This window comes from Homalodisca vitripennis, chromosome 3 (genome assembly GCF_021130785.1).
Source record: "Homalodisca vitripennis isolate AUS2020 chromosome 3, UT_GWSS_2.1, whole genome shotgun sequence".
Lineage (NCBI taxonomy): Eukaryota > Metazoa > Arthropoda > Insecta > Hemiptera > Cicadellidae > Homalodisca > Homalodisca vitripennis.
The window spans coordinates 144688155-144754353 of record NC_060209.1 but is presented as its reverse complement, the minus strand read 5'-3'; the positions used below and the strand labels follow the sequence as shown (position 1 = coordinate 144754353).

The 66199-nt window shown below is 35.4% G+C and overlaps 1 protein-coding gene across 3 annotated transcripts; it reads left to right on the top strand.

Moving 5' to 3' along the window:
* The first annotated feature begins 26352 nt into the window (after nt 1-26352).
* Nucleotides 26353-61712, top strand: LOC124357632 (protein transport protein Sec24A-like). 3 transcript variants are annotated; one of them, XM_046809598.1, is made up of 12 exons: nt 26353-26481; nt 37879-37952; nt 39412-39653; nt 43637-44533; nt 47986-48087; nt 51235-51350; nt 51917-52019; nt 53091-53156; nt 58438-58564; nt 58742-58851; nt 59227-59458; nt 61519-61712. In XM_046809598.1, the coding sequence occupies exons 2-12, from the start codon at nt 37886-37888 to the stop codon at nt 61695-61697; spliced, it is 2241 nt and encodes a 746-aa protein (XP_046665554.1). In that variant the 5' UTR covers nt 26353-26481; nt 37879-37885; the 3' UTR covers nt 61698-61712. The 3 variants fall into 3 exon arrangements, with proteins under 3 accessions (XP_046665554.1, XP_046665553.1, XP_046665555.1); XM_046809597.1 differs by having other exon boundaries at nt 43631-44533; XM_046809599.1 differs by lacking the exon at nt 53091-53156 and having other exon boundaries at nt 43631-44533.
* Nucleotides 61713-66199: the final 4487 nt, after the last annotated feature.

Genomic DNA, 66199 nt, shown 5'->3' with positions numbered 1-66199 from the left:
ATTTAAGTTTTTTTACTTTTGTCTTTCTGTTATATGTTAGTATAGTAGCTATCAGCGAGTAGGGTTTTTTTTACTTAAGAGCCCTAGAACACATTTTAGAATAAGAATAGTTTTAATTGTAATGTTACCTCAAAGTGTTTGATTTAGGATATAGTGGTCTCAGCAAAGTTTTTGATTGCATTCAGTCAAACATATTTATAAAAACGCTGTCAGCACTTGGAGTTGATGATGTTGCTATGGAGCGAAATAAGATGAGGATGATATAACAGTGGTCACCAAGCACAAAAAATTGATGAAACAATTAAAATAAACCTAACAGCCCAGTTCTTCTCCAAAAATATATTAGAACTAATTCCTGAAAAAATTAATGCTATATGTATTCAGACCTACCCGACTAAATTCAAAGTTATCAAAAACTCCAATTTTGCAAGAGGTATTATATTATTAAATCTATTAAGAGTGTGGATTTCCCGGGAGTGAGAATTGGACAATGAGTTGGACTAGAATGAGCAGTTGGAAAAGATTTAGGAAAAATTAGCAAAGGGAATATTCATTTTATGGAACTGTAGTAAACTTAGAAACCAATACCTTCTCTGAACTGTCTACCGCCGCTTGTTTCTGTCACACATCTCCTACTTAATGGTATTGTGGAAAGCAATTGCATCAAATCTACAGTAAATATTTACCTGGCAAAAAAGTGCTACAAGTAATTTTAAGCATATCTGGAAGAATTCACACTAAGGGGTTCTTCACCAGGCTGGTACTGTCAATAGTTCTAGTTCTTTGTATTTATAAAGTTTCAATGCGCATTAAATTTAACTTCCTGGAAATAAATAATGCAAAACACAAGTGCAACACCAAAAATAGGAACATTTAAAGCGTACAACACAATCTTTACCATTAAAAAAGCCCAAGTACTCAGGAATGGAAATTTTCCAACTTTTCCCCCTCAATATGAAATTACTGAAAAAGTCTCAAAAATCCAAATATGAATTAAAGAAATTTTTCCTCCTTATATTCATAGTCTTTATAGTTTAACACAATCAATAATAGAGGTTAAAGTAATAGTGATTGATAAAATTCCCATGACTTTGCCCGCTTGTTTGCCAAAGTGTTAAACAAATTTGTTGTATACAGCACACAATCTACCTAATGCTTCCTTCCTCCCAGTCAATCAATTTTCCAAAATGTTATGTCTTGAAATTTATAGTAAAAGTTAAATATGGTAGTAACTTTGTCTTTTAAATATGCACTACAGTACTGAACAAATATTGCATACTTAATATTTACTAAAATTTACAGTTAAAAGTGCATTTTTACTGAAACATAATTTTCTTTCTGGATATTTTCTTAATATGTGTTCAGCATCGGTTGCAGAAAAAGTTGAAATAGGAAGTGACGTTACTACCAAGCTTACTCTATGCTTTCAGTACTATAAATGTAATCAATTTGAAAATAGTTCTTAAATAAATTAAACATATGGTTGTGCTTATAATGTTTAGACCGAACATTTGATTCCATTTAACAGGCTCTCTTAATGTAATAATGTTTATTTGCTATAATGCAACTTGAGACCAGTGGGGCATAGACATATAATTTCTGACAACTGAATTTTATACTCACATTCAATCTTATCTACGGTATATGTTGAAACTGGAGATTGTATTGGCTACTATTAACTTAATCACTATGTTTAGAACACATTAACCAATACTTTATTTTTTGAGGCCTTTTGATAATGTTAAAAACAAATTTACTGTTTGTATTTACTTTTGTGATGAATCTGATGAAGATAGGCTTGCTATCGAAAGGTCTCACAAAAATAAATAGTTTTAAGTACGGTACTGGATGATGTGTTCTAAATGTAGTGATTAAGTATGGTATATGTGTGTCTTTGCCTTTTGCTACTTCTCAAAGTCTGTATTGATTTCTCATCTTACAAAAAGCAATATAGGCTACCAAACTGTTGAAAATATGACTGTGTATAACAGTATTTTTCAAACTAACTTCAGCAATTTATGTTCTGCTTATATGTTCAAAAATGTATTATGTATAACAAATCAGAAATCAGAATCAGAAATCAGAAATTCTTTATTGTCAGACAGTAGAACACTGCAAAATAGCGTCAACAATATTATGTAATAGTTAATTACATTAAGTTATTTTCAGAATAGCCCAATAAAATTAAATATAAAAACGTCAGATTAATTTAAACAGCACTAAAGTTTTTGTCAATGCTAAAATAAATCAAACTAAAGCTTACATAGGTGGCTGGTCTTAACATAAAGCTTAACATAAGCTAGTCTGACCAGAGCACTCGACAAAGTCCCTGACACTGTAGTAAGCCCGCTGTACCAAATGCCGCTTGACCTCCCTCTCAAAAGAAGGACTTGTTTTTGTTTTCATAGAGTCTGTGAGTGCATTATATAGTTTAATGCCGCTGGTTAATAAATGTCTTTCAAAAAAACTTGTTCTATGGGCAGGAATGGTAATCATATTGGAGTGACGTAGATTGTGACGATGTAGGGGATTTTGAGATTTGAAAAGGTGGAGGTTTTTGTGAACAAATGTCACGCAGTACAAGATATAAATCGATGGGAATGTTAGAACCTTTGCCTCCCTAAAAAGCGACCTACAAGAAGCTCTACACGGTTTCCCAAAAACCGCTCTCAACGCCCTTTTCTGGAGTTTAAAAACGAATTTTGTACGTACACTTTCACATCCCCAAATGACTACAGCATATGTGAGAAAGGGGTAGATAAGCCCATAGTAAGCAGCCAAGGTCACTCTGGTATCAGCAAACTTTGACAGGTTTCTAATAACAAAAATCCCCGAGCTTAGTTTCCTACAAACGAGCTCAATATGATCGTGGAAGCTTAATTTATTGTCAATCTGAACGCCTAGAAACTTTAGCGACTTACCAGATGAAATCTCTTCATCCCCCAAGTGGAATGGAATTTGCTCCAAATCCGGAGAACTTCTGATAGAAAAATGGATCATTTGAGTTTTCTCGTTATTTACTACGAGCTGGTTATGCTGAAACCACTGGGATATTTTTTTGTGCTTCTTCAGAAGCCAGAGTCATGAGGTCCAAGTGGTTTGGGGCTTTCACTGTGAGGGATGTATCGTCTGCAAAAAGACAAATTTTGGCATTGGGACCAGAAATGCAATTTGGGAGGTCATTCACAAACAAGAGGAACAAGATTGGTCCCAGTACTGAACCCTGCGGGACTCCTCTTATTACCTCACATGGTTTTGACGAGGCTGTTCTTTGACAGCCATAGCTGTCCAAAAAAGGAAGCTGAACTGATTGCGTCCTCCCACGCAGGTAAGATGAAATCCAACAGTACGATACACCTCTAATGCCAAGTAAGTGAAGTTTTTTTAGCAAAATTTTATGATTAACCATATCAAAGACAAAATAAACCCAGATATGGGTTTTTGAAACAATAACCCATACGTTTCAAATTTGTATAAGCACATCCATACTACACAAAGAATGAAAAGTGTACAGCAATGTCTCAACATAAATTGTATTTTTTAAATAATACACTCTATAACCAATAGTACAGTTTAAAACACATTTTTATCAACACTCCAGGCAAATAAAATAAAAATGGTTTAGAAAAGATTTTAAAGTATATTGTTAGTAATGTAAAGGAACTTTGCTGTAAGTACCGTATTTTAATATGTTGTCTTTATTTTAATACTCTGAACTATGTGCAAAAGTGAATTAAATTGATGTCTAATATAAAAGATGTAAAAATTGGAGAAAGTAATGAATTTTACACAACTCTTCATCTCCATTTTACTGTAGCCTACAATTTTGAGTTTTCTCTGAAAAGACTATGCCTGCATATGAATCAGTATGAAGCTGTTTTTGTCCATTTGCAGTAAGGTTGTCATAAATCTATTAATTGTATAACACCATAAATCTCTTACATGGATTTTAGTACTCTTCTGCCTTTTAAAATTCAGAGGACAATGTTTTTGTGGGTTACCATGGTGGCAACAAGAAATCACAGTTTAAACAAATTTGTCCTGAAAAAACTGAGTACAATCATAGGCGTATCCAGGAGGGTTTGGGAGGTTGTAACTCCCCCTCGTTGATATAAATATTCTAGGTATATTTTAACCTGTTTTAAACTAAAATTATACTCATAATCATAGTTCAGTTTCGTTTTTAATTTTTGTTTTGACATTTTATCTATAACAGCTGACAGACAGTACAACACAAAACTTGTGCTTAGTATTTTTTTCGGAATGAAGAATCCATGTGTGGCCCTTAGGACTTGAGAAAGACAATAACGCCAGCCTCTGTTGCACACTTCCCATGCTTCGAGTGAGAATCCCCGGGAGGCAAAATGATAAAAGGTTGAGTCGTTGTGCTACAACTAGTGTTTAAGCAAAGTTTAGTGTACTCAAAGTTTAGTCTCCACGCGAATCGCTTTACTACCGGATCAAAATGTACAGATACCCGTGTTTGAACTCATTGCAATTAATAAGTCCTAAAAGGATCTTTGCGCTTGTTTCTGTAGTGACAGGATATTTGGGATGGGTAAGATGAGGTCAACTCTGTACCAGCCTTTTTACAGTTAAAGTGGACAGAAGTAGCACACCCTTATGTCCAGGCTGGGAGGCTGGTAAACTGCCTTTAACACTCAGGGAACCCCTACAGTCATCCTCAGCAGTAGACTAGATCTGTCGATCTTCTCTTGCTCCACAATATGTTGACATTTACGGTAAATGATGAGCCGCTCCTGGACATCCAGTTGTCCTTATTTAAGTGACACAAATTTTGTTGCACCCAGTGGGGGTTACATTACAAAGTATAAGCCAACCATAAGTGAACCCTTCTGGAGACATGTACATTGATATATATTGTATATTTCTTATTGCAGCAAAACTATTTGTTGGCTGGCCCTAACACTCTGGGGCTGGAAAATTTGTATTTATTTTTATCTGTCTGTCTATCTGTCCACACAATGCTTTGAAAACGAACTTACCTATACACTTGAAATATTACATTAAGTATCATTTTAATCTTAGCAACATGGGCAACCATTATGGCAACAAGAAAATAGAAGAACAAATAAATTTGTAAACAAAACTGTGTACAATGATATGTTGAAAAGAAAAGAAAATAGACTGGGGTCAATATAAAAAATAAGTGACAATATTCAATGCACAAAGTTATGATCTAATTTTTACTAGTAATATCTCCCCAGTGACCAAATTAAACTATCTAGAGTATACAAAATACTATTTAAACACTATTATAAAACTTACGTAAATGAACAAGGCTACGAATGTTTGCATGTTAGGTACTCAAAACTGGTTGTTCCCTTTGACAGTGTATGACATTTTTACTGTGGCATCAGGAAAAATAGGGGAATGGACAAAATATAGCCTACATCAACGACCCATTCTTTTCTAGAGTATAGTCAGAAAAACAAGAAGAATCACGCAAAATGTACTTTAAATGATTATTTAGAAATTTGGAATGGACATAATTACAATAATTTTGAACTCTAATCCTTATACTGGAAGAAGAACACAAATGACCAAAGTAGTCTTTTTAAGCTTTGGTATGCAACTATTTTCTTGATTGGGGTAAAAATCAAAATCAAGTACTCATATATCATCAAAAATATCGTAGATCAAAAATATACGCGTTTCATATAAGTTAGATTCCGAAACCTTCATATTTATATATTTTCTTGATCGGTGCAGCAAATAAACTCTACTGTGGAACCATAAATAAACTAGACAAGAAGTGAAAAAAAAACAGTTTGAATAGACTTATCAGACCACAGTAACTTTTCATCCTTACGAAGTATATATATTTTCTTCATTGTAATAAAAAGGCAAACCCAACTATGGCAGTTGAAGTTTTTTAGACCGAAGTACAATGGTCTGGTCGGTAGTAGACATTTTGTGACAGAAGTAGGGCTTGAAAACCCCCACCAACTCCTATAGTCAGATCTCGCAGAAGACTAGATTATCGATCTACACTTGCATCTCAATTTATCAACAGTTGCTGTTAGTAATGTACTGCTCCTGGATATCTATTTGGTTGCAAGTGACACATCGTTTTTGCTGTACCCAGTGTAGATTAAATTGGATTGTATAAACCAGACCGAAGTGTACCTTACTAGGGTTTTGTTAGATAGCAGTAATCACCTATTACACAAAAGGGTAAAATTATTAATATACTACTATACTTTTTGTGTATTAAACATTATGTTTAATTATTATTATTGATTATGTTTAAATTAACCTTCAATATATATATATATATATATATATATATATATATATATATATATATATATGCCTACTTTTGATTTAAAAATGTAATAAGATTCTATCATATTACATCATAAATGCTTTCACTAAGAAGGACTCTCTTAGATCTGGAAAATTGTGTGTGAAGATGTAGATGCTAGTAAGAAATATAATAATAATTAATTAAATCAGAATTATTTACATGCTGATTTAGAAGCAGCATATAAGGAAATTTGCTACAGATGAGTAATGAAAAAAGGTGGCAAATTTAGGACTGGAAAACTAAGTAGTTGCGGCTCTGGTAATGAATGTCTACTGATCATCACTGAAAGGCTAGTTTGTAATAGTTTTAACACCATTCTTATCTCAATTGTTGTTGAAAGTAGTTGTATATTAGTGACTTTTGTTATTAATAAGTGCTAACAGTGTTATTAGTAGCAAATAAATAAAAGTACTCGTACAAGATTTTTAATTTGCTGGTTGTACTATTTTAAAATCTTTTATTTTATTCACTGTTTTTGTTATACTTCTCGATAAGCTTGTACTAAATTTTCTAATTCTGGCAAAAATCTAAGAGTAAGACATAAAAAATTATCAAAACGTATTTTTGTAATTGACCTCCCTATGAAATAAATTGAATGCTGATATGTCGGAAGTTATGCAAAGTTACTTTGAATTAATCATATAGCATGATAATCAAACGTTCACAAAAACTTTATGGTACCCAACCAAAGTAAAGAAATATCGTGGTCTCTTAAATAACATATGACTTGAGGTTCGTACTCTTAAAACTTTTTTATTTTACACAAGAGAATATTAAGTTTTTATGTATATCAATTACACAAATAATAATGTTATTATTATTAAGATTATTAATACAAATAAATATTAATTAACAAAAACCTTCTATTAGCAAGTAAATGTCAAGCTCATATTCAAATAATCTCAAGAATATCATGCAAATTGTAAATACCTGTACTACCTACAGATAACGTTCAAATGATGTGATGATAAATAATATTAAACTTGAAGCTGTTTTTATTTTGAGGCAGAGTTGAAAATTATTTAGGACCAAAGTAGAGAGATAGGAGTGGCCACACTGTGTTTAGCGTAACAGACTTTGCTAAGGGCCAATGCAAGATTTCAAGTCTTTAGCTCATTTCGTTATTGACAAATTAATAGAACGACAGTCAATCATACGGAGAATAAATTTTAATATCCCCCGGCACACAAAGAGAAATTGAGTGGTACAATGCTCAGCAAAATTTCATGATTGGACATGCACCATCATCAAACTCATTCTTGTCTTTATAGAAATAAAGTTTATACAAAATTTAAGGTCTATAGTACAGATTAAATCTTTCTCAAGATATCGTGCCACATGATATATTCACATTTTTGTTCATTCAATTGAATTTATATCAGTGTATAAATAATAAAAGTCTACATACCAAAGCCACCATAAAAAGATATGTGTTGGGATGCTACATGTAATAATATGTCACTTGTTAAAAACTCAATTGATTTGTCAAATTCAAATGAGTGTATTGAATTTGTTTATAAATTTATTCTGCAATTTTCTCGGTGAGATTGTAGTTACCCAAAAGGCAAATGTAAATAGACTCGCTAATGCTCAACCAAACCCAATGAAATGACCATTATATAACTCAGTGTTCATCAAATAGAAATAAAGAATCATGCACATTTGCAAGTCTATAGGTCGGTTCCTTTAAGAGATATCGTGCAGACAGACAGACAGACAGAAATTAAATTTGTCCAGCCCCTCGAGTGATAGGCTTTGCTAATGCTCAGCAACTAGAGAGTTGCATTGTGCAGTGAGTTAAGTTGGAAAGAAAAGTTTAAGCTTACCACTGATTGTGTCTCAAAACTCATAGCACATTGACAATTATGTTTATTGACAAGGGTGTTAATGTGACGAGGTGGTTCAAGTGAAATATAGATAACTAACTTAGGGAAACAAGGTGAGCATTGAAATAGACTCACTTTTATTTAAGAAAAGTTAACATATATTTCCAAAATTAAAATTGTTATTTTAAATGGTTTACATTTATTCCTCTTTTAATTTGTTTTATATTGTATGGCAAATTCACTTCAAAGACAGTATTTTATCTCATTATAAAAGTCCCCACTGAGATAACTCTATAACAAAGACATTTTCTTGAGATTTTCCTAAATGAACATAAAAATGTATCACACTGGTTTTCTCAAAAATCATAAAAGTTAAAATTCTAAGACCTATTTAGTTTGATTTGCACGTCAATATCTTAAGAAACCACCTCCCCTATTAATATGCTACAAAGATTTTAGTGCTAACATATTGCATGAGAAGAGGTGAAATAGGATGACATGAGTGAATATTCTTGAAGTATTTTCCCCCTAGCATGTTTACATGACCTTTCTTTATTTTTACATGAAAAATGAGCTCATACATATATTGATTGCATAGTCTTTCTAAATAACACTGTATATGTAAATACTACAATTTGTTATATTTTCACTTTGTTTTTATACAAATTTGAATAAAATAATAGAGTGCCTCTTAAGAAATTTCAGTTGGTTACCATACTGGAAAATGGCGGCAAAAGTTTGAAATTTTAGAATCATGTGTTTAATTATTACTAAAGTAGGTATGTCACCCATTTAAAAATTCCTGTAAATTTAGGTGTTTATGAGATTCCAATGGTTTGTAAAGATAATTTGGACACATTTATGCAACAAGAAATTGAATGCAATTAATTAAATTTCTCTTTTATACTAAATGAATTGTTATATATACGTCTTTACAAAACGGCAGGCACGGGAGCTGAGGCTAGCAAGAACCTCTGATACTTAGGAAACGAACCCTGCCAACTCTAACAGTCATCTCCCGCAGTAGGCTAGACCAGTGCTTAATTTCTAAAATTTTAGGTGTGGGAACTCTTAAAGCGGGAAGCTCAGACCGGTGGGTATGGAATACACCCCAGGAAGGAGGGGGGCCCTCACCCAGGAAAACTTTTGAAAATTATAACTGTAAACCTTTGTTTTTAGGCCACCCAGACATAATAATACATTCATTTTTATAAAATACCAAGTGATATTTTAATGCTGTTTATTTTCTTTAAGGTGCTTGATTAGGATGTAAGAAAATAAAAACATGAATTTAAATTATTGAGTTTACTCTCTACTCTACTCTACTCCATTAACACCTTGTTGCCTACTTTAAATTTCCCAGAAATATTTGGTTTGATTTCATTGACCATTTTGTTTGAAATCAATGAAGCTCGCCAATATTAATTTTTTAATGAATGGTAAAATAAAAAACAAATTGAGCCTTATTCACAGTTTTATTTATACACATTTCAGTAGTAATAATAATACATATTAATATGTAAAATGGATGTTTGTTAATATAACAGCTTTTTTATAAGTTTGCTTATTTTACAAAACAGTTGCATACCTTATGGGTACAAAAACAATATTAATACATTCAAAATAAACCAACTTCTTGGAAAGGAAAAAGGAAGCGTTTAATTACACACAAAATAAATGACACACAGAGTGGAGTAACACGGTTTCATTTTTTTAAATTTAGTGTAGTTTTAAAAAGTTAAGGTTGATTATTTTATTTGCTTATTAGTTATTATAACAAATATGTACGGATTTGTAGTATAATATTGTAAGGCAATGCCAAGACTGTTGGTAAACTTAGTTTTTAGTTGTTTGTTAATATTTTAAAGTGAAAACTACAAAAGAAACAAAACAACAATACACAAAACTAACTGTAAGTACAAAAAAGAACTCAGAAACTTGAGTTCAGAACACAACTATAAGTTAGGCATAGGCTAGTTATTTTAATGAAAACTTAATGTTCTGAAATTCTAAAAGATATTTAAAAAACAGATTTAGGAAAAAAGTTCCCACAATGCAATGCTGTCTTCATGGTAAGTTTTCTGCCCTCGTTGTTTTTGACTTGGTGTCAAGTGCAGAATGGTGTCCTTCGCCAGCCAGGTTTTGAACGTGTCGCTCGGGATTGTATCTAGCCACAGGAGGTCCTAGGAGCCTGATCCGCAATAAATCGCAAACAGTGCTAATGTAGAGTGAAGATCTAAGAGGAGACATAATTAGATTCATTGCAGAAAACCCACGTTCACATTCAGCACTAGACACTGCAATACTATTTATGATGGAAATCAGTTTCTTAAACGACGGCGGTTGCTCTAGAATAGTAGGTTTCTCTCCACTTAACATAGGCTTCAGTCCCTGCTTGAAGTTGTCTGAAGTCTCTAATTTATATCCTGAGAGCTGCTAATCTTAAATCTATCGCAGATTCGCTGGATCTCACATTCTCCGTAGGTGATGGATAAGTCTTTGGCCAATACATGGGGTGGATCACTTTGGATGTCATTCATGATTTTGGTGTAGTGGTTCAGCCGCATTTGAAGATGATGATAGCAACCTTGAAGTCAAGTTGTTAGCGAGGCTCCGATAGAACTGTTTTTTCTGGAATACTGGGTATCTTGGATCTTACACAAAGTTTAACATCTTGAAACATCAAATCGTCAATAGCAATTTTAGCTTCCACTGAACGTCTACCCATGTTTTCAACTCGGTTTTCAAACACTTTGATTAACAGTGTTACAATCACTGTGGGCTTGGATAAGGTTGAGGCTTGATTTTTGAAGCTGTAAGGACAAAATCCGATAACTCTTCTAGAGCATCGAACATCACTGCCAGGTTGTGTACAAAAGTTGTAGAAGATAATGTACTACAAAGCCCTTTGTAAGTTGAACGTTGCTTCGAGTCCCTTTGTTTGTCTTCAGATGCTTCAATGAAATGATTGTACAAAGCCTTAAAATCTGTCCAAACTGCTTTCACATTCACCCGCCATTAAGCTGGAGGGCTACCCAACGAGTATCTAAAAACACGGCCGATTTTCAACATTTGCTCCTCTAGTCCTTTAGCAACTTCTGCCAACTCCCTTGCTGTTTTTCGGTGAACAACTAAACATGTTTCTAATTTTATCCATGAATATCTTAAAAATGATTGATTCGAGCTACTTCTTCTATGGAATCGTGCACGGCAAGCTCTAAAACGATGGTTCAAACAATGCCAAATGAACAAGTTGGGGAACGTTTCAGTAAGCTGTATAGCAAGGTCAGATTTCTTGCCTAGTAGCACTGAAGCACCATCACAAGTTAGAGCAATCATATGGTCTTTCATGAATTCAAAGCTTAGACCTAATGCTTGTAACTGATTTAAAAAGTTCTTGTAATATACCAGCTGATGTTGTGCTATTTAGCTCAAAAAGTGTTAAGAACACTGTCATAGGGTTTTGCATTCCCTTTAGAAAACAGTTCTGATATAAACCACCAAAGCATTTTTGTTTGAAACTGAAGTGGCTTCATCCAAAAGCAGGGAAAATTTAGAGTCTGACTTGATTAGGCCATTTATCAAGTCTGATTTCATTTCATCAGAAATATGATGAATTATATTGGAGCAAGCAACATTTGAATGTAGGATTCGCCCCATATCTAAGCCATTCATTTATTTGAAGATCAATTTCAGTTTCAAACTCAAAAATGGCCTATTTAGTTTAGCTTGCTTATAAGCCGTGCGAAAATGCGCTCAGTTACAATCTGCTGCTCTTTATGCATAGAAGCAACAGATTTTTTCATTGTATCTTTCTTAGCTTCAATGAGTATTTTTTTCAGCTAAAGAATGAGCTCGAGACCCACGGTGTAAAAATATCTTTTTCCTAAGAGAGGATTGCTGGTCTTTTTTTATTGTTTCCATAAGCGGTAACAGTTCCTAAAACCCACTCTTCGCTAATCTTTAGGCCCTGAAATTCGTTTTCTCTGCACCTAGAGTACTCACACTACGTGCAAACGTTGCAACCTAGTTCTCTGTTCACAATTAACCATGGATTTTTAGCTTTAAATTCAACAATTTGTTCTTCAGGACCAACAACTGGCTGTTCACCCCTATTAACAAAATCATTATTTTCATTACTAACCTTAGCTTCGTCTGCCATCAGATCCCAAACCCACCAACCTGGATACTATTTTGACCGACGAGGAAGTCGAAGGGGAATGGTAATCGCAATTATCCTCATTGATCCCGATTGCGTCTTCTTTTTTATCTTGATCAAACAATTGAAGTTGTAGTCAAATGCTTTCCGAACTGCAGTTCTCATTATTCGGCATAACCTTTTTGTTTCTTAGGGTTAGGTTTAAAGAAATCAACAATTTTTCTGGTAGTCATAGTCAATTAGGAAACTATTTAGCTGCACCAGCACTAATAAGCATAAAAACACGAACACAATCAACGACCTGCACCTCAAAAACGAACTTAAGCGTGATGGGATGCGATGCAACTTGTAACTTAAACGCGAAACACACCAAGGTCAAGTCAACTAGTCAACACACTTGTGATCACTGGGGTGGTGGCGCGGTGAAGGAATGGAGGGGGAAAGGAAGGGGGTGGGGTGGGTATTGCTTTGTTATTGAGAGGCGCAGCCGCGCATGCGCGAACTAGGATGACTCGCCCGTCACCTTCCTCCTGCCTGATTCCGTGCAAGACTCATCACAGCACAGCTCACAACTGCTTGTACGGGCGCTTACTATCTGCTTACGAGTCACTCGCAAACAAAGCATAGCATAATATTGATCCTACCTACAATTTTTTTTTAACTAAAACTTGTACTCGTAGTGTTAAAAGCGTTCCCTTGCGTTCCGGCACTCTTGGGAGGTTAGGGAACGCCGTTCCCTTGCGTTCCCACTGAAATTAACCACTGGGCTAGACCTATCAAATTACCCTTGCACCCCATAATTTCGACATTTGCGTTTAGTGATGTACCGTTCCTGAACATCCATAAGGTTGCCCAGATTTAAGTGAGACATCGGTTATTGCTGTACCCAGTGGTAGGTTCAACTGGAAGGTATAAGCCATAAGTGATCCCTGCTGGGTGTGCCATAATGCTTTGGTATAAGGCTGCGCTAGGCGTGTTCTAACCGGAATATGAAAGATAATCAATCGGATCAGTTCAGACAGTGACATATAATTGTGGCGTGACGACCACACGTAATTTAATTTTAAAAGTTCTCGGGTTCTAATGCGGACACGGTGATGGAATCTAGCCCAGGTTGCTGTAATAAAAATTCTCTCCTCGGTTGGCCAAATAAAACAATTTAGTTTATTGCGAAAACAATTTGAATTTTATTGCATAATTTAGAATCAGTTGAACAATTACAAATTTAGAACGGGAGAGAGAGCGAGAGAGAGCGATTTCACGCGAGCTTGACGCGTTCAAAACCCTGGCACGACTGCGACTCAGAACAACGAACTCCAGGGAGCAGCGTTGTTCCAGACGCTACCTCAGCAAATTCCTGCCTGTTTACCACCCAGTAACTGCGCAGCTGCTCTGGGTATGGAAAATTACCAGGCTTACTGCTGACAGACTTGGACTTACAATTCATGTGCTGAATTAAAATATATATCTTCTCCACCTGCACTGCTTAACCTAATAAGTCTGGCTGCATATATTCATTACTCGTTACTACAATTAAATGTTATGCTGAATAAAAATAAAATATATTACTGATGATTTAATATTTTAAATTGGCTGATTAAGACCGCATACGATGTTACCGGTCTGGTCTTAGAACTATATGCTGGGGTCGTCACACTCCCCCCACCTTAAAACCATACTTGTCCCCAAGTATGAGGAACCATCAGCCAGCAGCCAGAAGAAAAGTCTCTAATCTGCAGGGGAGGATCTCTGTCCTATCCTTTAGCAAGAAAATCTTAGTATATGTTCATTGATTACCATGCCAGCTGTCACTCAGTAGCCTCAACTAAATGAAATTTAAATAAACAATTGAGTTCCCTAAAAAGGCAGAAATTTCTTTTAATAAAAAAAAGTATGCAAACGCGATACGTAATTCTTTAATTCGATCCGATCGCTCGCTCTCTTCTCAATGATTGAACACAAAAGATTTCAGGCTTACAACACATATATCATGGTATACTACGATACTAATTCAAGACCAGTCATTAACATCAGATAACCATTATCTCTAATGACCCAAATACGACTACCTAACCAGTAACACATTTAAAGCAATACGTAGTACAAGGGAACTAACCAGTGCTTCTAACTTAATCTAAAATACTTAAACATTTCAAGTTGAACTACAACACAACTACATTCTATTAATCTGGTTGAGCACTACAGGATAACTATGGTTTGATGGGTTTAATTTTAATGATTAAAAATATTAGTTGATAACATACCACATTTTGTAGAGCCTAATTAAATTTAAAATAATTATAAAGTGGTAGTCTTCTTTGTGAATTTTGAACGCTACTCCCCCATTCCTGGTTAGGCCTCGTGGGTTTTCACTCGGGGCCGGTTTCCTCAGTCACCCCTACTATGGATTATAATGGAGTTATCCTGAGTTAGTTCACTTGTACATCGACTATAACACAAAACCATTATAATATATACAGCCAACAAGTAGCATGTCATGAATGACATCAAACTTAACTAACAAAATAAATCGTTAAGAAACATCCTCAAGAACAGTACAAAAATTGTTAACATCTTAATTGTTCTTATTAAGCTACTAAGGCATCGACCAAACCATTACAGTACTACATTCCATAAGGGCCCTGACAAAAAGACTTAAAACTAGTGGCTCGACCCAGTTTAGTGGGTGGCCGTTACACTGTAAATGCGAGGGGGGTCTCTGGAAAAGCGGTTCAAAAACCTTTCATCTTTTAAAAAGTTTGCGTTGACGTTCTTCTGAACATCCAACAACTGGAGGGCACATTCCTCACACTTCTCGACCTTCTTCAGGTTCATGGCAGAAACAACAACAAAAAAAAAAACTAAAACTAAAGGTTCCACCCCCCACGCTTGGTTTTTAAGGGCATTGTGGACCTGGGGGCTCCCCAAGGTTTTCACCTCGCTTACCCCTGGAAACAGGGTAGCTCACCGAGACCTTCCTCCTACATTTCATTACATTCTACTGATGCCTTAGAGCTTAAAATTAACATAAGCCAAAAATGTTCATATAAAACTCACAATTCACTTAAAAGAAAACTAACAAACGAATTACAACTTTACTACTTTGGCCAGACTGGAGACGTTACACCGCTTAGTTGGTTGCGCAAGCCAACTAGGCAGTTGCGACAAGTTAGTCTAACAATTAATTATTGTTGAACGCATGGGTATCAAGCCAACAATGGGTTACACAGTCCAGAACTTTGGGGTAAAGGTAGGATCAGGGTTAAGGGTATGTTTGGATGGCCGGCAGGTCCTTCCTGTGCCCCATGTGGTTGTCTCACGTGTTTATTTTACTTACGTTTTGTCAATCGCTTAAAATATTAGCCAATTATCGAATAATTTGGAAAATTATATCTCCAAGTCTGCCTGATCAAAACATAAGATCAGTTACACATTCCACAACACTACAATTTAACAAATTAAAATGTTACATCTAAAAACATGGTTACATCAACAATCACCAATCTAACATAACTACGAGTATATTCCTTAATACATCTTCCAGTGTCTCCTTTAACAACTGTCCCGTGTGCACACATCTCTCAACACAACTTGACTAGTCAACCACAATTAACACAAATCGATCATTCCTTACTCAAGTTCTTTGAAAGATTATTCTGTCACAGCATTAACACGAATGTCTGGAGCAAATCGGTATGGAGTTTGCCAAGCAAAACTTCCTCACCATACCACAGTGAGTTGAGGGACTCACACTTATTCAGAGTGTCATTACTCACAGTTACAAAGCTTGTATCACGTCCCGCAGTCGCTCGAGATTAACAACTTCGACTGCCTCCACGTTCTGTTCAACATCGTTTATCTCTCCAGGGTTCACACCCTCTTGGTCTCCTTCAGGACTGTCTAGTGACGTCAGGCCTCTCACTTTTGCGAAGACCTCGGTCAGAGTGGCGGAGCGACGCTGTCGGCGACGGTTCCGGCGACTCGACCACCATGCCATCACAGGCATAACAAATCTGTAACACATGTACACAAGCATCAGGATTGACACTAACCCAAAACTACCAGCAGCTGCCACTTTTGCAGCATAAAACCTTCGACCAAACAGAATGTGGGACTTCAGATGGCGGACTACGTCCTCCGGACGGTACTCCTTAACACCTAATGTGCCCAGCCGTTCGTTCAGTCCCTGCAGGACTTTCACAGCCGTCTCCTGCTCAGAGCTAAACAGCTCCTTCTCCTCGCTTGTGTAAATTTCTTCCACATTTGGAAACACAATTTCACTTATCTGTTCTGAGAACACAGAGCTGCCGTGAATACGGGCAGGCACCTTGAATTCTTCAGAGACAACATCACACATATCAATTCCTCTAAATTCACCGACCCCCTTCACTACCGCGGAAGTTATATTCAGGGTCCCGTCACTAGTTAGACAGTTCAAAGTCAATCTGTGCTCCTCTGAGGCACTGTATATCCATCGGCTTGGAGTTTTGACAAGTACCGGGGACCTTAATCCCGATATTAATTTTCTACCACAGAGCCTCACTTGCTCGTAATGAAACATCTCAACCGCACAATTTGGTCTCTTGCTTACGCTTAACAGGACATTCGATAACGGGCAAACAATCAGTTGTTCCCCTCGACACTCTCGGTCGAATTCCAATTGATTGTACATCGAGTACATCAACCGATCCTTACTGATCAATAATTTTTGGGTACCAACTTCCCACTGGGTCCATACTTTGAGAGAGGCATCATACACCGGATAGATAATAATATCATATAATTGGAACATCTTATTATCGTTTGAAAGAGGCAACCTCATCACTACCCTTAAGGTGTGAATCGTTGTATAACTATGAACAACTACAGCAGAATAAAATTGATGAATATTTTCTAATTTAACAGGTGAATACAATTTAGTCGTTGGAGGTATAACCTTTTCAATTTCCTTCAAAATTCTTAGATACTCATGAGGTGTTAGCAAGTTACTGTCAACCTTCCCAGCTGCTAAGCTCTCAATTGCTTGATGGAATTTAGTTATCTTTTGTCTTGCACTACTTACTGTTTCTTTAGTATCCGAAAGCGCAGAACTTAACTTCAAATATTCAAAAAGAGTTTTTAACTGATAATGAGCAGCATTTGCTTGTGTGAAAATTTTAACCATTTGTTCATGCATATTAGAATGATATTCTTTCAATATAGAAATTACGTTATTTATTGTTTTTGCATGTGATACTATTTCCGCCTGCATATTTGCTAGAACAGTCACCTGCTCCTTAGCTTGATGCACTATTTTCTCGTTGGTGTTGTACAAATAATCCATTTTTCCATCAATAATTTCTAAATCGCTATTTTCAAGTGTACCAAACAGAAACTTTAACACATGACCTCCTGCATCTACTAAACCTCGTTTTCCACGTCTTTGTGGTAACAGTTTTATTAGATCATCAATTTCATTTAGGTATTCACTAACTGACTGCTGTAATAGCACAAATTCGTAACGAAATCCGGCTTCCAATTGAATTAATGGAGAGTGTGAACTCATATTTTCATTAAGTAGATCTTCGAAAAATGTATTAAAATGATTCTTTACCTCAGTTACCAAGATACTTAGATTTCGGGATTCCTCTTCAATCTGCGTCAAGTTGTACTGCAACGTGACTCTCCAATGGCTGTCCGTCAGCAGCACATCTCTGCCTCCTTCAAATATGACCCCTTGCTGGAAGCAGCTTACTACTCCCAGGATTAGAAAAATCAATCCTAAAACAGAACTTCAAATTTATATCGAGTTTTACCTTTACAACACGAAATACCAGTCCCATAAGCATGTCAAGCACTTCCCACTTGTCAAAGCACCACCGATATAATTCCCAACTATGGCACATAGTCTTCGAGGCGTGCTGGCCTCCTTTTTACACGTGGCAACCTATTTCCCGTACGAGGTGTGCCAACACTTGGTACAGGGATACCATCATCTGCTGATGGTGTTCCCTCACCAATACAGATATTCGAGTCTGGAATCTCGATATCGCCAACATCGTCGTCAACGTGCACTTCCGGCACCTGGTTCACCTTGGTTCTACTCACGTACGGTTTTACTCGATTTACGTGAACCACGATTTCTCTATTTCTCACTTTCAAAACTAAATTCAACGACGATAACACCTTGACTATCCTGTAGGGACCCTTCCATAGTTTTGACAGTTTCTTCACTCTGTGACGTCCGATACTCGGCACGTGCAGCAGAACGTACTGGCCTTCCTCGTACAACGAATCCTTCACTTTCATGTTGTACTGCCTTTCATACTTGGCCCTGGCCAATGCCTTACGTCGCGCAGCAACTTCATGGGTTTCCTTTAACTTCGCGCGCAGAGTCTCTACATGATCACCAAATACCTCGTTATCTTCCGTGATAGTCAAGTCACCCTCCATAGGAGCTTCCATTTTTCGCCCAAACAACATTTCGTACGGCGAAAATCCCGTAGCCTCATGGCTTTGACTGTTATAAGCCATAGTTATATATGGGAGATATTCATCCCAATCAGTCTGATGACGGTTCACAAAGTGACTAAGCATTTTGGCAATAGTCGCGTGTACTCTCTCTAGCCGACCATTACTCTGTGGGTGAAACCCTGTAGTCTGGATTTTCCTGATGTGCAAGAATTTGCACAACTGTTTGATCAGGTCAGAGGTAAAGTTTGCCCCTTGATCTGTAATCAAAGCCTTGGGAACACCAAACTTAGTAATCACTCTCTGCACTAGAGCTCGAGCCACCTGGTCTGCTGTTTGGTCAGGCAATGGTATAAATTCACAATACCGTGTGAAATGATCCATCACACTCAAGATGTACACGTTTCTCGACTCACTGATGGGCAAGGGCCCTACTATGTCGGCTGCCACTACTTCGAAAGGAACCTTGGGCTCGTTAAACAACGTTCCAAGGGGGGCCTTTGCCTTTCCATAGTTGGTTCGTTGACTACAACTGTGGCACGAACGCACATAGTCTAATACGTCCTTATCCATGCCCTTCCACCAGAATTTTGCCTTAATACGGTCTAACGTCTTAGCCACCGCTGCATGTCCCGTCGTTGGCAGGTCATGGTTCAACCTGATTACCTCACGAGTAAGAGATGAGGGGACCACAATCTTCTTGTCACCTCCGCTCACTCTGTACAGGATCTTTTCTGGGCTCAACTTAAAACACTTGGCCTTCCTTAACTCTTGACAATGAGGATCATTCTTTTGATGCTCACGCAGTGTGGCAAGGTCAACCACAGGGAGCTCGTCCCTGCGAGTAGCTGCGCACATAGCTCTACTGAGAGCATCAGCGTTGGTATGTCTCTTTCCCGGCTTGTGTTCCACGGTGTAAGTGAACTCAGCAAGCCTCAGCGCCCACCTCATTAGTCTACTACTTGGATCTTTCAAAGATAACATCCACTTTAGTGCTGCGTGATCTGTCACAGCCTTAAATTCACGGCCTAACAAATAACATCTAAAATACTTTGTAGCCCATACTAAACCTAGCAGTTCTCTTTCGGTCGTAGAATAATTCCTTTCAGCAGGAAAAAGAGTGCGAGAAGCGTACGCGACTGGATGTTCTTCTCCATCTACTTCTTGGGACAATACAGCCCCTAGAGCGTCAATACTGGCATCAGTAGCCAAGGTGAACGGCTTACTGAAATCGGGGAAGACCAACACTGGTGATGAGACTAGCTTCTGCTTAAGTGTCTCAAACGCAGTTTGGCACGCTTGATCCCAATCGAACTCCTTCCCTTGCTTGGTCAAGTCAAAAAGAGGTTTCCCAATGGCAGCAAAGCCTTCTATGAACCGGCGGTAATATCCGGCCAAACCTAAAAAGGACCGTACATCTTTTACAGTCTTAGGTACAGGGAATCCCTCTACAGCCTTAACCTTTCCTGGGTCGGGTTCTACACCATGGCCAGTTATTACATGACCCAGGTAGTTAACCTCGCCTACTGCAAATTTACATTTACTGAGTTGCACGCTCAAATTCACATCACGTAGCTTACTCAACACTTCACTCAAATGCGACAAATGCGAAGCCAAATCTTTCGAGAACAAGATAATATCGTCCAGATACACTAAACACTTTTCCCCTTTTAATCCCATAAGAACTGAATCCATCAGGCGCTGAAATGTTGCAGGCGCCGTAGACAGTCCAAAGGGCATACGTAGATACTCATAGTGACCTCCTGGCACATTAAAGGCAGTTTTCGGTCGACTTTCCTCATCTACCATAATCTGATGATAACCACTTCTCAAGTCAAGTGTAGTATACATGGTACAACCTCCCAGCGAGTCAAGTGTCTCAGCGATGTTGGGTAGAGGATATACATCAGGTACAGTCACAGCGTTGACTGCTCTAAAGTCTACGCAGAAACGATATTTCTTACTGCCATCCACAGATTTCTTCGGGACGATGACTACAGGCGACGCCCACGGGCTATGACTAGGAGTTATTATTCCCTTGTCCAGTTGGTCTTTAATCAACTCATCCACTATGGGTTTCTGATGAAATGGAACCCGATAAGCTTTCTTATAAATCGGCGCAGCATTTCCCGTATGGATAACGTGTTTTACGGCCGATGTGCATTGCAGAGGCTGGGCCTCACTATGCGCAAACACGTCCCTGTATTCCTCTAGTACTCTTTTAACCTCTTGTCGCTCGGGTAGTCTCAAATGGCTAAGTTTTTCATCTACACATTTATCAAACAATTCGTATTCTTTGATAGCTAGTCCTACTCGCTTCGTTGTCACATCTACATCATCCAAGATGGTCTTCCGCATCAACTCTGCGAGTTTCAGCTTTCCCTCTTCATTGAGGTGTAGCCCATGCTTGGTATACAAGCGCCTAGCAAACCTTCCTCGCATCTCACAGAAGGACATCCTTCCCCGTCCCTCCGAATTGGTTCTTTTTACGAAGGACCTAAGTAGATCATTCGCTCTCTTCAGATCTCCTATTACATTCTTGTCGAACCTATCAGGAATTCCCATAACTACAATGCGAGCATCCCACTTATTAGGTATTGCTTGAAAGGCTTGTTGTAGGGTGCGCGAGTAAGGAGCACCTCTATCCACGTCATTAGTTCCTGCCATCACCAGTACCGTATCACCCTGAGTCAGCTGTGCAATCTCTCTTTTAAGATTACCCATCGCATCTTTAAGCTTACCATTAGGTACAAACCACGAACTGAGCTCAAAGTTCCCTGGCAACCTCTCTTCCAATAACTGCTGAATTCCGCGACCGTGACTATCCGCTATCAAGACTATCTTACGTTTGACCTTATCTATCGTATCGTTACTAACTGATTCCACTATTCCAAATTTAGAATTTACCGTAAGGGATACTTCTTCTCCACTTACATTCACAGCCTTCGCCCAACATTTATTGTTCACTATTTTAGTTAATACTCGTGCCAAATACACGCCCTGTATGGTAAGACCCACTGGTTCGACCACTACATCCGAACCCTCCAGATTATCATTAGTCGTAGATCCAAATTTGCTTAACTTCAACTGAACCAGTTTCTCACTCCGCGCGGGTATTGTGACATCTTTTGCGTTATACACGTAATTCTCTATACAACTGTCCTGGCGTTTAGCCACTCGGACAACCTCAGGTGTCGTAGTAGGGGCCTGTGCCTTTTTGTGGCGCGGCGCAACTACTTGCCTACCTGAATCGGGGACACTCTCACCCCTGTGCAACCGATTTAACCAAATGTCATTTCCAGACATACGGAGAACACCTTCCGTGATGTCTATCGATGCACTTCCCTCTTTCAGAATATCACAACCTAACACGGCTAAATACCCACGGGGTAGGTTACTCACAACAAAGTTCCCTTTCACCGGCACACCCGGCTTTAACATCAAAGTCACTTTTTGTCTGCCGTAAATCTTCAGAGTTCGTCCTGAAATTCCCCGGATAATCAAGTCAGGCTTTGTCATCGGAGCTACAGCGGCTCCACGTTTGATGAGCGACACCTGAGCACCGGTATCAATTAATATCTTTCCCTCGGCATTATCCACACGCCCCATGGCAACTAGTTCCTCGGCTAAATCTTTCACAACCGGAACTATTCGTATTTCTTTATCTACTCGGGCGGTTTCACGACTCTTAACTAAGGCTCCTACTCTAGGTTCACAAGTGTTCTTTCCAGTAGTTACATTTCTTTTCGTCGCCTTGGCCTGCGGTTGTGGCTCATTTACTCTCGGGGACGGGTGGCGGCGACTCCACTGGCCCCTGCCCCGTTTCCCGACTGACTAGCACTAGGAGTGCTGGTTGGAAGTTTTACGCGACAATCCTTTTGTCTGTGCCCTGGCTTATTACATCGCCAGCACCTCGAGTCATTACTGGGTCTACTAAATCCCCTATTGTCCCGACACTCACGAGACGTGTGCCCCGGATTATGGCACCGATAACAAACAAGGTCAGTTTGAAAAACCTTCCGTTCATCTGTAGCGCGAGACGGATCTTTCGATTGCTTCAAAATGTGATCAATTGCCACCGCTGTAGTGACGGCTTCTCGGATGTTAGTAGGGAATTTTAGTCTCGTCTGATCACCAACGTGTCCAATAAGACCTCGGGTAAAAGCATCCAAAGCTCTACGATCGGCTTCTTCCCTTAGTGCAGCATTAACTTCTGGATTTGCAGTGACTCGCACTGTCTTTTCATTTAATGTCCGCACTCGATCAGCAAAAGCTTCAATCGTTTCACCCCTCCGTTGCTGTATTACAGACAACTGCTGGAAGTAACAATCTTTCGGAGCTTTGTCACTAAACCGTTGTGTCAAAACTTCTTTAAATCCCGCATAAGTACTCAACCGGCCTTGATCCTCCGATCGAATAAAACTCAAGGCGGTTCCAGCCAATCTCAATTTAGCAACCCTTAATTTTTCGTCGTTTCCCCAATGACTTAATTCACCGACATTGTCGATACTCTCAAAGAAGTGGAGAACAGCCTCCGGCTTTCCTCCATCAAAGGGAGTGATCGAGCCTACCATGTCGAACGTAGGTCGTTCTGTATGACCTCGCAAAGTTTCCTCCAACATGGTGTTCAGGTGGTCACTTCGATCCAACCTAGCATGACCAAGAGTCTCCAACCGTTCAGTTACCGCATCAATGGCTTCCTGGAGGTCCATTTCTTGCCCTCCAATACTAACGCGACCAGCCATTGTCAATCAGTTCAGGCACACTTACTTTCAAAAAGTGGACAAGTCCCAACTTAGTTTTCCAAAAATAATTTTAAAAGATTTTTCTCAATTAAATTTTCAATTAAATAATTATGTGCTCTCTCCCGTTTGTGAAAAGTAATTAAAATCAAGAAATAATTTTAATTTATCGACTTGCAATCAATCAATCAACTTTCAATTCAGCTCTAATCAATCCACTTTTTGTCTAAGTCCTGAACACTAATCAAATACGAAGTTACACCACGATTTATTCTAAGTCAAGACAACCTACTATGTCTGAGCAAAGAATAATTCCAATATTTCAATATTTACTTTTCCTTCAAATTACCCAAAAAAATATTTAAAATACCTTTTTACCTATCACTCAATTCATCATACAATTCATCACGAATGTCGAAACCTATTCCACAAAATTTAATCTTCTTTCTTCGTGCCTGTAAATAAACTTAGCAAACTAACTCAATCAGGGTTTGCTGGTTCCACCACGGACGAGAGGAAGAATTTAAACCATAATAAAAAATCAAAAGTCAAAACTTTAAAGTTAATCAAAAGTTTAAAGTTTAATTACAATTTAACTATCATCAGATGAACAAGTTCCCAAAGTTTCAACAAAATATAACCAAGTCCAACGTTAATTCTTCAAAAATATTTAAATTTTATAATTTATTTCACTTCCCTTTAATGACTACTACCCCTTATCTTCCTTCTCTCACAACGTGGTTAGCCTCCTGCCCTGTACCGGTACCTTTGAGTTAGCCTAACCAAGTCAGAAAGGTTAGGTTATCAACTAATTTGTATAATTAAGTTAGTTTTAGAAGCAGTTAATTTAGGTTAATCAGGTTTTAACTACCAGTTAAATCAGTACATTAAAACCTTAGAGTGTACGTTTATTTTTGATCAATATCAGGTATAAGAATTGAACTACTGAGGGACTAGTCCAATCAAAACAAAGTACTACCGAATAACTACTCAATTATTCACAACTACCGAAATAACGATTGTCGAGATTCAAGTAATCGACAACCGAATGCCTAACAAAGAATATAACTAGTTAGTAATGTCGAATGGAATTGTGGGAGCTTACAACAAGTATGGCGGACTATTAGCGTCTATTGTTCTCAGCCAATATGGCGTCTCTATTACAAGTATTACTTTAAAATTCAATAAAAATTATAAAAATCAATCAAAAAAAGTTTTCAATTAGTTTTAAATTTAAAACATTAAATTACCTTTGACTTAGTCACCTCGTGATTTCAACAATTTCAAATATTACGTTTTATAAACAGTTTCTAGGCTAGCATTATTCTACGGGCAGAATAAAAATTACTTACCCATCATCCTTGTCCCGGCTTCTTGCACCAACTTTTCGATTTCTTCAACGAAACAAAGAAACACTAATTTATTTTTAGAAAGACGAACCGACCGACAGAACCAACTGACACAACCCCACAGAATTTTACCTACTGCAGAACTATACCCCACACCTGACACCAAATATGTGGCGTGACGACCACACGTAATTTAATTTTAAAAGTTCTCGGGTTCTAATGCGGACACGGTGATGGAATCTAGCCCAGGTTGCTGTAATAAAAATTCTCTCCTCGGTTGGCCAAATAAAACAATTTAGTTTATTGCGAAAACAATTTGAATTTTATTGCATAATTTAGAATCAGTTGAACAATTACAAATTTAGAACGGGAGAGAGAGCGAGAGAGAGCGATTTCACGCGAGCTTGACGCGTTCAAAACCCTGGCACGACTGCGACTCAGAACAACGAACTCCAGGGAGCAGCGTTGTTCCAGACGCTACCTCAGCAAATTCCTGCCTGTTTACCACCCAGTAACTGCGCAGCTGCTCTGGGTATGGAAAATTACCAGGCTTACTGCTGACAGACTTGGACTTACAATTCATGTGCTGAATTAAAATATATATCTTCTCCACCTGCACTGCTTAACCTAATAAGTCTGGCTGCATATATTCATTACTCGTTACTACAATTAAATGTTATGCTGAATAAAAATAAAATATATTACTGATGATTTAATATTTTAAATTGGCTGATTAAGACCGCATACGATGTTACCGGTCTGGTCTTAGAACTATATGCTGGGGTCGTCACATAATAAGTATTAATGGTTTCTGGTTCAGGCTACGAGGCTTATTGTTCTTTTATACTCTTTTTAAGGTCATGTATCAGATCAGTGACACTGAGATTCTTGGGAGTTTTTGTCTCTAGATCAAACTTTACTTGCTTTTACTTATTTAAATTCTTTGTTTTTTTTTTTTGCTTCATTGAGTAATTTTAAGAACAAAGTGTTAACTATCTGTGTTCGGTGGTCAAAGAGTACACAAAAAAAACACAAAATGTAAGATTAAAACTGTTTCTGATGGTGCTAGTGGTGTAGAGGGAACTAATAGAACTAATTCTTTTTAATCTCATCAATTAAGTGAAGATGATCAATGTATTTACTTCAAGACGATTTTTAATATACATTGGTGAGGTTCTTGCAATTAATTCGAGAACCAAACAAAACGTTAATAATACCATGATGTTCACTTTTGATCAAATTAATCGTACTTGGGTACTTGTGAAGTTGGATCGATTATAATACAAGTTTGACTCCCCTTAAAATAACAATGTTTTACATAATTTCAAATTATAGTCTTTAAATCTGTGTGAGCTCTTTATATCACAGCCCAAGGAATATGAGATTTGTTCTTATAGTGTATAAGAAGAAATCTAAACGAACGCGTTGTTTTTGTTATAGTACATTTTCATTCACGGCTTTCTTGATATTAAACATTTGGCCACGTCGAAAGTCTTCCCGTCTGATGCGACAACTTCAGCAGGCTTATGTCAGGCCTTGAGTGATACGTGATGATGTTTAGAATTTAGTTGAAGTTAATAGCCTTAAATTAGAGTTTCTTGTGATTTGAGGAAATCTAAACATTGTAAGTACTTATATTTAAAAATATACATAGATTGATGTTCAACTTAATTCTCGAAAGCTAATCGTTAACTTATAGGATGTGCCTGTCAGTGCAGTATTTTACTAAGCCATTTCCCTTATTGGAAAAACTTTGTTTCTAGAAGTAGTTCCATTTTTGATTAGATAATGTGTTCTTGTAACCAACTCACCTGTAATTTTTTTGTACCCTCCTTTAATGCTGTTTCAATATTTTGTAAACCTGAATATTAAACTAGGTCAGAAAACTAGGGCTAGGTCGCCTTGATGAGATTTAATTAGGATGTCAGCCATTCAAAAAGTTGGCTTTATCAGCTAGACTTAGTGTAATCTAATAATCTGGACAAGTATATATTGAAAAAATCATTAGGTATATTTTGAAAATGTATATTTTTATTTATTTTATGTGACATTTATCATATCTTGTTAGGTTATGTGCTCAAAATTCTAAATATCTCAGTTTTATGAATTAATTATTACTTAATGAGTTAGGCCTAGCCCTTAATTAGTGAATTTCAGATCCAAAAGATTTTTCTTTAGATGATTCAAAAGATCTGGTTTTTTTCCAAGAGTAGTCTAGGCCCGTAATAGTTTACAGTTATTGTAATTTGAGGTAGTAGACTAGGAATATAATGACCATATAAAACAAAGAAAGGAATACTGGTTTACAAGACCTACTTCGCATCAACCTTAATAAAAAAATGTATTAGTCCTAATCAGAATTATCTTAATAATATACCTTGGCACTCTTTGCAAAGTAATCTAGAAAAATGTCTGGCACTAAAAGGGTTGAGGTGGTATGAAATATGAGGGACTTGTGTATTGTGTGAGGGAATTGCTCCTCCATAAATATCCTTACAATCTTGGCTGAGAGGAATGAGGGTTTTGATTGGGAGAGAACACAATTAGGTACCAAATTTTATATCTGCGTGTTTTCTGGTAAGGTTTTTTCAGTTTATTCTTTGTATAATCAGAAAAACATTTAATTTTGATTCTCTTTATAGGTGGATATGGAAATTTCAACTGTATCTAAACTTGCACATGTGTATTACATTATTTTAACTGTTGTTTATTATATTGATGTATTGATGTTTGGTTGGCCGAGAGTTCAAACGTTTGTTACTGTGCAACCTAATTTGCACATAACTTACAATTTGCGGGCCCGGTTTTTTTATATCGAAGAATATAATCATCGATACCTAATATTCGCATATCGAATCATAGACTATCAATCGATATAAAAGTAATAACAATCATATGTTTAAATTAAAATGTGAATTTAATGATAACAAATAATAAATGAAACATAACCAAAATCAGGGAAACTCATAACTTTAACTAAATGAAACAGAACGAAAACGTTTTTACTAAAGTTGTGTCCACCATTACCTTCTTTTTTTGCATCTGAAGACGACCATGTTAGCTCCTCTGACAGTTACATTTGTTACCTTTCCACAAATATCACATAATGGATTCTTAGGCACTAACCCAACATCCTGAAGCCATAAAAAACATATTTTATCGTCTTTTAAAGCAATTTCGTGAAGCTTCCTAAGATTGACGGCCATTTTAATACACAATGTTACGTGAAATTTAAAATATTACCTTAATTGTATTACTTGAAAGTGTTTACAGCTGTTCACATAGATTATTTAAGTTGTTAAAAATAATTCATCAGTAGGCCTATCGATTGATTATATCGATGGTTATGATTAAGTAATATCGTTTGCCAATTTCGATATAAAAAACCGGGTCCGCTTATTGGACCCTACCCCAATTTGCTATTGGTTCATTCAGATTTATTTTTCCTTTGTTCCCAAGAAGAAGGCACCGATCTTTTGGAGTTAGGACATCAAGTAAAGTAGTCGGTTGTGTTATTTTTTCATTAGGTTTACATAGTTTTTCTGTTAGTATGACGAATGTTTTAGAACGAAGTATTGGGACATCGTTGTTTTCAGTTTTAAAAGGTGCTTTCACGTCCAATGGTACTATTTGCAACAAATGTGCAGGTAGAGTATGATAAGTGAACCCGATTTTTAATATAAAAATTATCAAACTATAATTATTATACACATTGACATAATCAACCTATAGTAAATAACCTGAACAATAAATGGGTAGGTTACGATAAGCGGACCCGGTTTTTTTTATATCGAAATTGGCAAACGATATTACTTAATCATAACCATCGATATAACCAATCGATACTGATTAATTATTTTGAACAATTAACTAAATCTGTATCAACAACTGTAAACACTTTCAAATAATACTCGTAATTGTATTATTAATATTATATATATATATACGATTACGTGTATATATAACAATAATTATAAACAGTTCAATAATTATGACATAAACCATATGAGTTGTGACTCATAATTATTTATGAGTTTTCCTGTTTGATCGATCTAGTTCTGGTTTGTTTATTATTTATTAAATTTCTTAATTGTTTATGAGTTTTCCCATAACCCTATATACTCATATTTTAATTTAAAACATATGATTGGGTACTTTGGGATTATACCGACCACACCAGTAGGAAGAACACAAAAATATAAATTTATAGAAACAAACATGATAGAACGAAAAAACAACTCTTTAATTACAAACTTACAACGATTATCTATTGTTAATGGGGTCAGATTCTTAAACTTTTTTCAATGAACTTAGAACGTTATAAAACGATAGTTGAGTAACAGAACTAACATTCTATCAATCAACAAGCATTTCCAGGTATTGTGATCGGTATTGTTGTCGCTGTTATCTTATCTTTCTTGAGAATCCCGATTACGGCAGGCCGCGCGGCATCACATGATTATTTAAGTTTTTTGCACGGTACATAATTGCCTTTCCATTACAATTCAATTTATATTTCTGATCAGCCTCTCTAGAATTTGATATTTTACTGATAGGTACTATCTCGAGGGATGTTTTTCTTTCGTTGACATCAGCGCGGGGCAGCCGAAGCCCGCGCTGATGGCCGGAGGCACTCGCATTTTGGGTGGCGGAGTGTGATCAAGAATAAAAACAAGTTTTGTGTGTTTTTTTCAATAAAGAGTTTAGTTTTTGTTTGGTAATGTTTGTTTTTGTTAAATTTTTGTGTTTGGAGACATGTAGGGGTAAAACACGGAAGTACAACAAAGCGACGTACCAGCTGAACGGGTGGCGACACTGCAATCACGTTATCTACTAGACTGCTCGACTTTGAACTCTGTCTGAGGATGGGGAGGGGTTTACGATAAGATAATTCCTGTTTTATATTGACGAAATATTGTTCTACGCTAATCTAGTAATCAGTAGAAGCAAAATGTCAAATAACGATTCATGACTGGGTGTGGTCGGTATAATCCCAAAGTACCTATGATTGTTATTTAGAACTATATATACTTTTATATCAATTGATAGTCTAGGATTCGAGATGCGATATTAGGTATCGATGATTATATTCTTTGATATAAAAAAACTGGGTCCGCTTATTGTACCCTAACCCAATAAATAAATTATCGTTGTACACATTTTCATATTTTAAGCACAACTTTTATCTTTAAGTAACTTCTTTTAAATAAAAAAAGATATTAACTTTAGAAAACTAAACAAAATTACACTTAAAGATAATTTACTGTGTCTTTCTCAGTTTCAAGATGTTTGTTTCATTGTTATATTTTCTTTATTATTTAAATGTCATTTTTCCTGTCACCTGTCTTTAATTTTATCGTTTAATTAATGGTTCCTTTAGTATTTATGAGATTACGTAATTTTTAAAACTATTACTATTAACTTGAAACATGTGACTTTAATTTAGTATTTTAGATACATTGATATTGATTGATAGATCTGTTATTCGATATAGAACGTATTGATGATTGTAATAAGCAAGATAAAAACCAGGTCTGCTTATCGTACTCTGCCCGGTCACTTTTGCTGGTGGAGAATACTTTTAGGTGTTATAATAGATTTTCTAAGAGGAAACTAAAAGTGCAGGGCACTTTTAAAGTTTCAGGGCGTGTGGGCTCTTTTTATGATAACACACATCTATAATTGTATGATGTATTTATTTTAAGTGTAGTTTTTTTGTATGTTAGGCCACCAAGACAGGGTTACATTCAGTAGAAATAAAGCGACTGCTTTATTTCTTTATTCATAATTAATCATTGATAACTGCATTTATTTACCAGAATAATAATATTGTTTAAAATTAATTTAATTTGATAAAATAAAGTATTTACGTACTGAGTAGGCTCGTGACATCAGCAAGAACAATGGTGATGAATATGCGATTTTCGTTTCAAAATGTATGTTTAAACATTTAAAACTGTTTAAATTGGTTACTAGATAATGACCTTTAAGGTAATGGATCCATTGAAGCATTTTAGACAATGCTGTCTGACATGCTTACCCTGTAAAGTAATCTTGAGTAATGCACTGCTCATAATAAAGTTTAGTCTATATATATAAAAATGAAACTGTTCGTGTGTAACAGCATCATCACTCACAAACGGCTGGACGGATTCGCCTAATTTTTTTTTTAATTTGTTCGTCTTGATCTGTAGAAGGTTATAGGATACTTTTTATCCCTTTCCCGATTCAGGATTCCGCCCCACTGGTTACAGAAATACCCGTAAGAAATGCATTGCAGCAAACATATGTTATTAAGTGAAAGAGTCTTTTCAAATTTTTAATCAGCTGTTCTTTGTAAACATATATAATGCGACAAAAAATATATTTATATATAAATTTCTTTACACTTATAGTTTTAAAGCATAGAGTAAGCTTAAGAGAAACGACAAATTTTGTTTAAACTGTTTTCTGCAATCATAATATATAAAAATGAATGTTTGTGTGTTTGTCCTTTATAGACTCAGAAACTATTGGACCGATCACTATGAAAATTTGTATTTTTCTATGTAGAAGGTTTATACGCAATGCCCATTGATGTAACTAACCACCAGGCTGTACTGCAAGATATAAAAGTTATCAAAGCGCCTGCACATTATAAACTGCAATTACAACACAGTAGTTAGTATATTAAAATATCCAAACACTATTTGAAGGCAAAGAAATATACGGGCAAAGCTTAAGAGACGCGTGCGAAGCCGCGGGAAACAGCTAGTTATTTTATATAGTAATCTTAAATACATATATTTCTTTTACATACAAAAATATAGCTTCACTATGATATAATTTTAAAAGCCTTTAGTTTAATTTAATTCAGTTCAACATTATTCTTCCAAATTAATTCAAAGTATACGAGGTGGTACCCAAAAAAAAAACCGGAATTATTTTATAAAAATTATATATTATCAAATTTTTTACAATACGACCTTATCTCCTTCAAAATAATCTCCATTACAACTAATACACTTGTCCCAACGGTATTTCCATTGATCAAAACATTTTTTGTAGTCATCTTTAGAAATGGCTGCAAGCTCGAGCTTCGTTTTTTTCTTAACCTCTTCAACGCTGTCAAATCGTTGACCTTTCAAGCCTCTTTTCATGTGTGGAAATAAAAAAAAGTCGCAGGAGCGAGGTCAGGCGAGTAAGGTGCGTGGGGCAGCGGAACCATGCCGTTTTTGGCTAAAAACTGCCTAATTGAGATGGCTGTGTGTGCCGGTGTGTTGTCGTGGTGGAAGAACCAGTCTCCAGTCTGCCACAAATCGGGTCTTTTCTGGCGAACACTGTTGCGCAATCTTCTTAAAATCTCCAAATAAAATGTTTGGTTGACAGTCTGACCTGGAGGAACAAACTCAGAATGAACAATGCCTTTAGCATCAAAAAAGCAAATCAACATGGTTTTGATGTTTGATTTGATTTGCCGACATTTTTTTGGACGAGGTGAAGATGGCGACTTCCATTGGCTTGACTGTTGCTTCGTTTCTGGGTCATAACCATAGCACCATGACTCATCACCAGTAATTACCTTTTCCAGAAAATCGGGATCATTTTCGAGATGTTCTTTCAGAAGGCGGCAAGTTTCAACTCGATGTGCCTTTTGATGGTCAGTCAGAAGTTGAGGAACAAATTTGGCAGCAACCCTTTTCAGTCCTAAATCTCCTGTTAAAATTTGCTGAACCGAGCTCCAAGTTAACCAACTACTCTCTGATAGTTCCTCAATTTGTCTGTCGACGGTCGGTGAGCACAAGTTCACGAATTTTCTCAACATTTTCGTCCGTTCGAGAGGTTGATGGACGTCCAGAACGAGGTTTGTCTTCAATCGACATGTCGCCATTTTTAAATCGAGCGAACCACTCGTAGACCTGAGTTTTCCCCATAGCATCATCTTTGTAAGCTGTATTCAACATTAAAATAGTTTCTGCAGCATTTTTACCAAGTAAAAAACAAAATTTTACAGCTGCACGTTGTTCACTTAAACTTGCCATGACAAAAAACGAAACAAGAACAAAACAGGGTTAGCGAAAACAGTCACTACGAACGAACAGAATGCACTAGGACAACGGAACTGGGGTCACTGAGCTCGCAATGTGTTGCGCGACACACGCCTAGCGGCAGGAATGTGTACTACACGCTGCCGGCTGCCAGCAATACAATTCCGGTTACTTTTGGGTACCCCCTCGTAATCATGTGTTTGGTATTTGAGTAATGGTTGCAAGTACAAAGGCGATGTTATTTGAAATACCTTATTACGTAATTTGGTTCAACATTTTGTTTTTAGTATTCTTAGATAGTTAAGAATATCGAGGGGCAGTAACAGTTAGTGTTAGGTAAGTTTTTGTTAGCTACATCAGTTTAATAACATTAAAAAACTGGTTATGCCCTCTTATAGTGAGTGCTGTAGGTCCTTGAGTAGGTCAGTTGGCCCCAATGATTATCAAATCATCAATATTCATGACCATCTAACAATACTGTAAACAGAAAACAAGATGTCGGACCAAATAATTATTAAATATTTCAAAGGACAATGTAGTTTTGCTGGTTTCTAATCTTAAAAATTAATATATTAATCATATATGAAAAAACTGCTATCTTTGCTATCAATATTTATGAAATTATATGACAAACAATACAATTAAAATTTACTTACCTTTAACTAATTTCAAGGATAAAATTGTCTGACTCCTTGTGAAACAAAGAACACACGTACATTGTTACTGTTCTTCCCGCAATTAGTTAATAACCAAAGTAATGATTTCACATTGAATTTATTTCAAAATACGATTGTACTTTAAATTAATTTTCAATTATATTGTCAAAGTGAATTAAGTTTTAGGCTTTTAAAATTGTACTGTAGAGAAGCTAAACTTTTATATATATATAAAAGAAATGTATTTCTTTTAAATTATATAGAATAACTAAACTTTATTTAAATGACTTGAGCAACCTAGTACTTACGATTACTTTACAAGGTAAACATAGGTGATAGCATTTAACAAATGCTCGAATGGATCACCACCAATAATCGTTATTTCTCATCGATACATATATTCTGCAAAATGATCAGCAATGCAGTCACTCCTGAGACAAGTTTTTAAGGATTTTTTTGTAGCTCTAAAATTAGGATCTGTTGTTTGGGTGTTAGAATAAGTTAGTGGATCGACAGAGTTTGTACTTTGGTTTAAAATAAAATGGTCATAACCTTTTGTTTTTAGGCAAAATTTGACTTTCCAAAAATCTGTAATATGTTTCCCTTGTTTTACACGTTTCACAATTAATGGGATAAGTGAATCGGCATTTAGTTTATTTTCTGGACAAATTACCAACTGAATCTACCACCTCTTCTCTCCATTTTCGAATAGTCTACATTAGTGTTTATTTCCTATGTAGCAAGCTCTTTGTCTTGCAACCATTTAAAAAATTGCTCAGTGTCTAAAAATACATTTGAGCCAATATCTGCATGTTCATTGCCATTATTCTTGCCGATATCACTAGTCTACTCACTACATAAATGAAATAACAGCTGGCAATGACGTCATTAGCCATTTTTTGTTCTCTTAGAAAATTGAACCTGGTCCTATAAGGACCTTTGCACTAGAAAATTGAACCTGGTCCTATAAGGACCTTTGCGCTGCTTCCGGAGTGACAGGATATTTTGGATGGGTAAGGTTGGGAGTAGGGTCACTAGCCTTACTCAGTATGTAAATAAAATTTAAACAGCTGGCAATGATTAATTAAGAATTTCTAAAGATCAATTGTTGTATTCAATAGTATCGATATTTATAATCGTTAATTACGATTCGATCCCCATGGTGGCCGCTTATAAATTTAGTAACATTGAAAAAACTGGTTATCTCATCAGGCATGGTAATTAGGTTAGGTAAGTTGTTTTTAGCTTCATCAATTTAATATTTACTGAATTGCTACTATTTTTTATATCGCCCTACTCGATGGACTAATATTGTACCTGATGACACATAAATACAGTTATACAGATTTGAATTGGATCTTATCATATTTATTTATCAAATTACAGTGTACTTACAATATATTCGGTGTAATATAAACCTTAAATAAAAATTAAAAACATCTTTTCCATCTACTTTGCTATCCGCAACATATAAATACCTTCTTTATTATACATTTTTTCTTCCACCTGAATAAAATTTTACCAAACCAATTTCTCCTGCTTTTATGTTTTCAAGCTGGTGTCTTGCTTACTTCTCCCCCCATTCCCCCTTAGAGGGTTTTTCAGTCTTGATGACATCCCAAATAGCTTTTGATTTGTTATCTGCCTGATGGATTGCTCAGTATTAGACTCTGGTTGTATCTCGCTTGAGTCTGAGGTCATAAAGTTTCTTCTTGTGCGTCATAATTAATTTTTCTTTATGTTATCCAGTTATTTCAAATGTGTTTAGGGCTTTGAGAAAATCTTTCTTTAGTTCTTTTGCCTTTGTCATCAATGTATTCAGTAAGATGGTTTTTCTTCTTTTTTCTGCTTTTCACGATGGGGCATGCAGCATTTATTTCTACTGTAATTGCTGCGATTAAGATATTGTAAGCATCAACTGGTGAATGTGCATTTATATGTCAGACTAGTTACGTTCTGAGAGCTTTTGCTCGAGTATAGCCATTGTATGTGCATTTATGCGCCTTTTAGATTGACCGAAAATTGTATGATCAGCTGAAATTTGTACAGAGCAGAGTTGTGTCTTGTGATCAGATAAGGCTAGTTCTACTTGAATTCTGTCAGGAGGAAGGTTTGTCAAATGCAGTGAATAGACCTTGCTGTATCTCGAAGGCCTGGTTACAGGTATGGACAGCCATTAAATATCATGTAGAGCAAGAATGTCTTCTAGTCTGTCGTCTGTCATTTTCAATATTTTTGTCTTAAATTATCAGTTTAATGTCACCAATAAGAAGGATCTTGCTTCTATGAAGCTTGATATTTTCCATTATACCACAGATGATTTGTAAACCATCATGTAAATAGTCTGTGGTGGTCAATATACACCAACTATGTAATGCTGGGACTTATTGATTTTGAAGCTTCCTAGAGCTACCACGAGCAGTTCTTCAAATTTTTTCTAAAGGATTTGTAGGTCACTATCTAGAACTAGCTCTTCTTTCAGAAATACAGCAACACCCCCATAGTATTGGTTTTCTCATGGGTTTCTCTTCAGAAATCAGCAACGAGATTGTATCCAGGAAGATGGTGTCTTTGAAACTCGCTTTTTAGACCATGTTCTGTTAACATTAGTATACTTAGAGAAATTTGATGCAGAAGGTAATTTAGTCTGTCTCTCTTCTTTTCTGATATTTTAGTGAAGTGAGGTGGGTTAATTTTGAAGATTTTACTTATAAATTTATTTTACAAATAAAAAATATTTACAAAATATCTTGTTATTCCATTACCTTGGTTTCAAGAAATAAAGTGAAAATATATATGTAATGCTTATATGCTTTATAAAATCAAAAAATCTATTTTCTGGGAAAATTTTAATTAACCCATTGACTACCAATTAAAATACAAATATTTATACCCTCAGGTATCAAATTAATTTTTCATTTTGCAATGTAAATCATTGAATGGGTGCTGAAGGTAACTAACTGACTTATATGTTCTCCAAAAAGTACTAAAACTCTCAGAAAAGAACACGATCTTGCAGCAACTAATCAAAACAAACAATCAACACAACAGATGAATCAGTAAACAACAATAATGATTTCGAGAGAGTCGACCAGCTTCAAAATCGAGCATGTTATATTTTAACAGACCATTAATATAATAGTACTGAAAAATGTCAAAACAGTATATCAGGAATATTTTTTGACTCCAAAATTACAAACTTTGTGTAATGGGCTGCGCCCATCATTGGTTGTTATGCTGATGCTAGCGATGACTGGCAATATATGACATTAGTAGTCAATAGGTTCTCTCCCAATATGGTCTGTATACTTCTTAGCGTTAAGAGCTAGCCTTGGCATGGTAATTAACCCTGTACAGGTTTCAAAATTAACACCTGCCCAAAACAACCACCATCAAATTGGATTCTAGAAGAAATGTAGGTTTGAGCATATCTCTCATTTCGTCTTTCAACACTCAGTGTCCATCTGTAGTATTTGGACTTATTCTTGTTTCGTCTATAAAGAGAACTCATTTCTCCAGTCATCCAATGTTCAGGTGACGTCTTCTTGCAAAAACCTTAGCCGAGCTACCCGATGTTCCCTGATGAGCAGTGATCCTGTCACGGTAGTCTGCTTCGTAAATTAGACTTCCAGAAATGCCTTTGAATGGTTCTATTTGAAACCTGCATATTTCATACTCTTGCTAGTAAACTTTGCACCTCAGTTGCTGACCTCCTCCTGAGAGTATACGTCAGTATAAAATGATCATTCCTCTGACGTGACTCCCCTCCAACCAGAATCTTGCCTTCTTCTATCATCACCAGTTTCCAAGAATCGCTTAATCACAAATCAAGAATAAATAAGGTGTGTGGACTTTGACTGAACCTTTCCAAAATAAGAGAGAAGAAGTGAATAATAGATCAAACATGATTATACCTCTCAAATTGTTGTATAATGCTGTTTTATAGAACAATATAACTTTCAACTTCAAAACACAATATAAAAACAAAATATTTCAAATTATATTAGTGGTGTGGTCTTTTATTTTGTTCAGGATTATATTTGAAAAATATGAGTGCTGTTCGAATGTAAGGCTGTTAATGTTATACCATTCTAAAACAAAAATAACTTTTGATGAACTTTTGAATAAGAATAATTTGGTGAATAAGATTGTGTTATTTAGATCTGTTTGAACAAAGTTCTGTATGGTATAAAAAAGACTATTACACTGATGAATGAATACAGTACATTTTCAATAATTGATCGCACTTTAATTTTGAACTGTCTATCACATAGTATGTAGTGTTTCTTGAAACAAACAATTACCTTGTTACAAATTTAATTTTGAAATTTTCTATAGGAACAACATGAATGGTCAACAGCTAACGAATTCTAGTAATTCAGCTAATGGGACCCCTTCAAGTAGTTATCCTGGTAAGTAATCTATAATCTTACTTTTAAATTCAATCGTACTTAATACTTGAGCACTATACAATCCATTATGCTAGAGAAAACATTAACATTATTTACATGTAAGATTTAAATTAAGATTGTTATAATTAGCTTTTATTAACATTAGATGTCGACAATGTGCATATGTAAATGTCCCCATAGATAAATATTAAACTTATATTATGCCTATGATTATATTGAATCTTTTTCAATAGCGTCCTATTTAACCCAAAAATAATGAAAAATGAGATTTGGGGTTTTTAGAAAAATTTTTTTTATTTCAAAAGATACAAAAGGTAGGCCCAAATATTGTTCGAACTTCAACTCTTTAAGAACTAAAGGAAAATCTGTCATTCTTAGCATTTTTCTCATCCCGAAAAATTGTTGGACCGATCAGTTGGCCTTGAAGATTTATGCAATTATACCATGGGTCAAACCGCCAGCATGTTTTCATGTGTCTGTGAGTCCTTAAATTTCTAGAAATTATTTACAAAATAATAATAATAAATAATATAACTGTATACAGTTTAAAGACGACTAATAAATTCCAGTAATATAAATAAAATTCATGTCAAAAATAGTATAAAAACTTTGTTACTGTTTAGTTAGTGTTAGTCAGTGTTACTGTTACTTTTTATTTCTAACATGGAAGCTAAAATTATTATCTAGTCACTATTAACAGGGAGTTGTGATGTATTTGTTATTATTGATTCACAATTGGTGAATCTTCTGGTGATTTATATGACAATATAATGATCCTTTTTGGCCTTTCAACATCTAAAACAGGTTTTTATTTAAAAGGATAGCCTAGCAAGGACAGGAGTATTTTTGTTCAAATACATCCGGCAGTAATGAAACCAGCCAATCTTCAAGAGTTAATGTATTCTTTATGGTCTTAAAAATAAGTTAAAGTACATAACAAGAAGTAAATAGTCGAAAGAACTATAATGAAGTAATAGCATTTTCTTGAAATGAAATAATGAACAATTACTTCTACTAGATAGTAACATCTTCCAGAACAGATGATAGATTGTTACTTCATTACAGTCTACTACATTATAGTAATAACTCTACTTTAGTGGATTCCTGAATCACTCCCTGAACCACTACATGATAAAATATGCATGTGCAGTTCACGTGCTGTATCTGTTTACGAGACTCACTGCTCGAATCACTCAATCACCTCATGACAATGTTGTCCATTGATGAGGCTGGAGGTCCTAATTGTATTCTGGAAAAAAGCATATAAAGCTCAGTAAAGACATCCCAATGGGAACATCAGTCAGTGGAGCACACCAAGTTTGGTGTGGATGTGTAAAGTGTGTTTCACATTTTCAACTTTTACCTTTGTAAAGTTTCTAGATACATCATAGAGATGTACTAACCCCCCTTTTACTAACCTTTGTTAGTCTTTATACTCACCCGTTTCATTTTGTTGCAGCGAGTTTGTCATCACAGTCATCTAGGGACCCCTCACCAGCAACTCGTCCGTTGAAGCCACCCAGTGAGCAATACAACCATGTTATCAGTGCCCAGGCCAACCATTGGCCCAAGGATAAGCCGAATGCCTTGCTGAGTAGCATGCCGGATCCTGCCATCAGCCGGCCTGGACCGCAACTCCATCGTAGCACACCTCTCTCTAGTCCTATTCCGACCCCTCAGCCTCCTTCTACTTTGCACCAGGTGGGTTACAGCAATAACTGCAAATCACTGGCTTAAATTGCTGATAATTCTTCGTCAAAAGTATTGATGACCCTGCAGTAGTCACACCAAGTTCTGAAGGGTGTAATATATAAAAAATACCCATTGTATATACAATATTGTTTTCTGAAATGTCTGTTGGACTAATTTTTAAAAATAGATCTGCAATTTCTAAATTTAAATCAACATTTTAATTTCTTAACATAATTTAAGCACTCTTTATACTGTTAACTGAATTCAAATATTAAAATTTTCAAATGACAATTTTATAATGTTTTCAATAGTGATAAGATTGAATGCACTTAATCTTTTCATGTTTTGCCTTGATTTTTTTAATGAAATAGAGTTAGCTTTACAACTTCAAGTATAATTTGATTTACAAAAATCTATATTTTGACCAAGTAAGTATTGACAGAGTAAATTCAAAAATTTTGTTTATGCACATATCTACTTTTACGTTTTGTAAATTATTGTACCATTTTAATAACTTGTTTTGCAATATTATAAATTTTGTGTTATTAAACACCCTACAGGTCTTTTTTAAAATTATTTTGTTGTTTGTCTGTCCGTGTGTCTGTACAATAACTTTTTCTATCCGTGTGTCTGTCTGTCTGTACAAAGCTCTTGATAGAAAGTTCATACAGACTTGAAACTTGATGCATAGGTTCATTTTGGTTCAAGGAAAATCCCTATTGATTTTGAATCAAAAGGTCAAAGGGCAGCAAAGTTATAGACAGATTGTAAAGACTTGTTACATTCTGCCAGGTCCTTTGATATTTTGTTTATTTAGAAGGAAAAATTATGTTTCAGTTGTAATTAAAAAAAATTATAGACAGTAAGAGCATAACCAAATAAATTAATAATATTGTAATTAGTTCCTAACAATGATAAGCTATGTTAATCACACATAAGTTATTTTTTGCATCACATTTATAAAAAATTAGTGGTAACCTTCTACAAAACTCAGTAAAGTAAATTTTAGTATTATTATCACAAAAATATTTAAACAGTATGATTATGTAAAGTTAAATTAATTTATAAGTAACCTTAACTGTAGTATACAGGGTGAGTCTGACCACCCGTGCAGTATTTACAGCTGTCTTAATAACTGACTTCCAAACTTTTTTCTATCTCTTTTCTACATAATTTGGCCTCTCCGAATCCGTTAAAATTATTTTTAATTTTGAAAAATGCCCCTAAAGGGCCCAATTTGGGGGGTAGGGGTACTTTTTGGGGAATTTTCAAATGTAAACATGGGTCATGTGATACATCAATTTAAAGGTCTTATTACACCGAACATTTTGGCGCAAACAAAAGTTAATTATCTTTAAACCGTATGTACAAGGGTGTACCAAAACGTTTTGAAATAGGACTTTAAAATAAAGTACCGTGTTACCCTAACCTACAATTACGGAACAGCTCCAGATTTTTTTCCTAACTTGCTATTGACCTATTTTTTCCATGAAATATGTGGTACGGGGGCATTTTTCACTGGATTTTCTAAATTTCAAAAATATTCAAAATTTAAGAATACAAAAAATCCTAACACTCAAAATTCTTAAATAGCAACACATAATAAATTTTATATCAAATAAAAGGTCTTTTTAAAACAAACTTTTTTTGTATTTAACTTTTTCCCCTATCTCTTACTGTTTCAAAATGGCAGCCGAAAAACTGAATTACGTATATCTGTTTACAAAATGTAACAAATTATTTTTATTTGAACAAACAGGTTTTTTTGTGATTAAATAAACAGAATTTGTTATGAAATCAGGCCAAAATTAAGCATGTTTTAATTTTCTAATGTGGCCCCAATATTTTTTGTAGTAGTTTCCATGTTATCTTTTAAAGATAACATTGATTCATGTATGCACAATCTCAATGCAGTCTTGGACTAGAAGGTACTTTGTACCACCCTCAACAGGCTTATCACTTGCGGTAAGCTGGCTAGACATCTTTATCTGGACAAATGTGATAAGGCTACCCTTAGTCAGTTCATTGGTGTCTGCTGTTTAAGGACAGCTTGTGGTTTTTCGAAATGCCGTACACAAATGCAGAGGCATTTCGATATGCTAATGGTGTTAGGCGAATGTTTTCAAAACTATGTGGCTTCTGCGAGGGTATATGCCGAAACGGTTTCCAAATAGAGAACCTCAGTCACGAATGGCCTTTCAAAGACTTGCTATTCGAGTTCGTGAAACAGGGACAGGTTACAGCTTGACAGCAATAAGGGAAAAAACGCTTGCAAGGCCTGTAAGAAGTGATAGGGCACCAGAAGTATTGGCGGCAGTGCAACTAAAACCCAAATGATTCTTCCAGAAGAATAGCTATTGATTCTGGTATGAGTCAAAGTTCAGTGGTGAGGATCCTGAAAGACAATAAAATGCATCCCTACAAGATGTCCCTGCACCAAGAACTTCATGGTGATGATGGCATTCAAAGAATGAATTTTTGTTTGTGGGCAAGAGAAAAGTTGCTACAAAATGAACATTTTTTTCGCAATCTACTATGGTGTGACGAAGCTACATTTCGGAGCAACGGCGAAGTTAAACCGTCACAACATGAGGTACTGGGCTCATGAGAACCCCCACTGGATACGAGAGGTTGACAACCAGAGGTACTGGACTGTGAATACTGTGGTGTGGTATTGTTGGTAGGAGAATTGTAGGTCCTTTTTTCTTTGAAGGACACCTAGATGGAGAGAGGACTTATAACAATTTTTTAATTAATCACTTGCCTAACTTATTAATAGATGTACCTGACGAAGTTGTTGGCAATATGTGGTTTATGCACGACGGTGCTCCGGCTCACTACTCGCAAAACGTGCGACAAACGCTTGATGAACAATATCCTGGAAGATGGGTTGGAAGAGGTGGTCCAGTTAACTACCCACCAAGATCCCCTGATTTGGACCTGTATGGACTTTTACTTTTGGGGTAGGCTGAAAGACTTAGTTTATGTTTTACGACCGACAACACCCGAAGATATGATGCAGCGAATCCGGAATGCTATAAATTCAATCAGCCACGAAGAAGTGTTGCGAGCTGTAGATAGCTTAAGTTCCAGATTAGAAACTGTGTTTAGCAAATGACGGACTACAATTCGAGCACCTTTACTAGCAAAATCAATGAAAGGTAAGATTATGGCTAGTTCATAGGTCATTCAGAGCTATTAAGCAAATTAAAAATTAAAGGACATATTTTTATTTCATATAATTTAAAATTAATTTGTTACATTTTGTAAACAGACATACGTAATTCAGTTTTTCGGCTGCCATTTTGAAACAGTAAGAGATAGGGAAAAAAGTTGAATTACAAAAAAAAGTTTGTTTTAAAAAGACCTTTTATGTGATTATAAAATTTATTATATGTTGCTATTTTAAGAATTTTGAGTGTTAGGATTTTTTGTGTTGTTAAATTTTGAATATTTTTGAAATTTAGAAAAATCCAGTGAAAAATGCCTGTACCACATATTTCATGGAAAAATAGGTCAATAGCAAGTTAGGAAAAAAATCTGGAGCTGTTCCGTATTGTAGGTAGGGTAACACGGTACTTTATTTTAAAGTCCTATTTCAAAACGTTTTGGTACACCCTGTACATACGGTTAAAGATAATTAACTTTTGTTTGCGCCAAAATGTTCGGTGTAATAAGACCTTTAAATTTGATGTATCACATGACCCATGTTTACATTTGAAAATTCCCCAAAAAAGTACCCCTACCCCCCAAATTGGGCCCTTTAGGGGCATTTTTCAAAATTAAAAATAATTTTAACGGATTCGGAGAGGGCCAAATTATGGAGAAAAGAGATAGAAAAAGTTTGGAAGTCAGTTATTAAGACAGCTGTAAATACTGCACGGGTGGTCAGACTCACCCTGTATAAATAATGTTATTCAATAAGAACATTAACTATTATAAAATGTACTCTGTGAAATGTTGTAATCAAAATTTCTGTGTTTCAGTCACAGCCAAATCTTCAAAGTTTCCAGACCACTACAACACAACCTGTAGGAGGACCTCCCGCTCATCCAAGACCTTTGCTTCTAAACCATCAAGCCAAGCCCCCAAATCCCTCTAGTCAGTCTTTGTACAGACAACCTCCCCCTACCAGTCTATCACAGTCCCTTCCACCAACTTCCACAACTCAGACAATACCTTCCGTCCCCCTGGCCAACCATCTTCCTCAACCAAACAGCATACCTAATCAATTTCCCACTCCTGCAAGACCTCCTAACTATTCATCTACTCAAACCAATCAACCTCTTGAACCACCTAGATCTACCCAAAGTCCATTGCAACAGTCTTTAAGCCAGTTTCAAACACAATCTCCCGTACCTTCTTCCAATAACCAATTTACGCAACATGCCAATCAGTTTAAACCTCCCACACCACTCCAGCATGTGTCAAGTCAGGGCCCAAGATTACCCATTCAGACTAGTCGACCTCCTTATCAGTTTCCCCAATTGCCTAACCAAATATCTCAAAGTTCAGAACAAATTCCTCCATCTTCAAACAAGCTTCCTCCAGCTCCTGAGCAAACTCTTCCAAATCATACAATGCCTCAGCCTCAACATCAATTCACTCAATCTTCATACCAGTATACTCCACCTCAAAATCAATTCTCTCAGCCTCAAAACCAGATCAATCAACCACCAAGTCAGTTTTTCAAACCTCCAAATCAAATGCCCCAATCCCAAAATCAATTTGCCCAACCACCAGGTCAGTACCCTCATCAGATGTCTCCAGGTCAGCCTCCACATTTGCAGACACAGTACCCTAACTCCACCAGCACCCCTACCCCTGGCTATCAGCAACCACCCATGCAGCAAATACCTAATCAATTCAATAAGAGATATCCTCAAATGGTGAGTGCACAGCAGTAAATAATGCAAAAATCAATGTTTAATTTGAAGTTTATTTTTATATTTATGATTATATTTTTATGTACACATTATTTTATTATACATCCATTTTATAACAAGAATAAAATATATAACCCAGTAATAATGGGTTAGCCTTCACCAACCACTTGACCTTAACTAGTTAGTAGCCCTTACTGATAATTGTGTGATAACAGACAATTGTGAGGAGTGATAAAAGTAAGTTATGTTGACATTGTATTTAAATAATCCTGAGGCCACCTGTAGTTTGATGCTATTGTATAATATGACTACATCTGACCTCTTAAATACAAGACCCTGATGTGAAATAAAACTAAAATAGCTCATAATATTTCTATATGATGATTTCATTTGCTTATTCAATTCAAATATACTTTTTTCATAATTTGTTCATTATCAAATGACTTGTACAAGTATATAATAGCGTCATTAAATCTAACCTGAGAAATAAATTAATCCTATATGGATAATTAAGCTATCCAAATAGTTTGTTTTTAATTTTAAAAATTGACTAATTGATTGAAAATATATAAATTTTGAAAATTATTCATTCTAGAAATTCCTAGAAATTTATCAAATGGGTATACAGCTTTTCCAGTTAGGTAATTGTTTGAATTTTTTTTAACAGTTTTAAATTTTCAATTCAGAGGTTTTCATTTAGAATTGTATACATGCTGAGGATGGTTTTTTGTTGTAAAAGCCCAGAGAATGTTTTATTTCTTGTAAAATAACTATGATGAGTCCTTAGTGTTGGCTGCCTGTCACCAACAACTTTTATATTACTAATAGTAATAATAAATTATGAATTGATCAAAACATAATGCACATAGTATTGTTCTTTTTTATGTCTACGAGCATTGAATATAATAAATATATTGACAATATGTGCGTTAAAAATATTTATATAACCTCTTATATGAAACAGTAAATGTTTATTAATGGTAAAATAAAAACCATTGCAGTAATGTTTCTTAAATAGAGGCCACCTAAATCAAAATTCATGTATATAAATAATAATAAAAAAACCAAATTCATTAAATTAAAACTTCCTAAAATACTGAGTTACCATATTTTTAATAAGGTCTATTTCAGATCAACTACTAAAGAAATAGTAAGATGTTTTACAATAATATGTATGAAGCTAAAATTAGCTCTTTAACTTATGAGCCTTTATACCTACGAGAGGTAGTGTTTATCCCCACCATTACTCCCTTATGTCAATTGTGTACAGTATGATCATCTAACTTTCGTATTCACTTTCTTTTAACTTGATTACAAGAAAATTCAAACAATGAAACAGTCATCAAAACACAATGTTCTAGACTAAAACAAATACATGTTTGTTCTATGCAAATGATCATTTCACGAAGTGACTATGAAATGCCGTTTGGAGGAGGAAAGGGATAAATGTGCATGTGCAGACCAGACACCAAGCATCGTGGCCCACACTGTATATAAGGGCTATCTTTTTTCTACATTAGGTCTCCACCCCACTGGTCTCTAAAGTTGTGAAAATTCCCATAAGAAATGTATTTCTGCAAACACATCTTATTAATTGAATGAACCTGTTAGATGATATCAACTGTTGTATGTAAACATTGTAATAAGACCACACAACGTTTTTAATTTGTTTACATTTATAGTCTTGAAAGCAAATAGAGAGCTTGATAGTAACAACACTTCTTATTTCAACCTTTTCTGTAACCACTGTTTAGCACAAAGTTTATTCAGATAAGAAAATAGAAGTTTTAGTAAAATTATACAATTTTACATCCGAGCAAATAATGAGTAGCAGTGTTTGATAAGTAGTGTAATACAGATATAAAAGATAAAATTAATATCTAACTTTTGCTATAGATTTAAACACTGTTATAAAACCCACCTTAGCTGTTTTTAGACAGAAATAGTTTTCATTACAGTAGAACCCCTCATATCCGGCCACCACGGGACCGAGCCCCTGGCCGGATAACGATTCGGCCGGATAAACCAACCTACAGTACACAGCACTTGATGAAACAAAACAATTGTACTGTACTGTACTAACCGCACTGGAAATAATCAACGAACTGTTTACAGGTTAAACCTATTAGCTCAACTGAGGACAACACAGGAAAATGTAAACAAATAGATACACCAAAATAACGCAAGAGTCGTGGGAGACTAGTGCGTGCAACTGTGCGTCTGCAAGCCGTGGTAAATAAATTTCGATATTGGCTTCCGGGAAGTGGCCGGATAAACCGAGGTGCGGTAAAACCGAGGCCGGATATGAGGGGTTCTACTGTAAGAACTGCACATGTATATATTCTCTTGATCGGGGCAACAAAGCAAACTTAACTGTGGCACCAGGAATATCTTAAACTGGAACTAAATTACAATGGCCGAAAGTAGAAGTTTGATGACCAAAGTAGGCTTCTCAGGCATGTGTTTGTGTATAGGCCTATATATATTTTCTTGATCAGGGAAACACGGCAAACTCAACTTTGGTGTCAAATTATAATTTATTCGAACCAGAAGTGTTTATAAACAAACGAAACCTAAAATAAGAGCCATTAGAATTTTTTTTAATTTCAAAGTTTTAACCATGGACACTTACATAATATGAACCTAAAATATGCCTTCTTCCTTTTCTGTACTACATAGAGTACAATCATTTATTACTGACAAGCTAAGGACTTCGATATTTGAACTTCTCCACATTGGTCTAAAATAGTTCAATTTTTATAAATCATTGGAGCTATTCAATCAAATATCATGGAATATTGGAGAAAAATTTGAGTTATTTAATTGTTACTTAGAAACTTCTTTTCTGATTTCATGGTACCAAAGCACTGTTCTTTAAACTTAAGTCTCTTTTATTGACCTATGAACTTATCAGGAGTGTTTGGAATGAAATTTTGAAAGATTATGCCCGCTAATAATATTAAAAAATTAATCTTACCATCAAATATGTGTCCTTTATTCTAAAGTTTCAGAGAATAAAATTTGAGAAAAGCTCACTTTTAAGCATGTATTAGGTTTTTATCCTTAAACACAATATCAGTTTCAAATAATCATAATGCTTGAAATTGTATGTAGATTTAGTATGTACATACTTTTAATCTAGAAAAAAAGTTTCTGTGAAAATAAAGTAATATTTCTAAATACACATTTAATACTATGGTTCTTGCTGAACAAACAATATGCCACGTAAAACTTATTTTATTTTATGAAGTTGTAACAATACAATAACAAGTGTGCAGCACAACTTCACAGTCATCACTTAGTTCCTGTAGGACCAAGTACATTTTAATTGTAAACCACAAGCCTTATGGCAATGTCTCTTGGCTGGTTTATTCAGCAAACAATAGACATTGTCAGTGTAAATATAATCTTGATGTGAATATCGTATCATTAGTCAAAACGTGTTATTTTTTCAGCCTCAAAATCCTGGTTATCAACAACAGCCTGGTTCCATAGATGGATTAACACCTCAGTTGGCTGGAATGACGGTGGTGCAGCAAGGTTTCAACAAACTATGGGTACTGTACAGTCATTAAATGTCGATAGAATTACTGATTTTCTTACATACAAAGCACATAAAAATATTTAAATGCAAACATTCCATTTGTGCCCATTTTAAAATCCAGAACAGATGTCTATGAAATAAAATTTTTTTGCATATCTTGCAATATCATTATTTTTCCATCCAATACTAACTTAAAAAAGTCATTGTTTTGTTTTTTTTTTTGGAAATTTTTATGCTGACATCTTATCCTTGTGTGTTTATTGCACTCTACATAATGCATAAAATAATCACTGACTCCCAAGATGATGTTTGAGATTCAGGAAAAGAATAAAATTTGTAAGAATAGAACGCATAATGCATAATCCGTGCATTGCCCTTTAACAGCTGGTTGTAGTAAACGGCCTTGGACTTTACCACATGAGAGCAATTTTTAATTTCAACAGTTTCATATCCTTAGTTTTTATCATAGAATTAAGGGAAATGTTTAAAGATATGATTCAAATACATCTGGATGCTATTTTGCTTTACTTGTGATGTTTACTTTTAATATTTAAGAGGTGAAGTATAAAAATGTTTGGGATATTTTTCTGAATTAATAATAAAAATAACGAAAAATATTAAAACTCATTTGGATGGTTACTAATTATGTCTTTAAATAGACATCCCTCATATTAATTCTACAACTGAAAATAAGATTGTAAAAGTGTTTCAATTATATATAAACTACTTATATATATTGGACGACCAGTCAAACTGGACACATGCTACTCTAAGACAGCTCAGAATAATTACAACATGAGTTGTCATTGCCGCTCGGATGCCCAGTGTCATTGTCTACGCCATTCTCGACGTCAGACTCATTCATCATGGTGGCCTTCCCCCACCAACTTGAAATTATTTTTATTACAACCTGCAATGTATACAAGAGGGATTGAATTGAAATAATTACAAACCAATTATTTTTAAACAATTTTTTATTAATACATATACAGACACGATAAATGGAATTTTAATATACTATTGGTTTATATTTGAAAGTGGAACTAGATACTTACTGAATAATTAAATAACTTACAGTTTATATTGTAACTTATGCAATCACTGTGTCGGACTTTGGTTTTATTGTTTTTTTTTAACTCTTTGCTTGAGTGGTATTTCTCAAAACACCTGTTTATTTCTAGTATTCGTTAAGTCAGACGGTTAAATGTAAAGAAATTTATTTTTCATTTAGTTCAATGTTTATTCGATAGGTTTCAGCACTTTACAGCCATCCCAACAAATAAAATATTTCAAAATGCAGAACATACTTCTTGGCCAGTGACACTAGCCATCTGATCGTTGAAGGAATTCTATGTTGGACAGTCTCACTTGCCATCTGAGCACCAAGGACAACTCAAGTGGAAACTAATACGAGTTAATATGCAGATTGCTTTTGCCCGTCAGACTGGCCACACAATCGTAGAGGATATACTATAAATACTGTATCCAATTGCTGAGGGTTAAGGGGATGGTAGAACAGTCGTATCCTACCTTGCACAAATTTTTGACAAACCAAGATCCTTAACCAGTATGTTGTAATGTAAAGAATGGCTGATTTCAATGTTTTAACATTTCATTATCACCACAAACACTACAAACCTCAGTTTTTGCAATCACGCAACTGGCAGCAACTCAAAATGGAGTCTTAATAGTAATGTAGATTGTTAATTAACACATTCAGTGCTAAGCGGGACCATTCGGTCCCGCCCGAGCGTCTCGGCACCATTCACGGGTGCGCGCGGGACCTATCGGTCCCACTGGGCATTGTTTTGCTCTCGGCATTGTTTAGGCAGCACTGCAAAGAGACCCTTTCTGATAGCGTGAGCGTGTTGGGCCGGTTTCGTTCTTTGTTCTAGTGTGCATAGTTTCTCGGTTCAGCTAACTATAGTTGTTTTCATCTAGTGCTGTGTTTGCTATTATTTCGTGATTCTTGTTAGCGAAATAAACAATGGCTGGGACATCTAGAGACCCCAAAGTAGTTTGTATAATACATTACCAATGATTCGTGATGATATAACAAGTGCCATGACAATAAGATGCACAATAACAAAAAGTGTTTGGTATGATGTACATATTGTAAATAAGACATGTTAAAAACTACAAAGAACGGAGGGGATGGTTGTAAATAATAAAATGATATACTATTAGTGCCTTTCAGTGAAAATTATCTTGTTTTAGAGTGTGCACTCATGTATAAATCAACGAAGACCTGTAGCCAGGACAACGGGACCCATTGGTCCCGCAACATATTACATAATTTTAGGAGTCTTGGGAACATAATGCCTAATTTCTTGTCTTTACTACCATCAACAGTCAGAAGGTTACGTGTACACCCCTAAATAATACAATAGTTCTTGTAATAAATGTCATTTTCAGGTTCAATGGGCATTGGTCCATGCTGACGGGACCCATCGGTCCCGCAGTATAATGATGTCAAAAAAAATGTAAATATAGGTCAAAAATAATCTTTTATGCTTTTATGTCACTTCTGCAAGTTATATCTTCTAATTAAACAAATTTAAAAAATTAGCACCGGGGTTTCGCTAATACTCAAATGCTTAGCAGTGAATGTGTTAAAGTAGTTTTTAGGCCAGTCTCAGCTAAAAATCTTACTAGGTTAAGGTACACTGTTTAGTTTAATGTTGAATTTCCAATTTCTTCTTCTGTTAAACATTATCTAATTTTATTTATCCAAATATTTAATTTCCACAAAGTTTATCTTGGAAATTATAACCATGGTCTCCTCTGAGACTCAAAGTTGATATCTTCCACTGCAGTAACTAACCATGAAAGTGGTTTGAGCCTTGATATGATCGGTATTTACATTTTAGGAGATACATGTAATATTAATTGCACATTCTTGCTCTTCTTTGGGTGGATGGTTGCTCGTTCCTGATTCAATAATAAAAGCACTATTTTGTGATTTTGGGTTGTATTTAATTGATTCTCTCATTTTAATATACAATTATGTGTAACACGTGTTCCATTTTGTTCAGTTAGAAACCTAACATAACATCTTTCCCAAATTAATTTTAAAAGTATAATTTGGTGTTATCAACTAAATAGTAGTTTTAACGCTTGTGTTGATATTAGTGTTGCTAATGTAATCCTACTGTTACAGGGGATGGACACTGTAGACTTACTCAAGAGTAGGGATGTGCTACCCAAGGAGAAGGTTGAACCCCCAGCAGTTCGACTGCAGCATGAACTTTACGAGGCAGCCAACTGTAGCCCAGAGTAAGTGTCAACACTTCAATAGTATATTTATCATGAACCCTCAGCAGTTTGACTGCAGCATGAACTTAAAAAACAAACTAAATAAAAATAAAAACAAAATCAAATAAACAGTGAATTTGCAAGAAAGTACCTTTCAAAAGCTTATTGGATATTTTAGTAAAAGAAACTGGAGACCCCCCCCCAGAAAATAAGTTGCTCCCTCCTTTTTTTTGTATAGGTTAAGTGGTAGAAAGTACTTGTTGGTACTAACATAGCCTTGTAAATAAAACCTCACTTCTCAACAAGATAGTAGTGTCAATATTACTTCAGTACATATAGCTTAGTTTATAATGTTCTTTACATATAGTATTGTTTGTATTTTTCATATTATCTTGAGGTTGAGTGGAAGAGAGGGCTAGACAGACATATTTCATTTCATAGTTTAATTGAGATTGTGTAGTATACAAATATATTGTACCAGTTAAATGTTTAAGCTATAATTCTATACGGGAATTCATTCTAATTCTTAGTTTGTTGTAAAGAGAATTTTTATTCGGTTGCTAATATTTTAATTTGTTATGTTTCAGAATTTTCAGATGTACGCTAACCAAAATACCAGAGACCAAATCATTGTTAGATAAATCAAGACTGCCATTAGGTGTCCTTATTCACCCATTTAAGGATTTAAATGTAAGTCTAAATAACTTATTTAGTTTTGAGAATATCTAATCGTTACAATTGGTATTCTGGTAGAGTCAATATAATTTATTATTTGGGATTTGAGTTCTGAATAGATAATGAAAATGAAATGCCTAAAATTGATATTTAGCTATCAGCATTATCAATTGAAAAGTAAGCGTTTAATGTTTCAGTTAAAATTGAATACAAGGGTTATGTTAACCCAGACACTAGCTAAACTGATTGTAGGTACTCTTTGCAATGAGATACAGTGAAAATGAAACCTGAAACAAAAAAATGCACAGCAAGTCTATTTTTCCTGTATACATTCCCACATCAGTTATGCAATTCTGCCAGTTTATTACTCCCATCTATCACATAGTATCCAGAAAAAAAGCATTTTAGATAATTTCCCAATCTTACTAAAGAAACCAGGAAGTATAATGTTCGAATTAAACATTAATGGTTTTGCTAGAGAACACTTGTGTAGCTAGAGCTCTATAGGATACATGAGTATTCCTTATCACTTGGATCACAATTGAAAGTTTTATAACAAGAGACACATCTATGCATGAAATTTTTGCTACCAATTCAACAAATAATCACACAATAAAAATCACATGTGGCTCAGTTCATTGAAACGCCAAAAGAATATTTTATAAACAAAGAAATTTTCCTAGATAATTTTTTCACATTCCTAAAACATTAATGAAAGAGAAACAATGTATGGAAAGCACCAACATGTATTGATATGATCTAGTTTGTTCAATTGTTGAATTTTAATTTGAATCGCAAGTGTTATGTATGGGTTTATATAGAAAATAATTTTTCATATAATATTTTAGCAAGTTCATTTTTCAGCTGTTAAGTTTAAACACTATAAATTTCACAAGGTATTTTCAATAAAAAAATCAAAAGTTATTTAGAATATTCAAAACTTATTTTTATTTTCAATGGTACTACAATATAAATATATTTGGACTTCCAAAAATAACCATAACAGTTGAACTTCTCGTTATTTTAATTAACTATAAAACCTGAATTAGTGTTATTTGTTTATATTAGATTTTGGTTTGATATTAGGGTGACTCTCAAATTATAGAAGAAGGTGCTACCGATGGACTGTGGGAGCAGCAGACAAACCCTAAGGTTTTGTTTTATGTTTTATTTTATTTTTATAGGCATTCACTTTGAAATCCTCATTAAAGTTATAAAATTGTTCACACACATCGAATTTCTGCTTACTTTTAATGTTGAGACATTTATGTAAATTCAGCATAACATAAAAATGTGTTTTTTACTATACACAATCTATTATAATTAACACATTCGCTGCTGAAAAAAATTTGACCGGTCGTGGAAAATGCGGGAATTTTTTTTAATTTACCCAAAATGAAGTCAGAGCAGCCAAAAAAATTGTACAAAGTTGTCCAGGTAACTCCACTGCCAGATTTGGTGACGTCATAACTGTGATAACAGTTATTGTCAGCCGCACCTGGCGCCGGTCCCCGCTTAATCAGTACCGAAGGACACTGGGTCTATTACTCCTGAATGGCACTGTCACTTGTGGAAGACATTGTCAATTGCACAAATAGTGAAAAAAGCTGTTTTGTGTAAAACATTTAAAACAGTCCATAAACATAAACATCTTCATCAGCAGAACTCTCTGAACTTGAATCGGAATCGTCCCGTTTATTCATAAAGTCTTCTACTAGCACACTGACATCCTCCATATTGCCTAAATACAATAATAAATATACATACAAAGTCACTTTACACCATACACTACAAATAATAAACAATACAGCACAGCCAGCGAACAAAAATTGCGAACCACATAAGGATTGCGAATAAGCAACATATAGAACAGGCACAACACGCGGCAAATGGCACAATGTTCCACGGCAACTGCTAGGCTCACACTGAGGCAATGGCGGCCAAGTGATCAGTTTTTTGCTATTGTTGTCATCCGCATGGCAAACCAGTATTGCATGACAACAATTGTCGTCACCTGCAGCGAGTGTGTTAAGAAATAATCAACAATACAAAACCAAAAACGTTTAGTGCTCAGGACTGCCACAGAAATTAGCTTTTATTCTTTGCATAAAGTGGTACAAATAATGTGGTATAATTGAAGTGTTAATTTTTTAGCCTTACCAATTTTAAGATTCTGCTGAAAGAAAAGTAGTTTAATGATAGAGCATAACGTATAAATATCATACATACATTAATTAGTAGCTTGAAAATGTGTTTTCTTCTTACATTTACCATAATATTACTCTGAGCAAGCAAATCAGTTTTAACCAATTTTTTCACTGTTGCTGGAATCAGTTACTGGATTTTTGCTTCATAAGGTTCCAAGTTTGCACCTATTTCTATTTGTTCATTGTTTGCTAGCCTAATGTGCACTTGTGGTGGTATCTGTACTATTGTGGTAAGATAAATGAAAGAACCAATAAAAATAGTATCATGCCTGTGAGCTTGTAAAACACTGTGAAATTGACAAAAAGCACTAGTTATTTTTGTTTATCGTTAAAATAGTGTTTTACATAGCACACCCAATATTTATTATAATAAAAGTATTACAAATCTGTTTTACTGGATGAATAATATTTTTTATTGTATAAGGTATTCGTAATTATAAAATATTGAAATTAAAATATATCTCATTCATTTGTACGTTATTGAATGACTTGTACAAGTGCAAAATGGTAGCATTATAACTAATGTGAGAAAAATTAATCATACTGCAATTATCCTAATTACAGTCGCAGCCACCAAATGATGTGGGTGGGTGGGTAGAATTGCGCCATTGCCAGATAGTGCAGATGTGGTGAAATAGAATAATCACTGAATTGCTGTATTTATTTTAGAGCTTGAGGCGTTTACTTTATCCTGAGATTCTCATGACACGTTACAAGTTACAAAGCTGAAAATTATATCTTTGGCTTTAGGAAAGGCCGTTGGTACATAAAAGTATATAATTATTTATGTAAATTCAAAAATGTATTTTTTTAAATGCAAAATACTTAAAATTTGAAACTCATTAACATTGTATGTTAAACGTTTCAGTAAGCGAAGAAGTTTTAAATTTTTTGGTTGGGAAAATTTGTCCTATTCTGAAGTTTTCACCAAAAAAACATTTTTTGTTTAAAGCATATTTTTCTCAGTACATTATTTAACTTAGTTGGGAAATACATCCAAACCTAAATTATTTTTGAAAACAAACATGCTAAACATTGTGTGTGTTGTGCTATACACACAATTTATACTTACCTTTTTTTAATTTATAATAGTTTACTTTCTATTATTTTTATGATTACTCTACTTCAGTATTATGTACTTACTTACTTGATACTTGGTAGCTCCGTCGATGACCGGTAAAACCGGATTGACTGCGTCATTTTACAAAAACTATATACAAATTAAATCAAAATACTTTGTACTGTTTAACCACAGTAAAAATAAATAATTATTTTAAGTTTAATAAAATAAACAGGTTTTGCCTTCCTTTGTAAAATTGTTTGAAATATGAAACTTTAAAACACCCATAGTAATGGCAATAATGAAGCAACATTATTAAGTAAAATGACATTGTTAGTACCTATTACATACTCATAGTAAAATTATTTGTCAGTTTATGGGTGATTTGACCATTTAGTGTTTCCAAATGACTCGCTTTAATTCTTTGTCAATGTTACTGTTTACAGTGTCTGATGAGTCGTCTCTAAGATCTATAATAAAAGTTTCCATTATGTCATCTCTAAAAATTTCTTTTGTCCTATCATCTGACTGCAGATTCTCACTTACTTTATTCCTAAACACTTCTGCTTCCCTTCGTGCTGGGGGTTTTCTTTGTTTTGGATTTTCAAGTTATATTTAGACTGGTGTTCAGATAAGGTAGACATGTCATCTGAAAACTTAACAATATCTCTTTTTACTGTAAGCACTGAACCATCTGCCTGCGTCTCAGTTTCCTCTGGGACAATGAAATGATCGTTGAAATGTTTGATTCATACAATAGTGTTTTTAGATAACTGAAAGTCTTTTCTATGAATGGCAGACAGTCACTCGGCTTTTGGAAAGGAAAACACTGAAACCTAAGTCCCATCAGTACTTGAACTTCTTTAATTGCTTTAGCAATTTTACAAGTAATTCTGCTTTAGTTTCCTTGTAAATAAAATCAATCCTTTTTCTACTTAACCACTCTTGTATGTCTTTTTCTTTCCAGTTAGTTGAAGGAACTTTGTCAATTTGTGCAAAGTGGTAGAGTGCATTGTCCATAACCACTATTCTTCCAGGCCTGGTAGAAGATCTCTACACATAACCATCTTTTAAATGACTCATGATGTCATGATTCATTTCAGAATAATAGTCTGTACTAGCTGTAGGTCAAAAAACCCATTTACACCATGGAATAAATCCTTTTGCATTTCACAGGTGACATATTATTAATTAACCTACCACCTTCAGTACTTTCAAACCACCACTTTTGTCAGAAAAACTGTCAGAATGTTATATGTCAATTTGCTTTACCCATCATTCATATAGATAAATGCGATCAACGTTTCCATCCCTTACAGATTTAATTTTACTTAAAAAATTGTGGGTATGCAACTAAGACGTCCTGTCTTTCCATAAAAAATGTATGACCATTGTTTGCTATTTTTAAACTTAAATCCAACAGTGTACAACATCTTCCTAGTTGATCAGATACTTTTATTGTATTCAATTTTTCCTGAAGTTTCATTCTTATTTTTCAGTTGTTGAACTGGCCATAAATTTCCAAAACTGTACTTCGGGACCACATCACAATCAAAGTCATTCAAAACAGTCAGTTCTTTCTCTTGTGAATATTGTTTTTTGGGGGTTGAGAAATCACATGTTGGTGACAATTTTTGTTCCTGGACACAACTTTGAATAGAACGGAGACTTAACCCATTGCGGATCGTATTGTTTTCGCGCGCGGGCACGAATTAATTTACGGTCAGCGGCCAAACGAACAGCAATGGTGCGCCACATCTTATCGCTCGCTCTTGTATACTAGAAAATTCAGCTGTGAAGGTATTCGTTCAGATGGAACATGGGCCTGCTGAGGTATCCGTGATGTAGGAACGATAACACACGAGCAAGGTTCCGGGTGGCAGGGATGATGCACACAATCATAGTCTAAATAAAGCTGCTCGGGCGAAGCGATTACAGCATCCGGGCCATTGTCTAGACTAAACCCGCTAACATGTACTTCTGTGTCATTTAGTTCTGTGTCACTAGCCTCAAAAGTATTATAATAACAACTGAGGAAAACACCCAATCAGAAGCGCTAAAAAGCAGAGAGTAAAATCATATGAATGATTTTTCAACTTCGACATACAACTGCGATCTGTAGGATATTTATAGAACTTTTTGAAAATTCTAAACGTAGACCGTTGTTAAACATTCTTAGTTGGCAAATGAAGACGATCGCCCAATCTATCAGACATTAATAAAACTATTTGGAGGGAAATTTAAAAGCAGACCGCTTTTGCAACCTAAGCTCGTCATCGTGCCGTTAGGCCCGGCCGCTGCGTGACGAGCTGGGCTCGTCAGTGATCCACAATGGGTTAAGCCACACACTTTTGATGTAAGTTCTAGACTTTTCTTGAAGTTAATTGTTTCAGGAACACCAGAATCAGCTAAAGCTTTGAGAAAATTCAGAACGTTAATCACAATACATTAAATTTAGTTTGACTACTTAAAACTCTTATCATACCCTCTAATTCCTTCTTTTCACAAATTTTTTTTTAATTTTCATGTGAACTACCAGCTTCATCCATTTTTACTATGTAACTAAACTCACTTGTTTAGAAATTACTCATCAGGCGGTAGTAGAATACGACTGACAGGGTGGCGTGTGCACTCAGTGTTGCCAATTTGTGCCTAAGAGGGAGTAATTTTCAACCTTCCTCTGCTTAAACAGTTCCATATGTAACAACAGCGCAGATCCACACACCCCCCTAATTAAATTGCTTAATGTTATTTTATATCTTAGAATCTAAAATTTTGATTGATATACTTGTGGAGTGTTTTCATTTTAACCAAGGTTGAAATAATGATATGGCAGTCAGCACCAACCACTTATTAACTTATCATTTATTAAAATTGTCCAGCATCATTCCCTTGTATTATAAGTACCTTTTTTCTGATTGTTTTATTCATTAGGGACACATTAATTATTAGTATTAGGTTCATGCTTCAATAAAATCAAACAAAACACTTCAACTAAATTCTCTTTCATGACCAGTCAGTGGATTAGTATCATACTTAATAATAATTAGTAAAATAAATAAATTAAATCAATAAGACTGGATCACTAACCTCTGCAAGTTCCCCTTTTTGTATCCCATTCTAGTTGCTGATCTATCTACTTATGTGCACTTTTCTCTTGTTCCAGCAACTCTCTGTGATCCAGTGTACAGTCATAGTGAGGTGTCGCATGTGCCGCACTTACATTAACCCATTTGTTTACTTTGTGGACAATAAAAGATGGAAGTGTAACCTCTGTTTTAGAGTTAACGAATGTGAGTAACTAGATACTTTAAAATTATTTATTCACTTAACTAACTTTTAAGTAATTTTAAAGCGTTTCTACCATTTTTAGATTTTTTTAGAGCAGTTACATTAAATTTTTGTAGTGAAATGTTTTAAATAAAAGGTTATTTTGTGATAAGTGACTGATTTTAAAAATTTCATTTTAGTACCAGATGAGTTCCAGTTTGACCCAATGACAAAAACTTATGGGGACCCTTCAAGAAGACCAGAGATTAAATCAGCTACAATAGAGTTTATTGCTCCTTCCGAATACATGGTAAGTTATTATGATATTAAAAAGAAAAATAACATAAGATCATTTATACTACCTGCCTTTCAGATGATTCTGCCCGTTGGTCTATCATAATAAGCTATATAGATTGAATTACAATCTGTGTTGTCAGATATCTCTTTTAATCAAGAGGCCACTTATAAAATAGATTTATATAAATCTATCTTATACCCAGACAATTGTATAAATATATAAGTTATATTCACCATTTATTTAGGACTTCTTTGTTTTTATAGTTTTGTTTTTTTGTGGTTGCGTTTGACACTGATTATTTTTAGATATAACCACTATGTTAGATACTTACTCTTGACTGAAAAAGCTAATTATGTTGTTAAAAGTGAAAGTTCTGCGTGTTGGTAGGTGAGACCACCACAACCGGCCATCTATGTGTTTGTGTTGGATGTGTCACGGCTAGCTTGCGAGAGTGGCTACCTGGACGTTGTGTGTCGCACTTTGCTAGCTGAGCTAGACAATGTGCCGGGCGATGCTAGGACCTCTGTGGCCTTTATTACCTTTGACTCTGCCGTCCACTTCTACAGCCTTACCGAGGGCCAGGGTCAGCCCCACCAGCTGATAGTGGTGGACATTGACGGTGAGTGGTTGTAGTGAACTATTATTATTATTGTATAATAATAAATTGAACCATTACATGATTGAGTGTATCAGTATAAATATGATCTTTTATTCCCTATGAAATTTCTTACATCCTAAATCTTAAAATTCATTAACAATATGTTTTGAGATGTGCTTGCAGTCAGATCTCTTTCTGAAATGGACTAACATAACACATAACTACAGTACAACAAACATGTCTGTCACAATAATATTAACACTAGTTATTTGTAAACTGAACTAATAAGTATAGATCACACTAGATCTGGTCTGTTTGCAATAACTGATCATTGACAACTTGACTAGAAGCCAATAGTAGATGAGAACCGTTACAGCAGAAACAAGGTAGAGACAAATAGGGAATGGGTGGGTTTTTTTTATTGGTTAAAGTCACTCCACAAAGCATGGAGCTTGTGTGTCAGTGTATGTTAGCTATGTTTGAAAAGATAGCTTCTTTGCTTATTAAATGAGACCGCAGGGCCACAGCAACATGCCATGCCTCATGCCTGGACACTCGGGCCATGCATGGCTACCATTTGCTCATGGAACATGGCAGACATGTTCCAATTCACTTATGCGCAAGCGAACACATCCAATCCAAACTACAAGAACCCAACACTATAGTATAACTGATATTGTTGTTTTGAGTTCTCAAATGGGTGGTAATTTGCAACTCTTTATTTATTGATTGGATGCTCCCACTTGTTTCTTGGTATTGAATAATAAAACAACTAGTTCATCATCAAATTAAGATAAGCATACAAAAATTTAGTTTCAAACAACGAGACTACTAGAGCTGACATCTTTTCCAATAATGTAGCCGGTATATTATTGTAACAATTGGGCCCGCGTGAATTGGCACATGGCTAGCGTGGCAGGCATAGTGTACATCCAGACATGTGCAATGTGGAGTGGCTTTTTATTTTAGATTAACCTTCAAACTCACTGTGTAACTGTGCATTGATTTCTATGAACTCTACTCTGTGTAATTCTTTAGGTATCATTCTTAGTTTCATTTTCAGTATTGACAGCTTAAGCAGATTCTCTATCCATCCAGTTCTGTCCCTCATTGTCCAGTTGGTCTATTATTTAAGTTTACAATGCCTCAATTGAAAGAAAATATTCCAATATATGATGTTATCATCTTGATTCATCCATGATGATGAGGTGATCTATTTAATTTGTATAATACTAGCAGTTACCCTTGCATGCAATTTCATATTGTAAAACAGGGACACCATGGGCACATTCTTTTTAAATGACATTATAAACAATTCTGATTCAAGTGAATTATATTCCCGATGCCAATGTTGAGTCTACCTTGTTGCTAATAAAGCGTCTACTTTCGGCCTTTGTTATTTATTTCCATTCTAAGATATTTCTGATGCCACAGTTGAGTTTCCTTTATTGCCCTGATCAAGAATACATATACAAAAGCAAGCCTGAGATGCTTAATTCTGCCAAAAGACTACTAAGATGGGTTTTATAACAGTCTTTAAATTTATAGTAAAAGTTAAATAATAACTATGTCTTTGATATCTACATTTGGTACTTACCAAGCACAGCATACTTAATATTTGCTAAAACGTACATTTAATTATATATTTTTCCTAAAACAAATAATTTTAGAACAAAGTTAATTAAGAAGTTTTGTTACTAACAAGCTTATTCTTTCCTTTCAAGACTATTAATGTAAATAGATTTATAACAATAGTTAAATTAATTACACATATGGTTGTGTTGTAATAAAACAACATTTACACGGAATAGTTGATTACATATTTAACAGGCTCTTTAAATTAATAACATTTGCATGCTGTAATGCATTTCTTTTTAGATTTTCGCTACTTTGCAGACCAGTGGGGGGTAGCCCGGAGGTATTTTCAAAACAGGAATAGGCCTTTATGTTAACCAGAGACCCGAAGAATGTCCATGTATAATTTCAATACAATCGAGTCTAGTAGCTTTTATCTGATTGAGTAACACACACATGACCACTATTAGATTTTTATATAATAGTATATACTTATGTGGTTACAGACATGTTTCTTCCAACACCTGATAACTTGCTGGTGAGTCTGAACGAATGTAGGGACCTGATTAGAGACCTGCTAACACAGTTGCCCAACAAGTACAGGGAGTCATATGACACCCACTCTGCTTTGGGTGCAGCGCTACAGGCAGCCTACAAACTTCTGGTATGTACTCAGCCTTCATAAATCTTAACATGATAGACCAGGTACACATTGTTGTCAACACGTTACAGTACGAGCGTATCAATGCAAGCCTGGTGTTGCCAGCCATAATGGAGGAATAACTATTGCTGGGATAATCGATGGAATAAAAAAATCAAGCAATCATTACTGCTCCTCTTTACTTCTTATCTATCTTCCTGAATCCTTTACCTTAACAATTTTAATAAACATGTTTACAATATGACACAAAACGTGAGGAAAAATAGTATTAAAATAAAAAACTTGCAGAATAATTGAATGTCAAAGAACAAAACTTGTGTAAAAAATTAACAAAGCAAGACGTCGTCGCATCACCTTATACTGAGAATCAGCTGATATAACAATGTGGCGTTACCGCAAGGTGAGGAGAGAGTGGGGTGTAGTAACTGCCCATACGGCCAGGCTTGCAATGATGTGTCCCATTTTATAGTTAATTTTACCTGAAAGCATATGAAGCTAACAAGTAGAAATCAGTGCAGATAACTGGCATTAAACTTTCATTTTCATTCAAAAAAAGTATATTGATCAAGTCTTTATACAATTTCCTATCTTATAGTCAAGAGCCGATTTGCACTGTATAAGAACAAACTTGAAATCTATATATAGGATTTTTTTTCCTAAAAAGGAAATCTTATTGTCAAGACACGTTAATTTTGGTGGTCAAAATGAAAGGGTGTAAAAATGTGAAATAATAGTTTTTTCACAGATTATATTTTTTCTTGCTGGATATACTTAAACCAACCACCAGATATATAAATAGTATTTATCATCATCATCAAACAATGAGACTGTAAGTTGCTATTTTTAGAGTATATATGGTTAGCTAATCCTTACTTAAGACTAATTTTTTGTCTGATGTAGGTTTTTAAGTTGAAGGGCTACAACATAAACACTTTAAACCTAGATCTACAAAGCAACCGCTTATTGTTCACAACACAACCCAAAATAATAGTTTTAGTACATACAATTTATTGGAATCTAAAAACTATTTATACAACTGTAGATATAGATTAAAGTTTTTATAATTAATATTTCATGAAAGATTATGCAATATACATTTAGAGAAATATAAAAAAGTTGCTCAATTTTGCACTGTCTTGTGCGTCTAAGAACAGTTTTCAACATTTATTTTTTCTATAATATTCTTTGACAAATATACAGCACCAAGGTTGACTTCTGTTCTTTCATTTAGTATTTCATTTAAGTTTTTTTAATTTTAAAATAATCAAATTATAATTCAATTGCAAGCCATTTGTGTTTTAGATGAATGTGTAATAACTTGTTTAGGTTACCGCACATATTCTAGTGTTTCATGGATTTCAACTGTATACTACACTGAATCTAGTAGTACTGTCCGCATCTGACTTGTTTGCGCGCGCAGGGGTGAGGGGGGCGAGGGTGAGGACTCCCCTCCACAGACAATACGTCACCGTTGTCCCGGCAACGGCGCTACTAGTCACCTTCGCACATTCGCCCGCGAATACCTGCGGAGTAGAGAGTTGTGATTTCACCAGTGCACCTCAAATTTGTATTACTACGTTTTAATGTATAACATAGTGTAAATTCATTAGGTGAAAGGAAGTTTAATTTAATATAGTGTATATTTGTGAGTTTTTAGCTTTTCAAAATGGCTCCGGTTCGCAAGAAGGGACAGACAATTCACAGTGAGGCAAGGGATGTTATAAGGCGAGTTATTCAAAAGTGTGATGAAGAATCAAATACAGGTACTCTCCAACATAGGACTGAAGCAGAGTAATATCCGGGTAGCTAATTACGTATATCAGTGCGAAGTGTAACATCTGTAAGGAAAGAAGGTGTCGAAGCCGGTAATGAAGCCTTAAGTACTCCTGGGAAAAAAAAGACCATATTCAGAGGAAAAAAAATTTCACATCGATGAATTTGACCAGAGAGTGATTCGTGATACCATTAATGATTTTTACATTGTGCAAAAGAAAGTGCCAACGGTACATAAATTATTAACGGCAATTAAAGAAAAGATTAACTTTCCTTGGGGAGTACACACTTTACGACGCTTACTTCATACCATGGGGTTTAAGTGGAAGAGATGTGGAAAAATCAGGAACGTTTTAATAGAACGGCCTGATATAGTAAACTGGCGTGCTCGTTATTTGCGAGAGATACAAAAGTGTAGACACGAGGGTAAAGTTATTGTGTACCTAGACGAGACGTGGGTGGACAACAATTTAACTTTTGGAAAATGTTGGAGTGGTCCTGGTGTTCCTGGCGTCTTGACAAACACGAGTTCATCTAATAGACTAATAGTGGTTAGTGCCGGCACGAAAGATGGATTTCTTCATGACTGCAATTTAATTTTCAAAGCTGGCATGGGGGGGTGGGGGGGGGGGGGGGTGGGGGGGGGGGGGGGTGGGGGGGGGGGGGGGTGGGGGGGGGGGGGGGTGGGGGGGGGGGGGGGTGGGGGGGGGGGAAGAGTTAAGTAAACGTAAGCTTAAGAAATTAGAAATTTTGATTATAATGCGGCAAGAAAGGAAGGCGGTGAAGTAACCCGTAAAAGAAGCAAGGGTTTCTGGGTCCTTATAATACTTTAAAAAGACTTTTTAGCCAAAAATGACGCCCTTAATCATGCTCATTTTCTCAAAATGGGCGCCATCGCCTTCCCCCTCAGAATTGAGTTGCGTGTTTTTAACTTTATTTTTGAAATGCGGGAATTGGTTTAGGCCTTACAGTGCTTCAAATTAAAAAAACTGGCTTTACCTTTCAGACAAAATGGGCAATCAACTTTTTTAACACAGAGAAAAAGAGGGCCAAAGCAAATGGTGGGGGGCTAAATTTAAAAATGCTAAAAGTGTCTTGGGGACCCCAAAAAACTTATAAAGGGTACAGGCAAGCTGGCAAACCAGTGATGGTGCAAGATTTTTTTAAAAAAATTTGACAAACTTTTGTCTCTTTGGGGAAAAAAAAAAACAGCCAAATAGGACTGGAATGTAATGAAACAGAACTCAATAGTTGAAAAAACCGAAAAAAAAATGTTCAAGTTGGGGAAAAAAATATTTTTATAAAAAACATACGCAAAACGGGGGACAGCTTCAAACAGTATTGTGTTTTTTTTTGCGCTGATGGAAGTTTCACCCCACCAAGGGGTGTTTTTTAAAGGGGATAAGATGGAGTGCCCAAACTCAAAAAAACATTTTTCCCAACTCATTATTAGGCCCCCCCAAAAGGTTGGATAATTCAAATTTTCCTAGAATGGTTAAATTTTTCATTGGGCTATCTGTCCAGCAAGGCCTATTTTCTTACGAGGACTCTCAGGGTCGCATGTTGGGCCTGAAGTCATAGATCTTGCAAAGCAAAATGAAATTTTCTTTATGATTTAACCCCCTGCACACAAGTCTTTTATTTAAACCCCCTTTTGATGTAGGGTTTAAAAAGGGTCTCTGAAAAGGGGTTTTGGACTAAAAAGTTGAATAATCACAGTTACTGAACCCAAAAAAACATCCCCGGGTTCGCTCCCATTTCCCCACGGCTTTTTAAACTCTTGTTTTTTCGGGAAAAGGGTTTCACTCCCTGAATATCATACACTCATTCAAAAAAAAGGCGGGGGATTTTGTCCTTATAACCCTAACGTTCTTCCTGCAAAGTTGGCCCCAAAGGGCGGGCTCACTGTCGCAATGGTCCATTTTCACCTGCTACCCCCTGTTGGGAAAAGTCGGGTTTTCCCTTTGTGATTTTGGGGAACAAACCCCTGTCCCCCCTTTTCCCTTAAAAAGGGGACGCCTCTGAAGAACAACTGAAAGGGGTGTAGAAGATTTGTTTTGAATTCGTCACGCGCCAAAAAAACAAAATCTGAAGTTGGAGAAATGTCAAACGAAGGGCGCCTTTAAAAAAAACCGAAAACCCCCAAAAATTTTGGGAGCCACAAGAATTTTCTGCAAAAGTGTCAAAAACCCAACCCCGAAAAAGATAAAATTGATAAACCCAAAAACCCCGGCACTCCTAAAGATGGGCCCCTGTCAAGCCTGATGACGTTTGGGAAAAGTGTGGGGGTATGTTTTGAAACGTTCTCGGGGGGAAACGTGAAGAAGAAGAATGGTGCCTGTGGTTACAGTGTTAAATTTTTTAAAAGTGCCAGAAAAACCCAAACAAAAAAAGCAAATTTATTGTGGGGCGCTTGGGGGAGCCATTTTATGGAAGTGAGGACTCGGTTTAAAACCTCAGGTTTCCTATTTGTAAATGTTGCAAAATTACCTAACTATTGGGGAAATTTACCTGTGCTAATGCAAAGTTACCTTCCCTTTAAAAAGACTTATAAAAAACCCAACATTTATATACATCCATATATTTAATTTGCAAAAAATTTTTAAAAATATGAAAATTTTAAAAAACTAATATGTGTTTTTTTTTATTAAAAAATTTTTTTGTATTTTTAAACAAATTTTTTCTGCTTTAAAAAACCCAATTTTTTTAAGGTTTTACTGAAAAATTTGGGCCCTTACCTTCCCCTAAATATC

Coding starts and splice junctions, on each gene's coding strand:
- LOC124357632 (XM_046809597.1), top strand. CDS start 37,886: ATGAATGGTCAACAGCTAACGAATTCTAGTAATTCAGCTAATGGGACC. Junction 39,654..43,630: donor CTCCTTCTACTTTGCACCAG/GTGGGTTACAGC, acceptor TCTGTGTTTCAG/TCACAGCCAAATCTTCAAAG. Junction 51,351..51,916: donor GCAGCCAACTGTAGCCCAGA/GTAAGTGTCAAC, acceptor GTTATGTTTCAG/AATTTTCAGATGTACGCTAA.